The sequence below is a fragment of the Podarcis cretensis genome (genome assembly GCF_951804945.1).
Source record: "Podarcis cretensis genome assembly, chromosome: 4".
Taxonomy (NCBI): domain Eukaryota; kingdom Metazoa; phylum Chordata; class Lepidosauria; order Squamata; family Lacertidae; genus Podarcis; species Podarcis cretensis.
Genome location: NC_137173.1, coordinates 61,284,746 through 61,356,834, shown reverse-complemented (window position 1 = coordinate 61,356,834; position 72,089 = coordinate 61,284,746). Strand labels below are relative to the sequence as shown.

At 40.8% G+C, this 72,089-nt stretch overlaps 1 protein-coding gene across 1 annotated transcript; it reads right to left on the bottom strand.

The window, feature by feature from the left end:
- Positions 1-33,503: 33,503 nt before the first annotated feature.
- On the bottom strand, positions 33,504-59,846 carry TMEM47 (transmembrane protein 47). The gene is made up of 3 exons (XM_079974703.1): positions 59,251-59,846; positions 41,043-41,183; positions 33,504-34,601 (listed from the first exon to the last, which is right to left on the bottom strand). The coding sequence occupies exons 1-3, from the start codon at positions 59,474-59,476 to the stop codon at positions 34,423-34,425; spliced, it is 546 nt and encodes a 181-aa protein (XP_079830829.1). The 5' UTR covers positions 59,477-59,846; the 3' UTR covers positions 33,504-34,422.
- Positions 59,847-72,089: the final 12,243 nt, after the last annotated feature.

Sequence of the window (72,089 nt, the reverse complement as noted above, 5' to 3'; positions counted from 1 at the left end):
GTAAAAAGAAAATGATCTGTGAGGTTTGTGGCAAATGCAATCTTTATGGAATTAGTTTTTTAAATGAAAATTAATGAACTTTGAATGAGACACCTAGCTTTCAGGAACTGTTAAGTTTTTGTCCAGATATGTGACAGAATGGCATTCCGTTTTTGCTTCTAGTACAAGGGCTAATTCTAGGACTTAAAAAGGAAGGAAAATAATCTGTGACAAATCAGAGGGCTCAGTCACAGAATGATATGTTATCGTGTGACATTGACATTTGGTAGTGCAGGCTCAGGAGGATATTGAGCAGCCTTCTATACAAATTTTGTTGTACAAAATCTGGCCAATGATCTGCTGTAAATATGCAAATTCCAGTCTCCAGGCTGCTCCTCCACTGCTCTGGGCAGCTGGGCAATATGGCTCCTTGCCAAGGGCACAAGAGTGCCTAGGTACGCGTCTGATGGGCTATGGCTAATGTCATGTATATTCTGCTTCAATTATCAGCAATGGGAGTGCACTGGAGCTAGAGTAAACAGAAATGGGTACACCAAAAATTACACCATAAATTTAAAGCATTTGCCATTGCCCAAACAATTTGGGAACTGTACCTTACCACCCACAGAGCTATAATTTACAGAAGACTCAGCGAACTGCAGTTCCCATGAGCCTCTGGGGCAAGTCTGTTGCTCTAAATTTGCTCTACATGTATGGTGTATATGCAGCCCAAGTTTACAAACAACCGAAGCTCTCTGCTTCCAGCCACTGCCACTACACACATATAAAACTTTTGCTTTACGCATTCTGGATACCATGTAATTGTGAAATAAATTTGTGCTGATATCCTTTTGTTTTCTTCAAGGTGATTTTTTAAAAAAAGAAAAAAGAAAAAGCATTCTTCCACATTTTGAAAGACTGCCTCAGGATATACCCAGTTATTAAGTTATTGAAGAAAGGAGAGAGGTTAATATTTTTGTCTGTTTGCAATTGTTATCCTAGAGAAGATTTCAGAACTTGGATTAAACTGGAAGAACCAGCCTTATAGCTGATGTTCCCCACAGTGAAACATCCTGGAAACTGCACTGTGGTAGACTTTGCCCTATGCCTTGAATAATTTCATCAATAACTTTAATATGCAGGTGAATGTCAGTCCCATGTATCAGCGGCATTCAAAGGCATTGCTCAGCAGTGGAAACATGTTAGGCTATGTTTTTGACCAAAAGAAAATGAGAGCCTATCCTTTTACAAGCTGGTTTCAATTTTCTTCCAGGGTTGAGACAGGGGCAATCCAATAAATTCTAACTCTTATTATGAAATCTAGCTTTGTAATTCTTCTTACACAGAGCTGAATTGCACAGCTACAGAAATCTTATTAAGTTCATCTTGTCTTTTTAATGAAAATCACAAATAAATGTAAGGATATAATTCCCCAGAGTTTTCTAACAGCTCACATCAGAAGCAGAGAGCCAGCGCCCACAGCTCTGTAACAGTTCGCCAGCCAGATTATAGCAACCACCTTTCTGTGCCCTTGGCAGCTGCCTACTTGTGGCAAACAAGTCATCCTGATTCATTTCAGAAGAAGCTGAAATTTTGCCTGCCGCCGCAAATAGAACAATTTGTGTGGAACTGTATGCAAGCTGCTGTATGGTCAGATGGTTTGTCAACTCATTTGCTGCACAGAAGATTGTAAGTTCAGGATTCTTGTGGGAGGGATGGGGAGCCGTTTAACTTTCAGATGGGCAACAGATTAGGGTCAAACTACACATGATATGGAAATTGAATGGCTGGAATTGGAGCCTTGACTCAGCGAGAAGAGGGGAATCGAATCCTTTGTTCCTGTGTTATCATGGCAAGCCAAACCTCCCTCTCTCACAAACATATTTTACACATACAATATTTGTGTGTATTCCTGCAGAGGGGGGAATTTATTTGCTTAAATTCCTGCTTCTGCAACAATAGAGGATTCAGTGTACCATTCTGAAAGAGCTGCTTGATGCAGCCTGGACATGCTGTGATTTCTGGGAATGACTTAAAAGGCTACAACCACTTCCATACTTCCTCTGGCCTGGTGAATGAAAGACCATAAACTTCATTTACCTACATAAAAGTTGATTTACCTGCATAAAACCTAAGGCGGAGTATGATGAATGTTATGTAAAGTACAACCTTGAAACGCTCAGTGGGTGATTTGGATGGGAATATGGCTTGGGCACAAAGTTACATAATGGATTATGGCTTTACAAGAGCCATCTGCCTGGCCACTGAGGCTTGAATTTTGTTCCTAGTGCCCCCAATTTTACTTCCTTCCATAGGAGATAATCCAATAACTATGAACGAGCAACTGCCATCAGCACAGAAAATAGTAGAGATCCTATGAGCACTCTGGACAAACACAAGGCAACGGCTTAATCAATGGAATGTGAACTTCAGAACATGTTTTTCTCAAAGAAGAAGCAGAGGAGCCCAGAATAATGGAAGCCTATTGATTCCACGTAAACTTAAAAAGTCCACATCTGGAGACAAGAAACACTTCCAGCCAAAATTGCTACCACCCAATCAGCCATAGCAGCCACTCCATGCAAAAATGATGCATGGGTTCTTCAACCAAAGCTTCCTAAAATGGTATAATAATGATACAAACTTGAATCACTCCAGAGCCAATACAGTGGTACCTCAGGTTACAGATGCTTCAGGTTACAGAGGCTTCAGGTTACAGACTCTGCTAACCCAGAAATAGTATCTCGGGTTAAGAACTTAGCTTCAGGATGAGAACAGAAATCGCACAGCAGCGGCGCGGCGGCAGCAGCAGGAGGCCCCATTAGCTAAAGTGGTGCTTCGGGTTAAGAGCGGACCTCCGGAACGAATTAAGTTCTTAACCCGAGGTTTCGCTGTATCTGGAATCAGACTTAGCATTAACCTTCTTGCTGGGAGCACGACATGGAAGCACTGCCTTTGGTGATGACTTCAGTAAGTCTGTGACACCTTCAGTAAGTCTGTGACACCTTCAAGTAAGTCTGTGACACCTGTTAGGCTCCAGTCATCACTCACCCAATCAGTTGTGAGGGTTGAGGTCTTAGTATTGTTATGAGTGTTTGAGAGTGGGGGGTTAGGCTGAATGCCTGGGGCCCCATCTAATTATTGGGATAGCCAAGCTAGCTTCCTGGTGAGGTGATAGTCTTGGTAATGGGTCATTAAGACAGATGGCAAGTTAGAATGGCAAAAGCAGAGCTGAGAGTTGAGTGATGTGAGCCAGAAGCTAGAAGAAGAAAAGCTGCAGTCTGGGGAGCCAGAGAGAATCAGAGCAATGCTTGATTTCTCTTTGTATCCAAGGAAATGACACTTTTTGGTGTGAAAATGTTGGTATCAGACTCTGCTGACCCATTCTTGCTTTGGTTCATTCTTCCCCTTTCAGAAGCTCTGATAACTGGACATTTTTCAGGAAATGGCCGCTAAAGGGCTCAGCAGCTAAGAAGAAAATTCTTGTCTGCTCTGCTTACCGCAGAGAGGACTGTGTGTGTATCATGCCTCAAGACTGAAAGTAGATGTGTTCAAATCACTGCCATCAATAACCACAATGATCTGGCTATTCCTGAAGCAGCAAATATTGATCACTCCAGTGCAACTCCTGTATGAGAATATTCAAAGTCAACACATACCATTGTACTTTTAAGATAAAGTTACCAGACATCCCCGTTTCCTGGGGACAATCCCCGGATTTACAAATCAGTTCCCTGACAAAATCCATCTATTTAGTAGGAAGTTGAAAAGTGTCCCCAGATTCATTGAAAAAAATATCTTAACTTTATTTTAAGATTGTGTAGAAAGGATAATTTTTGGCAGAACAGTTTCTGCATTATTGTATTAAGGTAGTGGGTCTTGGCATTTGCCAGCCATTTTCCTGTTTTAGGTCTGTGATTTCATCATCTATTTTATGTTTTGCTTTTGTGCTAGCAAGACGTAAACTACCAAATGTGTGGCTGTAGGAATGTGAGCTGATATAGGACATGTCAGAGATAGCAAACAGGAAGAATCAAGGTCAGTTACAATATACACAAGATTAAGCAAAGATAACTCCCCACTTGTTTGGAAATCTTTCTAAACTCATTAGAGGTTAAATTATACTTAGAAAAACTTAAGATTTCATCTGGTTCATGAAAGATATTAAAGTGATGACGCAAAGCATATTTTAAAGCCACAACATTTTTGTTGTTGTTAAGAAAAGTGTCTTTGGAAGGAAGTGATTGAAAAGAGAAAACCAGGCAAAGCAAAGGACAGTGCACGCCTCTCATTTTAAGATCCTATACATTCTCACTGCAAATACTAGAAATAAAACCTGCCAACATTCCCCTTTCCATACTGACTTTGTAAGGTCCCATCCCATATTGCCTGAGACCACTCCAGTCCACAATTGTGATTTATGCTTTACTTGGCAGCTGCAAAATATTACAGACCTGCAGAAGCTTGTGTTGCCAAACCCTTCCCAAGCTATAGAACTCCCTGCCCCTTTACCCACACATTTGCTGTAGTCTGCAGTCAAACTGAGATATCACTAAACTTTAATGTGACTTGGCATGGTATGAATAATTTAATGTGATGAGCTGGCTGAAATGTAGAGAAAGGGAAGCCATGCTGGTCTTGATTGGATTGCCACTTTTGATCTGTTTTCTCTGCTCCCTCTGACCTGATACAGGACAAGGTGAATGGCTGAGCGAGAAGCCTGCAGCATTTAGCAATTGGCTCATACTGAAAACATCAAGCCTAAGTGAATTATTCATTAGTGATTCAGCATATCCCTTCTGCTTGCAGAGAAGGGGAACCCCTGAACAAATGAGAATAGGCTCTTGCTTATTTTCAAACATCTAGGAAACAAATCTTATTAAGATTTTTTTTTAAAGAAGTGGGAGACAAACATAATTTACGGATGGGGTGTGTGTGTGTCTGGAGCCTATAAATAACTATGGTAAAGTAATATGTACTGATTATGTGCCTTGAAGTTATCTTAAAGGTACAGCATCATTTCACATTAAATCTAAACTACATTATAATGCAGTTAACTGCAGGATAGATAGCTGACCTTGCACTTCTTCCTTGTATCTCTAAGGGGAAATGGCTGCAGGGAAGATTAATTCAAAAAGTATAGATAGTTTTCCAAGACAGCAAAGCACTCATAATTTGGTTAGCTTTTAAACGTATCTCTGTCCGAAGGGCTTAGAGTAGGTTAAAGATCAGGACTAAACTATTGTAAAAGGAAGCCTTAATGATTAGCAGAAAGTGCCTGATGTCAGGGCCAGCCTGTTCATGAGGCAGGCTGAGGCAGCCACCTTGGGCAGTGGAGCACAGGAGCTCTGCCAACTCTGCCATCTCCACTGCTGGTGGAAAAGCAGTGGTGGCTTCCAGCGAGACCTTGTAAGAGCTTAATGAGATATTGCTGGAACTTGCCTCTGCTATGCGGGTGCTACCATGTGACCCAGGTAAGAGAGGTTGTGGGGAAGGAGTTGGCAGCACAGTGGTGGTAGGGTAACACCTTCCCATTTTGCCTGGTGAAATGGGATGCACCACCCCTGTGTGGTGTTGCTCAGGAAAGCCAAGAAACTGTTACCGGAAAAATCCGAGGGCTCCCTTGGACAAAACAAAGACACCAACCAGGATAACTTGGAGCAAAACAGCAGCCTGTAGGCTTGGCCTTTATTGAACTGTTGCAACAGGGTATTCCCCTCACGTGCAGGAGAGAGGAAAGACCCAGAAGAATAGTGTGCAAGGTCTTATAAAAACTTTTGAAATTCCCCTCCTCTAGGTCTAGCCCACCCCCAGAAACATCATGCATACATTACAGAAAGGAGGAGTTGAGGGAGGAGTTGGTGGTAACTTGAGTGTCTTGTCACCTGGCTGGTTCCTCCTTTCCCCCCTCCCCCTGGGTCACTTCCAGGAACTTCCAGGAGACAAAGGGGAGTTTGCAGTTTCCTGCCCCCTGAGGGAAGATCTGATCAGTGTCCTTTGTTTCAGTCCATGTTGAATCCACTCCCATATGCAAGTTCTTTGTGATCTTGATTGTCTCCTGTCTGGGATCATCAGGGTTGGCATGGGCAGGGCTCCTGTGTATGTGCTGAGACAGTGAAGGGATTATGGCTGACCAGGACTAAGTCACCCCCCTTTGTTAGTTCTTGTCATATGGAGTAAAAATAAAATGAAACAGTGCAAATCCGATGTATGATTGATTTTCTATTTTTCTATGAATTTATAACAGAAATGTGGCGTGTGTGTGTGTGTGTGAAGTTTATACAAACAGAATGATTGGGGTGGGGGGGTTCCTGCAACAGTTCCCCCCTTCGGAGATAAGATTGCAAAGGTGGCTACTTTGCAATCCTTTTCTCCGCACAATTTAAAGTGGTAAATATTAACCTGCTATTCTCCCTCCCAGATGCGTGTGTCCATGTGAACCTGAAAGGGACTTGGATGTCACATTTCTCAAGGATATTTGCATAGAAATGTAACATTGTAACAGTGCTCATAGTTAGACATAGGATATCACGTAAAATTAATATTTTGTTGCTCAGTTACTTGTGGTATTTTAGCACCTTGGAATAAATATTTTCTCAATAGTGGCGTATGCTTTACATTTAGCAGGAAGGTCCACCAATGACTGAAAAATGCAGTTTGCTTTGTCCCCCGCCATTTTTGTGTTCTCAGGTGTCAAAGTAGCTCTTCTGTGGTCTCACATCGGCATCGTGTCACAGTAGTAGCAATCCCTGGTGAATCCACTTAGGGCTTTCATATTAACCATGTTGCCTGGCACTCACCACAGCTGGCACAGGTTTGGACACGTCCTGAGAGAAATGTCTTTACCGTGGCCTTTCTATGGGGTTTTATTATTATAGGCTCTGGTCTTGCAGTCATGGGAAGTTGCTCACTTGCACATTAAGGACCAAAAAGCTAATTGCAGCCTGGATACACTTGCCCAATTCAAACTGAGTCCAATTTGAATTTATCTTGCCCCATGGTTCAACTTTTCAAACCAATCTGTTAAAAGAAACTCATTCTAAAAAGGGCACTTGTCCAAATAAGTCAATTTAACTCTATAGGGGATTATTCCGGCTAAACCAAAGCATACACACCTTCCTGAAGCTTCTCCTTGGTAAAGTGAGTTTTAGCACATTTTTAAAATGGGTAGGGAAGTTGGCAGAGTGCCAGGTGAAACAACTAAATGTGGTTATAAATTTATCTAATTCTAAACATTGGACTACATAATAGCCTGATCTGTAAAAAGCATAAAATGTATGAGAATCCTCCACTGGGGTGTAAGGAATAAGACATTAAACATAAAAACAATTACACACAAAAATAGCCACAAAAATAGCCCCAATTCCCCCCATTTGTGGAAATAACACACTGTCAGACACATTTCAACATTCCTACATAATAACACATAATACAAAACAAACTAATAGTATCAGTTGCATATCTTGAGACAATTGTGATATTTTTACGCATGTATCTTGAGGTTCAAAAGTGAGAAAATGTCCTTGCAATTCAACTCCTCCCCCCTTTGTCAGCCCCACTCCCCCGGCGGTCTATATCCTTTGAAAGAGATAGCTGTGGCCACTTTGAAAACTTTGGTGTCTGTTGCTGCAGGTGGTGGCGAAGCTTTTTCATCATAGGTCTGTAGTAACACATCTGTAGAAGTGACATCCTGTAAGGGGCAGGGTTTTGGAGACTTAAAAAGATAGGAGTTAGTAAGGGGAAGGGGCAAAAGGGAAAAAGGATGTCCTTCAATTTACGTGGGAAGCTGCAAATAATAAAAATCTTAGCGGATTAAGCATTTCATTCATTCCAATATTATTATCACATTTCCATATAATTACTGTTATTATCTGCTAAGTTGGTTTGCTTTCCTTCACTTTGGAGAGAAAGAGAACTGTAAAAAAATACAAGGTTAAAATAATAATAAAACACACACACGCACACACAATGACCTATGAGGAACAAAAAATAAATAAATGCTAAGACACACAATTTCAAGAAATCTGAAGTAACAATGAAAATAAAAGAGTGTTTCTTGATGTGACAACATTGGCTAGAATGTTAATAGCAAAATACTGGGAAATGACTTAATACCAAGGAAAAAATGAATGGCAATTTAAAGTTGTGCAAGTACCTTGAACTAGCCAAAATGACAGAATTAATAAGAAATGCTCAGGCAAAAGGTAAACAAATACCATTCCACAAACAATGCTTGGTTGTGCTTCGATTAATTTCATGAAAAAACTGATTAAATAAATGAAAGGAGATTATTTGTAACTTTAAAAGTGTCAAAGCCACAAAGAGATGGAAGTCACTACTACAGCAGGGATTTCACAGAACAGAAAGAAAGTTGTTGTGGGAGGAAAAAGGGACAAACACTTTGTTATCGGGGTTCACATATCCTGTTAAAAGGGAAAAATTATTTCATGCGAGAGGCCTGTCAGGAAATGCTGTTCCTAAAATGCACACAAAGCCTGTTATAAGAGTTAAATCTCATTGGGGGGAGGACTATTCAAGAGTGGAACTCACAGTGGGAGCGCTTTGATATTTACCTGTGAAAAGAATTTGTCATGTTAAGATTTGGAACCTGGAAGACTCTTGACTTTTGATGGGCTAGTTTTTTTTTTTTTTTTTTTTTTTTTTAATCCTTTTGTCTTACGAAGCCCCTGGAGGAAAGGACACATTAAGGGTGATTTCCCTCAGTGGCTCCAAGTTTTACATAAGGAAATTTGGATAAATTTCCCCCTTCAGCCCAAGCTCCTCTCACTCCCTACAGTTCCCCCTTCTTTGCTGATCTAGCCTCTGTGCATGTGCAGAGTTCATGTCTCTTTTATACTATTGAAAATGTTGAAACCTTTTACCATTTGAATAAAGGGAATGAAGGGTAAGGAGTAGATTTTAAAAATAGGGTTAGATTTTAAAACAAAAAAGAGAAACTCAGCAATTTAAGTATTCACAAGAGCTAGCAATTGCAGCCCAAGCAAAAGGGATTGCTTCCTTTATGTACAGGAAAGGGCTAATATCCCTCTGGCAATTCGCGGAACAATGCCACGCCCTTATATATGGGAAAAAATGGCCAGAGAGTCAGAATTTATAGATTTTTTTTTTTTTTAACATTCTCAGTCATTTCAGCCTTACCATTTGCAGACAAATTTTGCTGCCCTTTATTTACAGGATAAATGGTCAAGACTCATATGTATTTTATGTGCTTAAACTTTGAATTGACTTAGAAGTTTGATTTATTTATTTTTTTAATAGTAGAGAAAATGATAAACACTGTAATCACTCAAATGCTTGAAATTACCAGTTCTGCTTCAAAACATCACGGATTTTTTACCTCTCACCTTTTTTAAAGAAAAAACAAAGAGCAAAGTTGGGCTGAATTTCAACTCATCACATGCTTGCAGACACATGGCCCTCCACACAGCCACAAATTGGGAGAGCTGAAAGGGACCCTTGGGTCATCTAGTCCAACCCTAAATACAGTGTTCATAGCAAGATTTCAAAGCAAGATTTGCAGTACCAAAAGGACATATACATTTAAGTACAGATTTTTAACTGGGAAAGGAAACATCTATGCTCGTATCATGTACTAAGGAAGAGAAAAAGCAAAGTAGCTAACTTTACACAGAGCCGTTTTAGCAGATCTTGAGATAGTTTGAGTGAGTTTGCTTCCTTCAAGTTCCTAGAGAAATTATCTTTAAAGGAAGATTGAAGTGAACATTTTTCCTAAGAGGGAGAGGATCTCTTATAAAACATAGTTAAAACAGCCATAGATTTGATTTAAAAGGAATACAAAAGTGAGTTTTTCCTGAACTTGCATAGGAATAGTAAGCCTAATCTATGCCCCCCCCCTTGCAGTTTCCTTTAAAGGAAGCTTACTTGGGAGTAAATTTACCTAGCACAGAAGTAAGAAGGAGAAGTGGGGGGGAAAACATGAAAGAGACAGAATGAAACAAGGTGGGCATTTTCTAAGAAAAGAGGCCAGGAAGTCTTATAGAGACTGATATCAGGACTGGACTCAGATAGACAATTTTGCTGGCTATGGAAGCCTCTACATTTAAAACCAATTTTTAATACCAATTTTTTTCTTAGAAAGAACACATTTTCATAGGCCGATGCTTAATGAAATACATACACTGCATTTTAGCTTGAGAGAGCAGTTGGCTCTACTAGGCTTTTGCAGCAGAAACATTAGTTTTTTTCACAGCACATTTCAAAATACTGGAAAGAAATACTGGAACACGGATATAAACTCATAAACTCAAACGTTGCAACATAACATTATCTACCATCAACTTAAAATCATACTCCTCACTCAAGCTACTCGGAGGAAGACTCCTTGGAGCCTCTCTCAAAGAACAAACATTTGCACACTTCATTCTAATGATTTATTTATTTATTTATTGGTCCTGTTTAAGACTGATGAGGCCCAACATGGCTTCCTTAGATTTAAAATTTCGAAGCATGCTTGCAATTTAAAAACTATGTGCATTTAAGAACAGTCTGTGGATGCCGGAGTCAATGTAAACACAAACCCTTTAAATATTTCCAAATCTTTGAGTACATCTCTTATCTTTTTTTTTTTTTTTTTTTTTTTTTTTTTGAGAAACTAAGATCTCAAATGCATGGGCTCCCAGGCTGGGCTATTATATCTACTGCCTTCTGAGCACCATTAAATTTACGGTTTCATGTTCTAGCTTTAGGTTCTAGTTTAACAACCCAAATTTGATGTGTTCAGCTCTCCCTAAGGGTTCAAACCCTGATTTTGTTAAAGGATCCCTGGGGTGGCCACTGTGCCCTGGGTTCCAGGTGGTGGGCCTAAGCCACCCACTAAAAGTTACAATGGTCTCGTACTTTGTACTTGGAGAGACCATTTTGCCCCTTTATTTTTTTTATTTTATTTTTCCCAATTGGAGATGACAAGCTGGAGGGGCATATTAGAATCCTCTCTGGGGCAAAAAGGCTTCAAGGAAGCTTTGTTGCCAGGAGGAGTCCAGTTAGGGTGTTTAGTGAGCTCCCATTCTCTCATATGTTATTATTAGGCTTTTTTCTTCTTCTTTTTTCGTTAACGAAGTACGCTAAAGACAGAAAGAGTGGACGCACACACACAAGGGAAGAGGGGCAATGGGAAAGAAAGGGGGGACAGATAAAAGATCCTTTCAGTACTCAAAGTACCCTTGACTAACACAATTCCTACTTATCTATAAACCACGAATTAATTTCTGGAAATCTCAAACCTGAACCTGAAACTCAAACCACGGGTCTCTCTCTGCCCGGAAACTCAAACCACGGGTCTCTGCCCGGAAACTAAACCACGGGTCTCTCTGCCCGGAATTCCTTACCTCAGCGCTGTTTACAAGACAATTTCCCCCTCTACCCTCCACGACAGCCTCCTGCCTAGCCTTTGAGACTAAGTTCGGAACCCCTACTGGACGCTTGCACAGTGCAATGCCAGATTAAGGCCCGAGAAAATGAAGGTTTGGAAAGGAAACAAACAACCTTGCGTTCTCACGTACCCGGGTCATCCCTAACAAAGGTCGCCAGGCAGGAGGGGCAGCTTTGTTTGCATAATTAGAGGAGAGAGAGAGAGAGAGAGAGAGAGAGAGAGAGAGAGAGAGAGTGCTTTGAAGGATGCCTCTGGACGACTCCGAGAGAGGGACATCAGAGAAAAACAGTAAAGAGCCACGCTTTCCCGGACTCAATTCCAAGACGGAAAACGGGGGAGAAAAGGGATAGAGAGATTAAGACGTTCCTGGACGACCCCGAGAGGGAACATCGGAAAACAGTAAAAGTACCACAATTTCCCCGGACACGTTCCGCGTAAGAAATTGGGGGGAGAGAAAGGGAAAGGTTTTGGCGTTCCTGGACGACCCCGAGAGGGAACGTCAGACAGTAAAGTTCCGCGACCTCCCTGGCCACTTTCCGAAAGGGGAGGATCGGGGGAGAAAAGGGGAGAGTTTAAGAGACGTTCCTGGACGACCCCGGGAGGGAACGTCAGAAATGAAAGAAAGGAAAGTCTGGCTGTCGTGGGGACGCTGCTTCTCCACCCCCCTCCCAATGTATTTACTTTAAACCATACTCACGTTTGAAGATGTCCCCCGCGGATCCTGGGATCCTTTCCCCTTAGCCGGCTTGACCTCGCCTTTGCTCCCCCCGGTTGGGCTTTTGGTGACGATTGATTACCGCCCGCAAAGAGGAGGCAGGGAGAGGAAGAAGGATCCCTGGGCTAAGGTTGCCCAGTGGCGCCCGATCCCCTCTATCTCCCCTCTCACCTTTGCAGGAGAACCAAGTGTCCCTGAGCATGGTCGCCAAACTGTTACCGGAAAAATCCGAGGGCTCCCTTGGACAAAACAAAGACACCAACCAGGATAACTTGGAGCAAAACAGCAGCCTGTAGGCCTTTATTGAACTGTTGCAACAGGGTATTCCCCTCACGTGCAGGAGAGAGGAAAGACCCAGAAGAATAGTGTGCAAGGTCTTATAAAAACTTTTGAAATTCCCCTCCTCTAGGTCTAGCCCACCCCCAGAAACATCATGCATACATTACAGAAAGGAGGAGTTGAGGGAGGAGTTGGTGGTAACTTGAGTGTCTTGTCACCTGGCTGGTTCCTCCTTTCCCCCCTCCCCCTGGGTCACTTCCAGGAACTTCCAGGAGACAAAGGGGAGTTTGCAGTTTCCTGCCCCCTGAGGGAAGATCTGATCAGTGTCCTTTGTTTCAGTCCATGTTGAATCCACTCCCATATGCAAGTTCTTTGTGATCTTGATTGTCTCCTGTCTGGGATCATCAGGGTTGGCATGGGCAGGGCTCCTGTGTATGTGCTGAGACAGTGAAGGGATTATGGCTGACCAGGACTAAGTCACCCCCCTTTGTTAGTTCTTGTCATATGGAGTAAAAATAAAATGAAACAGTGCAAATCCGATGTATGATTGATTTTCTATTTTTCTATGAATTTATAACAGAAATGTGGCGTGTGTGTGTGTGTGTGAAGTTTATACAAACAGAATGATTGGGGTGGGGGGGTTCCTGCAACAAAACCAAGTGAGTCAGTGCAGTTCTGAAATCAGAGGATAAAACCAGTGCAGTTGGGAAAGGTTCCTTCCGCCATCTTGATTCAAATTGGTGCCCAGTTGTATCCAACCATAGGCAAAAATTTGCTCCTCGGTCTCAGCAATCATCATGCAAAATTAGATTATGATATCCCAAGAAGTGTCCAAATGCACAGAGGGCAGACAGAGACAAACAGCTTCCCCAAAAATATAGTGGGGGGGGGGAATCTGTTTTTGATATATGTCACTTTCCCATGATATTTTCCATAATTCTGCTCTATTGCATTTCTGGCTTGGTTCCAATCATTCTATTAGTCCAATCAGGTCATTTCATATAGGAATTCACCACAATGAAGTTCCTTAGCCAAATCTAATTAAGCCAGATTAGGCCTAATGAGGCCTGTGGGCAAGACGTTCCCCACCATGGATAGACTTTGCCTCAACACTCACTCTGGCATCTACTCCTGATCTGGAAGACTCTAGTTAATTAACCCCCCCCCCCATTATTTACTCATTTATTTCAAAAGATGGGAGCCCAGTCTGCTACAATGGGCTAGCTGCATCTAAGAGACGAGTGCAATAGGACAGACTTTCTCTCCTTCAAAGGAGCATTTTAGTTTTGCTGCTATGCCTAGCTTTTTATGCAGGAATGTTGGTGGCATCTCTTTCCCCCCTAAACTGAAATGCTTGAACATGATAGAAATCTGAGTCCACCTAATTCATGCAAACTAGCCAATGCATCACCAGCATCAGCCAGCAAGCCTGGGAAAATGAGACAAAAACTGTTGTGTAGAATCAAATAAAGCACAATGACAAAGGGAAAGGAATTCAGAAGGGAAGGAAATGAATTTGTTTTATGTTGAAGTATTGGTACCCCACAGCAGAAAGCAAAACATACCGATTTGGCAATTGTAAGGATTATCAATAGCTCAGAGGAATCTGTTGTGCTAGATAATATGCACAGTCCCTCTGGTTTTATAGATCATTTCAATAAGCTGTATGCAGGATATAAACCTTTTAGTAACTATATTAAGACTGATTTGTCTGGTGGTGGGTTTTGTAGAGATGGATAATAAAGCATGCAGCAAACAGAGGGTCACAAAGCAGCAAGCATGCCCTCTTAAATACCACTTTGTCCCTGTAAGCCAATGCAGCAGGGCTTGTAGATGGTCCTAGGTGAACCATTTGCATTGATTTTCCTCCACACAACATGCTAAACCATTCATCCAATGTCCAGAAAAATATATATTTGTTGCTGGGAGAGCATGGTGAATGAATTCCACTAGTTTACTCACCGAAATACTATGAACAGAAGACATCCTCTGGCTTGTCATTTATAAAAGCATCTCTTATGTGGATCTGAGCATGAGATCATTTAGAATTCTCAAGAAACACAATATGAACACTTTAAATCACCCTCATGCACCCATTGTTCATTAACTGTGCCTTTTGCTCCTCACAGATGGAAACAGGGACACCTCAGTCCTTTTACAAAGGAGCACTTCCCAAGTCACATATGCAGAGACACATCATTTCACAGGCTGAAAGCCCATATGTGCCATATACTGCTTTCATTTACTTGGCAATAGCCTGCCTTTGAAAGAATTAAAACCAGGAGAGTGTTTATGGGATATAAGGGGAGGGCGCGTACCTTTGGTGCGTGACACGTCGTGCTCCTTCTGGAGTAGATTGTTCACTTTTGGTTCCCATCCTGCACCCAGCTCTTACCTGTGGCTCCTAGAAGCTGTAAGCATGTAACAGTGGCCACAACACCAGGAAGAGCTTTGACTGGCTGGCTAAACGAGGCGAGAGGGAGGGTCGTCAATGGGTCTCAAACCCTCAGTGAGTTGGGGACTTTCCCTGCATGTAAAGACAAGATCTAGCAGATTGAGCAGATGAGACCAATAGTGGGTTCAACAGTCAAGAAGGTGATTTCTGCACATGCTTTGAGGAGCAGATGGAGCTCATCAACCTGGGAAGGTAGCCCACCTTGGAGAAGGAAAACTCTGACCCTAAACCTCTGCTGCCCTGTGAGATATCTTTAGGAGAAGAAAAGGTTAATGAGTAAACTACACAATTCCAGTCCAGCTGGTGCCAATCATATTGCTCTGCTTTCCTTTGAACCGTATCAGCAAGGCTGAGTTGGGCCATGGGTCTGGGCAGCCTAGGGACTCCATATACACTACCCAAGCTTGTGCCTTATGGAGGTCAGTTCGGTGCTGCTATTACATCCATTTGACTTTGCCCCCATGTGGCCCTTGTCTTCATTTCTTGCGGGTGGGACTGGGGAAATAGGACAAACAAAAAACAAAAAAAGCTGAAGGAAGTGAAGGAAGGATGATGAGGAGGAGAAGGCCTCTGGGGGTGTTCAGTTCTGAACTTTGCAACAGTGATCCTTTGGCAACATGGAGAAAATTGGGGTGGGAGAAAGGAGGAGGCAGAAATAGAGAGAAAGGGATGGCCATGAAAATTGTTGGTTTTGATTCTGCCTACCACTGGCTTTGACCTCTGAGGGAATGTGGTGCTCAACAGAGAAAAAATTCCTCATGCCTGGAAGGTGAAAACACCCAGCTAAGGTATTCGTCATCTCTAGACTCAGATTTCTATGTAGTTAAAAAGAAAAAAAAAAGAAAAATTAGGATGCTCTGAAGCAAGATTTAGTTTCCGGTTACTGTTAAGAATAATACCTTTCCCACTTAAAGAAGAAAAAAATTATCTCTTTAAATAGATATGCCTGAGCTGCATAGGGATTAATTTGAATATCCTGATTGGCTGCATGCTGTGGTTTCCTGAAAGGATTTATTATTTCATTTGAAGGAACTCTAAACACAAGTCATGTTCTGTCTACAATCCTGTGAACCTCAACTCTAACCTCAAAATTGTTATATTTGCTAAGCTGGAAGGGCCAGTTAACTATGATGGAGATATGCAAAAGAGAGTTGGAAAAATACTGCTTACAAAGTTGTTACAATATAGCAATGAACATCACTGCAAACCTACCATTTTCTAAGGGAGAGGGAGAATCTAATTCATATATTTTTACATAGCATATTTATATAAAACCTTAGTTTTCAAACCATTATCCATGGCTGCATTCTATTTTGTTTTTTTGTTTTTACCCAGAAACAATTGAGTTGCATCTATATATCATTTTCATATATCTTCAAGCTGTAGAAGGAAATGTACTCCTGTTTACAGTAAGAAGTGTGAGGCGAGGAGAAAAGAGTCTGAAGAGCCTGCAAAATATGTCAAAGAAGAAAGGTTATAGGGGTGCATGGACTGCAACCTCCTTGTTACTCATCAATTACCTAACAGACAAGATTAAAGCACAAAGGAAAACCTATTTTGCATCTTTTGTTGGTTGTGGTCAGAATGATCATCTTATGGGTATTCCCCCCCCCCCAGCTTTTTCCTTCATAACTATACTGCGTCATGTTTTCTTTCTTACAAATCTAGGAAAAAAACACCAGGAACCCAGCAAGTAACTGAATCCCCTTTTGTTAGCTGAACAATGCACCCTCTATTTCAGTCTACTTTGACTTGCTTGTGTTACAGTGCTACTGGAACTATTTTCTAAAGTGTATATTGCTCATCCAAGCAGAAAAGGTGGCTTTTTCACACACATCCAACCTGATGTTAATGCAGATGTTCACAGAGCATGGTTCTGCAAGCCCCTGCATGCCAGGGTCCAATTTGTGGGGCAGTGCAGCTGACTCCAGTGATGCAGGAGGCCTGGTCTTTCCCTGGAACTTGCAAGGTCTCACATGGCCTTACAGGATATTGGGGACGGGTGGAGGGACAGCCTTTTAAAGGACCTTCTCATGTGCCAAACCAGACCTTTGCCCATCATTGAGCTCTCCCAACCTACTCTCCCTCAGTTTAGCACCTTTTACTGAGGTTTTAGGTGGTCACTGGTTTTTCAGGGCCAGAAAGGAATTTTACTCTCATTCACAATTGGTTCTTGGTTGTGAGTTTTTTCCTTTTCTCTCAGGGGCAAGCTGGCTTTGCTAAGCATTAGTCTTTGTCTCCACTTGGGCAGAAATGGCATCTCAAATATAGGGAGGACTCTCATATAGAATCCTGAGGTGTTCCACCTGGTCTCAGCCATAGCTTGGGTGGTGATGTCACTCACTTCAGGTTGCCAGCTGGATCCCAGGTACATGACATGTTGGGTCCTCAGCAGCTGTGCTAAGAAAGATTTTCCTTGAACAAATCATTGGATGATTGAAGTGGAAACAGATCCTTGCCACAATGCCCTGCCAAACCTCACCTACCTTGCTGTGTTATGATGTAATATATGCATTTTGGTATTTTGGATGTATGTTACCCACATCCTTGTCTCTAGAGCAGCATAATGCATCTCTCCCAGAAATATCCAGTCCTGTTGAACTGGCTGGATGTACCTTTCGATGAGGATAAGATACACAACTCTATCTAATGACCAAAGTTGAGTACGACTGAAATCGTATGTATGACTTGCTACAGCTAGTTCAGGGCCTATTACAGCATGCCACACAGACTGGAACTCGGGGAGGCGGAATTGCATTTGCTTGCTGTTTTGAACAATCATTCCCTACAGCAGATATTTGTATTTAGAACATATTCTAAAAACAACAACAAAACTGCCAAAAGAGTTTTCTTTATCTAAGGGGAATTCAGCAGTTTCAAAGCATGTGGTTTTATTAAGATAAAGTTCAAAATGAAAAGAGGGGTTTTTATAAATAAAAAAGTGATAAGGAAGAGTTAAGTATTTTTCAAAACAGAAACTGGTTTCCTGCTGTAACTGCAAGTTCCTTTGTAGTGAAACAGCAGCACTAGCAGCTAAGTAACAGTTGTGTACACAGAAATAAATCTCACAGAATTCTAGCTGTTTGTGTAGCCTTAAAATAGATTAAATGTAAGCATAATCCATAGCAAAAATCATTCAGAAGGAAAACAGGAGTAGGATAAAAAGGATGGCAATTGATAAGGTATTGTTACAAATTTATGCTTCATTTCAGACATCAAAATACCAGGTAAAACAGAAGAATGACACAGTATTGTCTATTAACCCAGTTTTTCTCTTCAGTTCAAGGTATTAATTATACATGCATGCTTCTAGATACACCCAGTTCCTACAAAAGTGAATGATGAAATTCTTCAATTTTGGGGGCCCCCTGGGATTGCTTTCATTAAGTGAATTAATACTACCAGAAACATATCCACTGTTTCTCCATTTTGGGGTACAGAGGCTCGTACTTGTGGCTCAGGTCCTCAGGTCCATAGCTTACAACGAAACTGAACTTTGGAAACAATTAACTAGATCTCAGTAATTTGCTGCATCTGGGGAATATCAGCATGTCTTCTGTGATGATACCAATTTAGTAATATTGTTCTGTGTCAAAAGCGGAGGAGGGGGTAGGAAGGCAAACAATAGATTTATTATAAAAATGTGTCCTTTATAAGTAAGAGAAGGGAAAGCTCAATGTTAATGTCTTGTAATGGTATAATGCAAATAGTGGCCAAGTACAAATGGAAATGATGATTAAAGAACATGCAAATTGTCAGATGTTTCTGTTAAGTAATCCACTTGGTTTCAATTGTCAACGATAAATTATTTGAGGCACTGATGTAGAATACTAACAGTAGTGCAAATGTTCCCAAATATGTAAATTAAAATCTAAGCCTCTGCTGTATTGCATCCCCCTAACCTGCCACTGTGTTCTCAGTTGTTGCCAGAATCCTCTTTCAGTATCTTCAACCACATGAGCCTTTGAAAGAATGCATAAAGTATTGGCAGTAACACAAGGGCCAGTGTGGTGTAGTGGTTAAAAGCAGTAGTCTCGTAATCTGGTGAACCGGGTTCGCATCCCTACTCCTCCACGTGCAGCTGCTGGGTGACCTTGGTCTTGTCACACTTCTCAGCCCCACTCACCTCACAGAGTGTGTGTTGTGGGGGAGGAAGGGAAAGGAGAATGTTAGCCGCTTTGAGACTCCTTCAGGTAGTGATAAAGCGGGATATCAAATCCAAACTCCTCCTCCTCCTCCTCCTCCTCCTCCTCTTCTTCTCCATGGTATTTCCCAATATTATATGAAACATCCCTTTGACAAATAGACCTTATAACAGACCTTAAAACTGGAAGTGATAGCTGAGATTTACAAAATCAATGAAGAGGTTAGTAAAAGATTGTGACCATGAGTGGTTTTGGGGGACATTTATGATGTGAAGAGTAAACAGGATATGTGAGGTCATAACAAAAATTACAGAGTCACAATTTACAGGTGAGGGTGAAAGATACAGACTTTTAGGAATATGAACTATAGATAAAGAACTACTGGCTAACTCCAAATACAGGAAAGGGCTTTTACTGTGCCTGATTTTTAATCTATAATTTTAATGTTTTTCATGCTGAGTCATTTCATTATCTTTGAAGAATATCCTATTGTCTCATTATATTGTGCTGGTTCCAGATTTTGGGGAGTACTTGGACAAGACACTCTCAGAAAACAGAGCAGGGCAAACAGGCAGCGCCTTGTTTGACAACAGGGCTCTACTGGAGCAATGCCTCAGCAATGTCATTATGTCATACTCAAGGAAATATCTGACTGGGTTATTAATACTAATATACTGTATTGCTATATTAAATGTGTTGATCTAAGTCAAGGATTCCCAAACAGTGGTCCATAGAACTATGCATCTTTCAGGAGGTCCATGGCCTGACTGCAGAGTTGTGGTTGAAGATGGGAGAGGGCACATCCATTGCATTACATTTTCATTTTGATTTTCAATTGTATTTTTATTTCTTCTTTTACTTTTTATATTGTTTTTTTCTTGTATTGCAATTAAAAGCCATGCAGTGTCTAGCACAGCACATTATAATTGCTGCAACAGGCAGATAAATTGTTAAGTGGTTTTCCAAGACCCTCAGCAATTTTCAAGTAGCTGGGAGGGGGAAAAGTTTGGTAATCATTGATTTAAATCATGTTTGATTATGTGCTTATGGGGAATGAATTTATCATATTTGGATGTCATATTCCTAATAAACTTCATTAACATGCACTTAGCAACCAGCAAGTACAGAAAAGTACTGTATTTTGCCCTATAGACAAAAATGAAATTTTATTTCACTGGCCAGGGGATAGTCTGTAGGTACATGAGACCGTCACCATGCTGTAGCAATGCAGACCTGAAGCTCAGTGCCTAGGTGGGTGAACATCTGGAATGACATCCACATTGCTTTGGGTTTCATAACATAAGAAAGGTGGGATATAACTATGAGAAAACTACAACAACTCCTTTCATCCATGCTGCCTGCAGTCCAAGATTCGAGACCAGAATAAGCAAGAGAGTACATATCCATTCCTTTACTATTCACCTTAGATTTTTTTTTAAAGATATTTATTACATTTTCAAATATTACACAAAAAGAAAACACATCGATAAAAAACAAAAAACAAACAACAAACAAACAAGTATAATTTCAATCCCTTATTTTCATATACCTAACTTCCCCGAGCCAGTGTGGTGTAGTGGTTAAGAGCGGTAGTCTCATAATCTGCGGAACCGGGTTCGTGTCTCCGCTCCTCCACATGCAGCTGCTGGGTGACCTTGGGCCAGTCACACTTCTTTGAAGTCTCTCAGCCCCACTCACCTCACAGGGTGTTTGTTGTGGGGGTGGAAGGGAAAGGAGAATGTTAGCCGCTTTGAGACTCCTGAAGGGGAGTGAAAGGCGGGGTATCAAATCCAAACTCTTCTTCTTCTTCTTCCTCATACCTCCCCTTTCTGTATTCCAATTTCTATATTATCAATTCAACAAATCCTCTCCCTTATTTTCAAAGTAATTTTCACTTTTTCCTTAATCGATACCGCTGAAAACCACTTAATTTCTGAACCCACGTCATTCTAGCACTCATTAATTTTACAGTGTTTCCTAAGATAGTCCTTAAATTTCTTCCATTCTTCTTCCGCCGTCTCTTTTCCCTGGTCCCGAATTCTGCCAGTCATCTCTGCTAGTCCCATGTAGTCTATCATCTTCAACTGCCACTCTTCTAAGGTGGGTAGATCTTGTGTCTTCCAATACTTTGCGATGAGTATTCTTGCTGCTGCTGTTGCATACATAAAAAAAGTTCTATCCTTCTTTAACACCAGTTGGCCGACTATACCCAGGAGGAAGGCTTCTGGTTTCTTCAAGAAGGTATATTTAAATACCTTTTTCAATTCATTATATATCATCTCCCAGAAAGCCTTAATCTTTGGGCACGTCCACCAAAGGTGAAAAAATGTACCTTCACATTCCTTACATTTCCAGCATTTATTATCGGGCAAATGATAGATTTTTGCCAGCTTGACTGGGGTCATGTACCACCTATATATCATTTTCATAATATTTTCTCTCAAGGCATTACATGCCGTAAATTTCGTACCGGTGGTCCACAACCTTTCCCAGTCAGCAAACATAATGTTATGACCAATATCTTGTGCCCACTTAATCATAGCTGACTTAACCGTTTCATCCTGTGTATTCCATTTCAACAGCAAGTTATACATTTTTGACAAATTCTTAGTATTGGGTTCTAACAGTTCTGTTTCTAATTTTGATTTTTCCACCTGGAAGCCAACTTTCCTGTCCAACTTATAGGCCTCCATTATTTGATAATAATGAAGCCAGTCTCACACCCTATCTTTTAGTTTCTCAAAACTCTACAATTTCAATTTATCCCCTTCTTGTTCCAGGATTTCCCAATATTTCGGCCAATTGGACTCCATATTAAGCTTTTTCACAGCCTTTGCCTCCATTGGCGACAACCACCTTGGAGTTTTATTTTCCAAAAGGTCTTTGTATTTAATCCAAACATTATACAATGCTTTCCTGACAATATGATTTTTAAATGCTTTATAAATTTTTGCCTTGTCATACCGCAAATATGCATGCCACCCAAAACAGTTGTTGAAACCCTCCAAATCCAAAGTGTCTGTGTTTTCAAGAAGCAGCCAGTCTTTCAACCAGCAGAAAGCTGCTGATTCATAATAGTTTAAAGTCTGGCAGGGCAAATCCCCCCCTTTCTTTTACATCAGTTAAAATCTTAAATTTTATTCTGGGTTTCTTGCCCTGCCAGACAAATTTGGAAATTTCTTTCTGCCACCTCTTGAAACAATCTATCTTATCCACAATTTGCAATGTTTAAAACAAAAACAACATTCTCGGCAATACATTCATCTTTATAACTGCGATTCGACCCATCAAGGAAAGCTTCAAATTTGACCAAATTTCTAAATCTTTTTTCACTTCCGACCAACATTTTTCATAATTATCTTTAAATAAATTCAATTTTTTTGCTGTCATATTTATCCCCAGATATTTCACTTTCTTGACCACAGCCAAACCTGTTTCATTCTGGAACCTCTCTCTTTCAGTCAATGTCAATTTTTTTTCTAAGACCTTAGTTTTTGACTTATTCAGTTTAAACCCTGCCACTTGGCCAAACTCTTGAATTATTTCCAAAACCCTTTTAGTACTAGATTCCGGCTCTTGTAATGTAAGTACCAAATCATCTGCAAAAGCTCTCAATTTGTACTGTTTAGCTCCGACTATTCACCTTAGATTTAATTTAATTTGATATTTTTTCATTATTTATGACCCTCAGTATATTGTTAGGGCATGTAACAATATCCTCTACCTCTTTGCAGAACCCCCCTCCCAGCTTTAATGAGGATGGTTTGCCCCTCTGCTGTTTTGTTACGATTCACTTGCCATCTCCACACCAGGAAAGCAGTCTTGTTTTAGTGACAACTACATTCTGCAACAATTTGTGTATGTTTGGCATGTGCTAAACCGATAACTTGTCATCTTTATGGCATTTGACTTTGCACCGAAAGCTAGCCATGCTGAATCACAGAAGAAACAATGTTAACAAACTTGGAAGAAAAATACAATTTAAAATATTGATTTCTGAACAACAACAGTAGTTCCCAGGAAAGTGGGTGTTAAAAAGCCTGTTCCACAGAATTATAGAATCAAAGGGATGAAAATAACCTGGAGAGTATCCAGTCCAGTCTTGACAAGAATTAGTATTATAAAGTGATACCTCGGGTTACAAACGCTTCGGGTTACAAACACTTTGGGTTACAAACTCCGTTAACCCAGAAGAAGTACCTTGGGTTGAGAACTTTGCCCCAGGATGAGAACAGAAATCGTGCGGTGGCGGGGCAGCAGCAGTGGGAGGCCCCATTAGCGAAAGTGCGTCTCAGGTTAAGAATGGTTTCGGGTTAAGAACGGACCTCTGAAACAAATTAAGTTTGTAACCCGAGGTACCATTGTTCAGAACTTTTCAAAGGACTGAAGGCATGTCACACAACAGCTGAACAAAAATTCTTCCTCACTTCACTACCTCATTAGGTAAACATTTTTAATAAAAAAAATGGGGGAGGGAGCAAATTTGTAAAGGTTTTGTAGAGGGCAAGCTTACTACTGACTGCAATGCAGCACCCAATTATTATTTCTTTTTCTTAGTACAGTGGTACCTCAGGTTACATATGCTTCAGGTTATATACAGTTCAGGTTACAGACTCTGCTAACCCAGAAATAGTACCTCGGGTTAAGAACTTTGCTTCAGGATGAGAACAGAAATCGTGCTCTGGCAGCGCGGCAGCAGTGGGAGGCCCCATTAGCTGAAGTGGTGCTTCAGGTTAAGAACAGTTTCAGGTTAGGTACGGACCTCCGGAATGAATTAAGTACTTAACCTGAGGTACCACTGTACTAAGAATGACTTCAATGAGTTTCTCTTGGTGACTACCTGTTAAGCAGCACCAGCTGCTAATTCCACCTCCCTGAGAACATTCTGTATCAAGGCAGTTTCAGTCTCCACCCCGGACTAGAAACCAGACTGGAATGGATTCAAATAATGAGCTTATCTACACTCATTTATGAATGATTAGGAACTGAGTGGTTATGATTTATAGGTGGTATTGTACATATGATTTTTTTTTGGGGTGGTATGCTATAAAATTTTGTTTTAAAAGGAATCTGAGCTTGCAAATGCATAGCATAAATGTTGCCCCAACACCTGTGTTTTTAGGGATCTTGTGTTCACAATGGCTATTTTCTATCTCCACTGCTGAGAGGCAGGGTGCCTCTGAATACCTGTGGCTGGGAACTGCAGGTGGGAACAGGCTACCATGCTCAGGTCCGGACTGTGGGCTTCCTATGGGCATCTGGTAGGCCTTTGTGAGAACAAGAAGCTGGACTAGATGGGCTCTTGGCTGATCCAGCAGCTTTCTTCATATGCTTTAATGTCAGAATCAGTGGCGTATGACAGAGTATTGGTGAAAAGGTATGCACATTTTCACATTTTGTGAACTTAGTGGGATTAGATAATGTGGTAGAGCGATTGGGGGAGAGGCCTGGGAATAATCTAAAAGAGTACTTCAGCAGGTTTAAGTCTCAAGCTGCCTTGTTAATAAAAAAAAGTTCCTCAACCACGGATAAAATTGCTGAGGCACAGCAAGGTGTATTGGAAAGTTTCTGCACTCTGCAGCAATGCAGTTATTAAAAAAGAAGGCACAGCTAGTATTGGGAGAGGCTAGGTGAATGAAGGATAGTCATGGTTAATATTACCGAAGATGAATAGCAGAGTCATATCTTTCTCCCTGCCCCCCCAGGACATACAATTTTTTTGAAATGAACCCATCCAAAAAGAGATGAAGTGTTTCTAAACAAAATGATACCACCTGTGCAATCTGTATTACCTGCAGCATTTGTAAGCATGGTGTTTTCATACTGCCAAGTTGGACACTCTGAGAGCTTGTAACTATTCATTTTATATCTAACACTGACTCAAGTTACTGCAATATCCTACAATCTGAATCCTTTTTTTTTTTTAAACAGAATGGATTATTGTAGTTCCCCCAAGGAATATGATATCTTTATTTCCTGCTAGTAAAACCCTGCAAGACCATGGCTTTAAAAGTTCCCACTAGGACATTGTAAAGAATTCTGTTCACCCAGTGTAGGTACAGTGATACAATGGATTTGTAAAATGATTGGCACAGAACAGTGGCAGCAATAAAATATTGCATTATAATCTGCAGGAGAAAATAATTGCTGTGCGCTGAAGTCTTTGAAAGAAGGATGGATGTGCTCTCAAATGATGGGAAGTGGCTGCAGCTGAATGCAGAATATAGGAAAGCTTTTTACCCAGTAAGATATAATATGAGGTAGCCACTTTACCTGCTGTGGCAGAAGCAGAAGCTTATGTCATTTTGATTATTCTGAAGCTTTATCTCCCACCCTTCCAACAGGTTGCTGAAATAGGAAGGGAGGGGGCCAAACAAATTCCAAGTAGATCAGAGAAATGGAGCAATAATGCCCTTCTTGACACTGTGATTGTTCCACCCTCCCTATGTTTCCTTCACCACTATGACTCAACAATCAGATATTGTGCCTGTGCTGGGCACAATCCAGCCCATTGTGAAGCTTTGATATGTGCCTTTATGTATAGAGTTTTGTGTAAGTCTTTTGTCTGCCTGACTGCTCTGTTTCACAGATGAAGAGTGTTCCATTTGAAATAATAATAATAATAATAATAATAATAATAATAATAGTACAAAATACAAGGGCCAGAGAGGCCAGTGACGTGAGACTAACAGGGTGAGCATCTAGTCTCCCCATAGTTAATATATGCAGATCAGAGTATCACATTCCTCTTACCAGTGTGGTGTAGTGGTTAAGAGTGGTAGACTTGTAATCTGGTGAACCGGGTTCGCGTCTCTGCTCCTCCACATGCAGCTGCTGGGTGGCCTTGGGCTAGTCACACTTCTCTGAAGTCTCTCAGCCTCACTCACCTCACAGAGTGTTTGTTGCGGGGGAGGAAGGGAAAGGAGATTGTTAGCCGCTTTGAGACGCCTTAGGGTAGTGATAAAGCGGGATATCAAATCCAAACTACTACTACTACTACTACTACTATTCTTCTTCTTCTTCTTCTTCTTCTTCTTCTTCTTCTTCTTCTTCTTCTTCTTCTTCTTACATGACCACATCTCTTTATCAGAACCCTTATCACACCTTCATTTTGGCATGTTATGGATAGGGGTGAAAGGATTGGCTTAGTTCCAGTCCATTATTCTTCTGACATTCCAATATCCTTTGGGTTCCTCTTTGCTTAAATTCTGGTGGGAACTGCAGATTTTGGATTGTCAGTAACAGACTATAGGTATGTACAGTAATGAAAAAAGAAAAAAATCCCAGGGAAGTAGTATTGCGAGCCTTGTTTTATTTTTCTTTAGCATTCTTGGTTACCTAACCTATTATTATTTCAACAGTTCCGGCACATGCTAAAATAGTTTTTTATTATTATTATTAAAGGAAAGTTCCAGCCTTAATTGGTAGAGGTACCTTTATAATATATATTTTATAAATGTGTGCTCTCTTTAACTGGCAAATAGTAGAGAGCTTATTCAGTATGTCTGCCAGAGCTAAGGTCAGCAGCACAGGCAGAGTTGGACAAAGAACACCATTTTCCAGCTTTTTTGTTAGTCTTGGCTTGAAAAGGCCACACATTTCCTTCCCCGCTGAACAGTTTAGCCTTTGTTCAGTACAATTAATATGCTAGGCTGAGAGCAAAAAATGTGTGAACCTTAAGAACGCCGTATGATTGTCAGGTAATTAACAACTGGAGAAGCTATGCTTTAAGAACCACAGATAGGACTGGCTGTGGACACAGCTTTAGTTTATCTTAGTCCTTTGTATTTTTTCTTCATCTACCAAGTGTATTGTGGCTATGAGAAGCAACTGTGCTTTTTTCACATGTCAGCTGTCTGAATCCCGATACATCCAGTTAGCTTAGCGCAGACCATGTTGGCTTGACTGTAGAAAAATTAATTAACTAAACTGCTTTCAGGCTTCTCAATAAGTTATGAAAACTGTTTTTTATATATAAAAAACTTGCTCAAAAGACAATTGTAAGGCTTGTTAATTATTTCCTAGTATCTATTGTCTTGGCACTGAAATCAAATAAAAAATGTGGATTTTTGTTTTTAATCGTTGACTATATTGCCCACACTATACTTCAAACATTTAATTTAAAAGTGCGGCATCCTGCAATGTGTGATCAAACCTCACTTCCATGTTTACTTGCAACATACAGCCTCCTTTATTAAGATAACAGTTCTTAATACTCAGGCACACTTTCAGCTATTGATCCACAACATTCTGACTTGGAAACCCTTGGAATTAAGATTTCAGCAAACTTCTGTGGTGCTCAGTTGGCTTAAATTCAAGAATGCAACATGTAAGTCCATCAGCTTGCTACCATTTCAGTGACTTGGAGAACATATATGTCATTAGAGGTTAAATTGGAAAAGTGATTGGAAAAGTAGTCATAAAGTTATAAAGGAGGCTGCGAAGACAAAATTTATTGATGCCATCATGCTGCAGATATTTATTATAATGATCATTGTTGTTACTCACTGTTGCAAAACAAACTTGTATAAATTGCTCTACCTATGGAAGAACATATATTCTGTATTGATTGCTTATCAGCTGCTTTCACTTGGTTTTTTGGAACATTTTAACAGGCTAGCCAAAGTATATGTGTAATGGTCACAATTTAGAAAACTGTTTAACTAGCTGTGATGCTGATGCTTTTTTCTAATGGCCCAATATCTGGATTGTGCAAAACAGATATCCCGATAAGTTAAGTTTCTGTAGGAGCCCTGCAAAGCACAGTGATCAATTGGCTATACAAGGAGTGAGGTTATCTTTCAGGTATCCTGGTTCCAAGCTGTACACCTTGAACTTAGCTTGGTCGCTAATGGGCCACCAGTGCAAGTTTTTTCAGCAGCTGAGTAACATGGTGGCAATACCCTGGTGGTCTTCAACTAGTGGCTCAAGTCAGGGGTGAGTACCAAGTTGCAGTCTGATCTAAGATGGGTCACACCAGCAGGTAGACTACTAACCTAGACATATTGAATGGCAAAAAGACTTCTGAAATGTCAAAGCTTAAACTGCTGTTTAAGGAAATATATCCCATAGAAAACATTTGAGCACATCTAGGAGGTAAGAAAGTAGCCCATCTAGGAGAAGGAAAACTCTGATCCTAAACCTCCACTGTATTACGAGATATGTTCAGAAGAAAAGACTGAGGAGTAAACTCTACACAAATCCAGAGTGGAGGGTCTAAGACAGTTGGATTGCGCCTTGCAAGCCTACTTCCAGCAACTCCTGCAGCCGAGCTGATGCCAAATGTATTGCTCTGCTTTCCATTGGTCCTGTTGTCTGGGCAGCCCAGGACCTCCATACACAGTCCAGGCTTGAACCCCAGGATGTCATTTTGGCATTGCTAACACAGTGGTTTGACTTCATCCCCAGAGGCACACTCCATTGTCTCTCAAAACAGACAAGATTTCAACAACATTTCCAGGCTTCTAATGTTTCATTTTAATGTAGTCTTGTGGCATAGACTGAAAGAATTGTATTGTTTTCCAGTTGTTCCCACAACAAACTACAGTAACTCAGAAAGCTTGGTATAAGAGACTGGGATTGCCATTCTCTACCACCTACCTTGGAGCAAGCCCAAGTTAATCAGTTAATCAGATAAATAAGATGAGTGACACGGCAAGTTGCACAAGAATGGAAACCAATCAGTGCCTAGTTTCTGTTCCTTTGGCCAGGTCACCAAACTAAGTTTAGTTCATGCATTTTTAATCTCTGAGGGCCATTACCAAGCAGAACACTGCAGAGGAGAGTTCCAACCATATGGTGCTTAGCTTGATGCCATGCATTCATCTCACACATTTCATTACTCCACAGGTGCATCTAAGGAAGCTGGTAATACTTGAAATATGTACAAAAGACAAACAGTGTGTTACATTTATGTATCAGGATTTTTTTTATTTGGATTACTTTTTCAACATACAACCTAATGTTAGCTACAAAAGTTGTGAAATGGTAATACAACGAACTGAAAGCGGGGGGGGGGGGGGGGGAACCACCCCACCAAGTTTTGATTTCTTCTTTTTCTTTTTTAAAAAAGTACATTTACAGCTTTTCCCATGACTAAGATAAACCACATTTTGATGGATCGTTTAATAAAACATAGCATACATTTAGAAAAAAAATAAATTATAAAAACATTAAAGAAACTAATACCATCAACAGCATGAAGAACCCTTCATTGTTCATTGTCAAGAGACAGAAATGAAATCTCTAGGCACAGTTTTAGGCATTATAGAGGACACAGAGGCAATAGGTTAGTGTGCACTGTTCTGTACAAAAATACAGTCTGAATAAATTACATTGCTAGCCATAAGATTAAACTTCACTTTATCAGTCAGTTCATTGCATGTTTAATAATATACAGTTTACATGCTAATCCATATATATCTATATCTATATATCTCTCACTTATATTTCAAACACATAGTTCTCTCTATATTTATGTCTTTAAAATTTACATGTTGAGCTTACAAAAGCTTAACGTAGTTGTGCAGGAAATCCAAGAGAGGTCCTAGATAGTTGTCAGCACCGGACAGAATACTTTAAGCTTTAAAAATACAAATATCTAGCCCTGGTTGCAGCTTTGCTATATATAGTTTTATGTGTGTGCACGCGCATCTGCAAGTTAAAACAATATATGTGTAGTGTGAGAATTCATCCTGTTAGTGACATAAAGCCAAATACAACTGAGTGCTAACAATTCAATACAATAATGATAATCATACATTAAAATGTGATCTTTTACACATACAATCAAACACTAAAGTGTCTAATCCCGTAGATAGAAAAGGGTATTTCTGATGTGCATTATAATTCAGTACAGAAATCCTATGCAAGGTAGAAATGTTTCAAAGAAGGTGTAAATGAAGCATTAAAATCTGCACTGAGGTAACAGGGACAACAGGGTGGGGCAAGATGTAATCTTTTTCATTCCTTATTTTTCCCCCCTGGATTTCTTATGGTAAAGACTCAAAAACATTGTACTCATGCTATAGTTAACTGTTCTGATTGCTATGTTACAAAAAGACATTAAAAGTACTGTGCTGTATCCAATTAAGCCATACTCAGATTAGACCCACAGAATTTAACACAGCTAAAATAGTTTTGTCCATTAATTATAAGGGGTCTTATAATATTAATAAGGGACGCAGGTGGCGCTGTGGGTTAAAGCCTCAGCGCCTAGGACTTGCCGATCGAAAGGTCGGCGGTTCGAATCCCTGCGGCGGGGTGCGCTCCCGCTGCTCGGTCCTAGCGCCTGCCAACCTAGCAGTTCGAAAGCACCTCCGGGTGCAAGTAGATAAATAGGGACCGCTTACCAGCGGGAAGGTAAACGGCGTTTCCGTGTGTGGCTCTGGCTCGCCAGAGCAGCGATGTCACGCTGGCCACGTGACCCGGAAGTGTCTCCGGACAGCGCTGGCCCCTGGCCTCTTAAGTGAGATGGGCGCACAAACCCAGAGTCTGTCAAGACTGGCCCGTATGGGCAGGGGTACCTTTACCTTTACCTTTAATATTAATAACAATCCTGGGTTCGCATCTCACAGTGATTCATAAGGTTAACCAATCAACCTTGTCAGTTTGTCACTGTCATTTCCATTTTCTTTCAAGGGAAGCTGGAGTATCTAGTCAAGAAGACCAAACTATTTCCCCACCGATCTAAACCATGGGCACAGTAACAAACCTGTATATAATGTGCGGTAAATCAAATCACACAAACAGTAGGACTCTGTGGCACAAGTTGTCAAAGGAAGTTAAACCATGGAACAGATTCAGGCCTTCACTTCAACTACGAGTTACCACTGTTTACAGCTTGAAATAAAATGAAGGCCCCACACTGTCAACTGCTTATAAAAAGATGAAGCTGCCTTTTTTACTATCTTTTCTGGCGGCATCTATCCAAACTCTTAGCCATAAATATTTCTCAGCACTTCTAATGTTGTTGGACCACAACCCCAATGACCACTGGCTGAAGCTGATCACATCTGAAGTCCCACAACATCCAGATGGCCACAGGTTTCCCATCCCTGCTGTACATGAATGAAGTTATGCCTTTCATCATACAAAGTATTGTCACTGGGCTCTAGGGCATATGGGAGTGTGCACAGAAACAGAAGTATCATATTATGGAATGAAAAAAATGGCACAATCATTGAAAATGGTGGCCACTACTGGGCTTACCAATGCCATAAGCTCCAAATTTTATATTATCGCATATATATTTACAACTCTGCAGAGCCAAACAATAGCCTAACATCCCAGTCCAGAATATAATAATAATATGCCACCATACTTGCTAAACCCTATTCAAAATCCTTTGGCTTATTTAAGCTTCAGTCACCTGTGAATGTACATTCCAGTCTCAGTTGCCAAAATCCCTTTATCCTTTGCTACCCGTGCTGCACATTCAGTGATTCTCCTTTTCATTCTAAACACCCTCTATCCTTCTTGGATGAATTTATAGCTACATAATTTTTTTTTGTTTTGTCTTATTGTACTACATCAGCTACCTACCACCATAGTTAGCATCTGTTGCAGGATGAAGGGTAAGAGGGAGCTGACCACATTAATAAGACCGTTCTGCCAGTGTATGTGTGGTGTAGCAGGGGTGGGGAAACCTGTGGCCATTCAGATGTTGCTGGACTCCCAACTCCAGCCAGCATGGTCAAAGGTCAGGAATGGGGAGAGCTGTAGTCCATCAACATCTGGAAGGCTGTGGTTTTTCCAGCCCTGAAGAACAGGATCACCACAGATGCACTCTTGCTCCTGAATGTGCAGGTTCTTACCGCTCCCTCTGCCTCATGCACAAACCTATGTTTGCACACAGATCAGAGTACAGTTTATTTTTTATAAAACAATATTGCATTTTTAATAATGGCATGGGTAAACATATTTATCATGGTTTTATGATTTAGAAAACACACCTTTAATCTCTCTCTGATTTGCTGTAATTAAAATTACTTCTGAGGTCTTAACATTAAAGAACTATACTTCTATAGTTTTGAGGACTGTGCTCTTAAGATATATCCTAGCATGGATTTTCTTTAATTTCCATTTAACAAAAATAATTGTTTCTAAATATGTATCTTAGAATTGTATACACTGTATAAAAATATTTTCAGAATTGAAAATACCCAATAAGCTGATTGTAAACAAAAATAAATGTTACGTTGTGTAAATCAATTTAAATTTTCTACCCCAGATATTAATCTTGGGTCTTAAATACTTTATATATTTTCTGCAAAATTTAAGTAAGAAATAACTTAAACAAGCTGAGATAAATGCAAATAATTGTCAGCCAATCCATTACATTTTGAGGAGAAAATAGTGATACTGATACTATACTGTTAAATTATAATTTTCGTAACAGCTAGTCTCCTACAGAAAACATGTGTTGACTGGATTACTTTTAAAAATAAAATATAAGTGAAACAGCAATTAGCCACATTAGTATATTTTTCTTCTTCGGGAACTTTTAGTTGTGTCGTAGAAAGTATTATTTATTTTAATGATTCCATTTACCAATGAAACTCTGTAATAACTTTCCTCTATTGGGACCCACCTATCAGTATATGTTTTTTGAGCCAATCGCTACCATTAGGAAATTAGAAATTTTTCTTCTACTCCATCTTAATATCATATTAATTTCTATAGAAGTTTTCATTTTAAAACAATATTAACAAAGATATCATTACATTGGCCTTTTTATATACACAACTGTATCATTACCATAGTGCCTCTGCCAAATAGACATCATGGCTGCATTGGGACATCATGATTAATCATGGTTTATCATGATGTGAAAAAGCCAAAGTGAAGCCCTCTTCTCTGGTGTAGCTGTGATATCAGATTAACTGATATTTTGATTAACTGCACTTTAGTGTTATGTCTAACCTAAAATGTGGTTAATTATCACTTTGATTTATTGTAATGAAACAGCTTCATAATGCACAGTTTGCAGGTGGCTTGTTTTGAATGAAACATTTTTAGGATTAACTACGTTTTGTTGGGTTTTAACAAGACAACAAACCTCAGTTAATAAAAAGCCATATCAAAAGATTTTAAACCACTTCATGGTGCTGAACCAGAAGAGGAGAGGGCATGGGGTTCCCCCACAAGTCTGAGGGTTGCCTAAGATCATTCCTGTTATAATAAACCATGGGTAGAATTCCATGTAGTTCTAAAGAGATTGTTCCATCAGTGCAAACATTTCTGCTTTCCTGATAGGACAATCTCCCATCACATGCTGTTCTGAGGGTTCTCCCAACTCTCCATAATAGATTTGGAGGAGGGACTGGAAAATGGGAAAGTCCTGTTGCATTAGCAAGAGTCCTTGTGCTGGTTTCTGCTAACAGAACAGGTAGTTGAATCCAGCTTCATCATCTAAATGAAGCCCAACGCCATGTTTTCTAACTTTGCAAGCACTTGGTTCACCCCATCCTAATCTGGCACATCAAGCTTTAAATCAAGCATTTTGAGAAGAAATTTTGAGAAGACTACTCAATATTCAGAAACAGTTCTTGAAAATCTAGATTCATTTCGAACCTTTACTGTTTCAGCCCGCTGTTAGGAATAGGTTGAGCTGACCTTGATAGTAATACCAATAAACGCCTTCTATAAAAATAGTTGTTCCTTATGGAAACCTTACTGCAGTGTTTGGAAATCAAAAGATGGTCAGGACTAGCACATCTCATGCATGTATTCTCTTCTTTTTATTCTCTCACGGGAGTCAACAGATTCAGTGTCCTTCTCTGCTTATACTTGGTTACAGCCGAGACACAAAGTCCAACCACATAATTAGAAGAATGCACTCCAAGTTTTGACTTCCTGATATACCACAACTGGCTGGAAAATGTGGATTGCCAAACTTGTGTTGTCAGGAAATAGCAGATTAATATGTACTTTCAACTATGTTCGCTTTTCTCAGCATCCAATCATTTAGAAGTTTGTTTCAGCAAAAGTCCCAATGCACCAATACAACATAGTGGTGTAACTCAGTGACCAATAAGAGAATTTGAATCATGTATAATACAAAGGAGCTTCTACTTAGGCCAGCTACTCCCTTGCAGGGGACAGCAAATGCAGGTGCCATATATTCATTCCAGCTTGTTTCTCATGACGACTGCTGCCACCTTCGTCCTTGAGTGGTACTGATCTTTGCTTACCAAAGGTAATGTATCAGTAGCTTATAGCATTTGCCAATGTACTGATGAACAGGTGTAATTTTTGCCATTCTTTTAAAGGGGTGTTAAAAAAGTTAATTGCAAGAGTTGTAGCCCAAAGTAAAGGCTGATAAATCAACAGGGCAGACTGCTGGACAATCTACAAAAGTTCTAAAAACACAGAGTTAGAAAAAACAGGACAATCCTTGTGTTATTTCTTCTTCTGCTGCTTTTTAAAATAGCTCCCTTTAATAGTAGTCTTCATAGTTCTTAGGGTTTAGGCAATACAGTATGGCACCCCCAAATGAAAATATTGTTGCACCCCAAGCTAGTCCATAGCCCCAGTTGAACTCATGGTATATTCTCAAATTGACCGTTTCGATGAACTTGATTGGATACAGGACGAGACTGCACACCTGAAGAACCACTGGGGAAAAAAGAAAAGGGGGGAAAGGTCAAATACGAGGCTTCATCCATTTTCTTAGAATAAATAAAATGCTAAATCACTAATACTTTGGTAGAGTTTTTGGTGTACGCTAAGAGCATACTGCATACAGGCAACTCCCCACTTAACACACATTTGGCTCATGTGCAACCATGTATATGTGTGCCAGGAAATAAATAAATACCAGTAATTCAATTCAAACCTGGAAATGGCTGGAGAGAATTAGAGAATCCTTGTGGCTCATGAAGAGACCCTCCCTGGAATCTGAAGAGGATGTGAGTAAGGGTGGATGAAGCCCTGAAGAGACCAGAGGCGCAGCAGGGTTTTGTTTAGGCTGCTCAGTCTCCCTGCCTAACAGCTGGTGTGTGCGGTAAAACAGCAGCAGCAGTAGTAGCTGCTGCTGCTTTTCCACTCATCCTCCAGCCTCCAGCCAGGCCCAGAGCTTCAATTCTGGTTGGTCTGGATTGGAGAGAGAGGGTGTTTAAAGGGGACTCAGGCTTCCAGAATGAAACCCCCACATTAAGTGGAGAGTCGCCTGCATTTAGAAATGCAATCTTGATTTCCTGCCTGAACTGTACCACTTCAAAGTGCAATCTTGATATGAGAACAATCTTGGCATGAAACTTTCTTTTTTAAAAAACACACACTTCTGAGAAATAGAAAAGGCTAGAACCCTGTCAGTAGCATACTCCTGATTTATTTAGGGCAGCTGTATGGTTCTAGTACTTTGAATTGGCTTGGGAATAAATTGGTAGCCGGTGCAGTCAGACCAGGGTTGGTGTTATGTGCTCAAACCGCCTTTCCCTGGTGAGCAACCTGGTCACTGAATTCTGCACCAGCTGAAGTTTCTGAACCATTTTCAAAGGCAGCACCACATATAATGCATTGCAGTAATCTAACCTAGAACTTCCTGGAGGATAGAGAACAGAAGTTAGGCTATCCCTGTCCAGACAGGGGTTTAGCTGGGCCATCAGCAGATGGAAGGCACTCTGTGTCAATCTGTGCACTTCACTGGCTCCCAACCTGGACAAGGTGGGATTCTTTAGTCATTTGTTTGCTTTATTAAGAATATTTATACCCTGTCTTTCCTCAACAAACTCAAGGGGGCTAATGACGTAAGCTACAACTGTAACTTAGTTTTACAAACTGTTGTTAAACAGCAATAAACACTATAAAACAACAGGAGGAAGAAGGTGAAACAAATAGCCATAGAAATAGTATCCCGGCAGCAATTAAAAAGTACTAGAAAAAGAAAAGAACCACTTATGGCTCACAAATCTTCCTTTAAAGTGTTATGTGTATAAGGAGAGAAAACATTCAGCTATGGTTTCCTTCATCTTCCAGGTGAACTGATATGATCCAGTAAGCGCTGTAGCTGCTGATGTTTCTAAACCTGAATTGAGCTTCCAATTTATGGGCATAATGCTATTGGAAAATCTCTGAAACAAGTCCTGTTGAAATGACAGAACTAGCACAAAAGCACAGTGGCAGTCATTTCAATTCACATAAAACAGCATTTGTTTCAATAAACCTTGCACAGCATTCCTGGTGGAATGTGCAGTCCATGTAGAATATATTTAATCTAAAATTTATTGAGTCCACGCTCTGGTAACCTTCAGGTTAGACTACTGTAACGTACTATATTTAGCCCACAGAGAATATGGCAATCTAAATATAATCCTATGTATATAGACACATATTTCTGGAACAGGGCAATGGCCTGATATTTCAGGGTTCTGAAGAATAAGCCATATCAATTATCTTTTTCCCTTTACTGCAGATCAGACTTTCTTTGCAATAACAGAAGAACACAGGTGACTAAGCTAATGGCTTCTATAAATAGATCATAAAAGAGTGGGAAAAATAAAATAGGGGGTGATGAAGATAGATAATTTAGGAAAGCTCATTTATAATTATATGACTCAATCTAATAAAGAATATCATTTATCAACTAATTACAACAGAATTCATTTGGAATTGCACATTACATATAACCTCCAATCAATATCTTACATTCCTGACACAGCCATATTCTTACCTTCCACACAGTGCAATAAAGCTTCCTAATAATTTGTAACATTCAAATATTTGTTTTGAACAGTAAGTACTCAATAAGAAATAGCCTTGATGTCACTGATTAGTACCAAAGCAAAGTTGTGCAGTTGAAATTTTATCAGGTCTATGTAACTGTCTGAAAGACAAAAGTTAAACAAAGTCTATGTACCAGCACAAGTAATAATTAGATGCCATAAGTAGAGCATTGGCTCTGGATGTGGATGACAAACATCAGCTGACATGACTATGGTTACAATTATGAATTAGATCCTATGGCAAAGGTATCAAGTGTGCATTAGATTATACCAGGAAGCCCTTTCTAACCCTGTAATGCAGAGGTGGCAGGGGCGGAGGAAGGGGATGTGGTGGGTGTGGTCCGCCCCGGGTGTCACCACTGAGGGGGGTGACAAAATCCTGGGCGGCACTCTCCTGGGCGAGAGGTGGTAGCTTGGGCATGTGCAGGCTCCACGCTGCCCAAACGGTCTGCCCGCTGCCTCACCCCCTCCCAGTTGTAGGGCATCAGAGTGGGAGGAGGCCGGCAGACTCCGGAGGCTCCGTGGTGCACCCCACCTCTATGGGTGGCTCGCCCCACCCCTGGGCGCACTGCCTCAGGCGCCTGAGCGGCTTCTTCTGCCACTGAGGGGTGAAGGATCTTTTTGGCTCCACAGGCCAGGTCCTAATTAGGATTGCCCTCACAGGCCAAATTCAATAGATGGGCAGGGCTGCCCACCTGTCAAAATCCCTTGTATGGCTTTGCAAATCTCCCTAGCTCCCCTTTAACCCCTGACATTAGAGAGTTAAAAGTGAGAATGGGAAGACTTGTGCAGGCTTTAAGACAACCCCTGTGCTCCTGTATGAATATCTTAGGTCTCCCCCCTTTTTTTTGCAAAGAAGGAGCCACCCTCCTCCTTCTTTAAACATTGGAGCAAATCACCTCTCCCGCTCCTCTCAACATCCATTCCACAGAATCCATGCCCGCTTTATCCTTTTTCTTTGTGGCTTGTAACAGATAGCCATGAAAGATTGGCAGCCTTGGTCTGGATTTGGACCCCTGTTGACTTGAAAGGAGCAGTGGTATAGTCCCTGTCTTTGGATCCTGCAGCTCTTGCCAATTATAGGCATGCGTACAATACTTGATACTTGATACTTGAGTGGGTGGTTGCTGAACTGCAGAGTTCTTGCAAATGCGGAATGGGTATTAAGTGGCACCTGTAGTAGTGCCAGTTCTGCCGATCGAAACAGTCAAGATAACTGTGAGCTGAGAGTTTGTTGGACCCTAGGTGAGAACCTGGAGGCTGAGGTGTGTGTGTGTGTGAAGCAAAATGAATTGATATTGTGTATGTATATTAGTAACCTTTTAATAATGTAACATCATTATTTTTTAACATTTTCTTTAAGTTGTCAGTTGCTGCTTTTTTGTATGCTGCATATATAATTGCTATATTACTTAATACATAATCAATCAATCAATAATCAAAACTTGGTTCAATTGGTATAGAATGCCTGACTACTGTTAGGTGCAGGCTGGTGTGATTGTTTTACACTCATTTAACACATCTTCATGAATCACCAGTTAGTTTCTGGACTCAACTCAAGCCACTGGTTTAAATGGTCTGAGCACTGGCACTGATAACTGAGCCAGCAAGTGCCTTCTCTCATGTCATTCCAAACAAATTTTGAGTGCCTTGCCCTATAATTCCCAAACAAACATCAAGATCTTCTAATGAGTCATCCCTGCTATATGATCCATACTTGGGCAACTAAAAGCAGGATTCTGTAGTGGAGAAATGTCCTTTGTCAGTTGTCCTTCATTGTATCCTTTTTGGAACATCTTCACTCCACCAAATTGTTAATTTATGTGTGTGTTCTTTTGCTGTTTTATTTGAGTGTAGTTTAAGTTTTATAGCGTGCTTAAAGTGCTATTTTGATTGTATGGGGATCTTGTGTTCTCAAATGTGCTGTATTGAATGCTGGGGGCAGAGAGAAGTTGGCATTGCAACAACCGGAGCACAAACATTTCTTCTTGCCAAATAGAGTATTATTTCCCCCTGCCTTGTGCTGCCCTAGGGGTTCTTCCAACCCCCCAGAGCTGAGGGGGAGTTTAGGGATGAGAGGGGGAAGCCCTGGTGTATTAGTGGGACTCCTTGTGCTGGCTATTGCAAGCACAGCTCATCAGTTGATTCTGGCCCATGCGTTTTATATTGAATATAATTTGTTCATCTAGGCTGAGATCTAGTGGCTTCCATATTGTTGTGGAATTACACAGAAGGCAACAATTAGAAGTGGCTAGAAAAAATAATAATAGAAAAATGAAGCCTAGAAGACTTTTTTTTTGAAAAAATAAGCAATTTAAAAATCATTTTTAGTAAACCATTCTGTTGCCAGCACTGCGTCAGTTAGGCTAGATAAAAACAATATATTTCATGAATCTATTTTGCTAATTTCTTTGATGACTCATTGAGATATAGAATTCTGGTAGCCTAAACTCATGTGCCCTCTGCTAAACTACAGTGGTTTAACTAAAATAATGGAAACAGCAGGGGGCAGTAGGATACTTCCTCTTATCACTATTTCAGTTCTTGAAATACTAAGGACCTATCTTTCCACCTCCTTGTAAATGGATTTTTAAAATCCATCTAGCAGAGAAGATGGCCTTGTCATTCTCTCCATTATGGGCTATCGTACAGGCTTACTGTTTCAGTTCCAGCACAGATATGATTGACAGAATGGAGGGATGCTGTGCCTGGAAAACTTCAGGGAGAAAAAACTGTTACTGGCTAACCCAAAGGACACTGGAGTGCATACCAAGTGGTGATTTCAATGCAGATAGTATGCACTGCATTATCCTTTGGGCTGATCTGTTTATGTGGGTCTTTCTTAAAAGTACTTCTGATCACAAATTCTTTCCTTTGAAGCTTTGCAAAATAAAATAAAGGCTTTACAATGTGATGGCTGTTACAAAAAGTAAATCTGACACAATGAAATTGATTCTTCCTGTGAAGCATGGGGAAGATATAAACACCTTTCACTTTAATCCTATTTATTTTCATACAGATGGTTTTGAGAGCTAGTACTTAAGGGACTTTTACAATCAAATATTTGAAAAGAATAGCATTAAGCTGAAAGAAAGAAAGAAAGAAAGAAAGAAAGAAAGAAAGAAAGAAAGAAACCATCAACACCACCCAAAGTTGCTGCATATAGGCTGCAACTTTTTCATTAAACATAGTGGGATTTATTATCACTTAAACATAAATAATTTGCACTGTTAATGGCTCTGTCCTTACAAAGGCCTGGAATGTGGACAGTGATGATTACCCTATATTAAATTTCAAAACTGCAACACTACTAGGTTAAATACCAATAGACTTCTTGTAAAAGTAATGCACCTCTGTCATATAACAGCATATAGAGTTCATTTGCTCAAGTAGCTGGACTGTGGGTTGTTGAATAGTTGACAGCTCCATGCAATCCTGTTCATGGATTCTTCATACAGTAGATTATTGTTATTAATATCCCACCTTTCCCCCCGGCCGGGACTCAAGGTGGCTTATAGATAAAATAGAAAAAGTAAAAACAGAAATGATAGTAATTTAAAAAGCAGTTAAACACTAATGGAATTAAAACATTAAAAGGATATATTTTAAAACACAGGTAATAATAATAAGGGGAGAAAGGCCCAGGAAACCCAGCCAGATGGGCAGGGTACAATTGTTGTTGTTGTTGTTGTTGTTGTTGTTCAGTAGAGGCAGCCTACAATGAATTGCAGTGCAAACATGGGGAATGAGCAGTCATCTCCATATTCATAAGTACAGTAAAAAAGTGCAGCTATGATTACAAATCTCCACATGTTCAACTTGGTTTGCAACAGATTTTCACCACACAGGTATGTACCCAACTGAATGGAAGAATTTGATAAGAATGAACTGACACTCTGATAATAACCCTTTAAATCACATCAATCTCATGACTATTTTCACATATCAGGGAATGAAAAAATTTGAAAAAGCCCAGTCTATGTAAAGAACCCCCGGATCACTTGATATTCTTGAGTTTTCAAATGAGAAATAAGGGATTGTTTTTTTAAAAAATAGCATGATAATGCTTCAGAATGCAAGACAGGTTGAGTTAAGGCAACAGTTACTGCACATGAATGCTTAGCTGTGAATGATTTGGCCATTGGTGCTAGAGATTCCTTGTCATGTAAGCAAAGGTTGATCATGCTGTATAATCAAGAACTTCTGAAATAACCTTGGGCAATGATCTGATTATTGGCTTACAATGCACAATGAGTCACTCTTTTCTGCACAAACGTAAAACTACAGCTAGGAAATTCTAGCATACTTCAGAGAACCAATCTGTTTGATTTACCTGCTGCAAACAGCATGACAGCAACTGGTCTGTAGAACCGCCTCCGGGATCCCACACAGATAGAAATTAATCCAACCAAGAAAGCTATAAGAATTATGGCGGCACCACCCAACAGCATAGAAAGTGTAGCGATCTGCCAGTCTGCAGAGAGAAGGAAACACAAATAATTGAAACTAGATAGTAACTCATATAAAAAGGATGTCTATGTAAAATGCAAAAACAAACCAAGACTCCAGTAAACACAAAAAGGTGTTATTCATAACAGAAAATACAATTGCATTCAGACTTTTAAAAATAGCTTTTCAGGACAGTTCTCTTAGTCAGATTTAAGATGCTATCTGTATGTATTCTATTTTAGGTACTAAAGGAAAAACTGCAAGATTCTGTGTAATGCAGATATCGGGTGCTTGTAATATTGACCATTTATCTCTTCACCACTTTCCTATAGTAGTTAATGGGATTCCCCTTCCTTAATTTACAGCACAATCCTATGCATCTTTTCTCCCAGTGAAGTGTGACAGAACTGTAGCTTTAGTTATAAAAGGTTTACAATAGTGAGTAGCTCAATAAAACTTGGTATGACTAAAGTAGAATGGAAAAACTCATAGTAAAACCATCAGAGGGCTATTTGCAAATTAACACACTCAGGAGTGCCAGCTTGGCTTTGTGACCATGGGTGCCCAGGGCTGTGGGTGCCATGCAGCATGCATGGCCCTGACACCAAACCTTTTCCATGCCTGGCCCCTGGGGAATTTTGTGGGTGCTTGGGCACCCAGGGCCCCAGGGAGCTGGCACCTATGAACACACTTGAATTTCAGCAGTTAGTTAGCTAGAGCTATTAATGGCCCAATAATCCTAAGGTGCATTTGAATGATGGGTGGAACATGAATACACCAAAACAAATGATACTTCTCATTGAAAACAATTCTATTGTTTCAGATATACTTGTCCAGGCTACAATTTATATTTATTTTAAAGATTTATAGCCTGTTGTTCATTGGCACAAATATCAGGGTAGGATACAGCATAAAAAAAACACAAGCAAGCAAAGTTCAAGTCATCTAAGCAGAGAAGGCTAAAACGGACACTCATTCAAAACCTAAAAATATGGACTACTTCACTTGGCACCAAAATGACAACCATGTCAGACGACATGCAAGGGGAGGGCATCCCACGGAGAAAAATCCATCTTGTTTCACCACCAAATGAATCTCCTCTAACAGTGGAATACAAAGAAGAGCCCAGACGGCTAATCTTAAAACAAAGGTATTCAGGGCCACAGTTTAACAGTATGTGGAGACCATTTATAATATAAAATATAATTAGTCAGCTATTTTGCAAGAAAATAGGAGCACAGGGGAACTGAATCTATTCTTTCAGGCCCTGCAGTTGGATCCTGGTGGTGGGAAGGGCTGTAGCTCACTGGCAGAGCACATGCTTTCCATGCCAAAGGTCCCACATTCTCCAGGTTGAGATGGAAGAGTCTCTTGTTTGAACTCTTGGAGATCTACAGCCAGTCAGCAGCAACAATACTGCACTAGATAGGTCAATTATCTTAGCTGAGATTCCTGCACTAGGGACTGAACTAGATGGCCTCAGGCTCCCTTCCAACTCTAGGATTTTATGATCACTCACACACAGATAAAAATATAGCTGCCCCCATGTGTACATTGGGGGCAGTCATCTTTTTCTCTTGTTAACTACCCAGGAAGGGATGCTCTGTCATACCATACTACATCTTCCAGTAGCTTTTTAGTGAGATGTGTTCAATCAGTGCAGGAAGACCACTTGCTAAATGGTCTTTAAAAGAAAGGAAAAATGTCAGGGACGACCGCAGACCACCTTGGACGTACTTATAATTTTATTTTATTTTTTAAGTGTAGGGGTTTTTTTTCCTAGGTTGACTTAGGACAGGACACTACTGGCTTCTTTGCCTCACACAGAAAAATGTATTTGGTGAGCCCTAGGTAAGAACAATAATTTGCAACAAATTAGACTACAGGATTTTGTGCTTTGTGTAGACAAAGGTTTTTTTATACTGTATAACTTTGGGAACTTGGTTTGCACGTTCTCCAATCCCACAGTTGTATTAATTTTAAAACAGGACTTCTCGGCAAAAGAAATAGGGCATTATGTTATATAATTGATGGCACAAAATCAGGTTAAACACAATACACCAAATAATCTTGGGCTGAGATTTTCAAAGCCAATTTAATGAGTGCGGTGAATTAAAATCCCCCAGCTAATTTAGAATTTCTTAATGCAAGAGTTCTAAAGGCTCTTCAAGCTAATGAAATGTAGCAAGAGCTGAGGCAAGGGTAGAGCTGCTCTCAAATTCAAGAGCAAATTCTGTCACACATGTGTATAATATTTATTTTACTTTAGAAAGAGAACTGTAGGTAGTTGAATGTTTTATGCAACCCCCCTCCAAACCAAAACACTCAACACACCAGAACAGAACAGTACTGTACTGTTAAACAATTGAAGGCTTATGAAAGAATTCAGTGAAACTTTCTTTGGTTCAAACAAGTCCTATTTGGATGCTCAAGTTATGTATGATTAACATCACTTGAGGCACCCTGCACCAGCCTCTTCCCAACACTATCCAAATGTTTGGGAGGAAGTCTGCAGCAGAGTAACATAACCAAAAGCAAGTAGGGTGTCTCTTGTGACCTCAAACCCTGGGTGCTTAGTCTATAATCACTTTAGGATTGGGGGGCCCCTGGGCAAGAGTCTCTAAAAGGTATGAAAGCGAGTCATGCGTAAGATTTAACTTAATTCTATATGTGAAGCTGTAATGGAAGTGTGGATAATTGAATAGTGATACATTCATTGTGGTCAAGTTTTATTACAACTGGAGTGGAGAAAATTACCTAATACATTATATCAATACCACACTGTTAATACATGAATACAAGTCGTAAATAGAAAGAAACAAGCCACTACCTTTGACATGTGATAGTCTTACACAAACAGATATAGATCACCCAACTCCCCCACTCAAAAAAGAAAAGAAAAGAAAAGAAAAGAAAGAAAAGAAAAGCTTATTGAATGAAATCATAGTAGGAGGGACATATGGTGAATTGGTGACAGCCAGTTCACGGATAAATGATTAATCACTATACCTTTGTTTAAGAGTCAATTCTCTAGTATCCCATTGAATGAAATGGACTTTTTCACACCTGCTTGGAAGAAAAGTCCTCAGTCAAATCACTGTACTCCTAACCTTCATGGACAGTGATGGAAACAACGCATTGTCCCCAGTCTCTATCTAGCATTGGGGTGGGGCCTGCCTGAGTCATAATGGTAGGGGTGCATTTAGTGAAAATGACCCTGCTCTCCTGCCTCATAACTGACTGGCAAAATAGGTCTACAGTAGCACAGGAATGCAATGTATATGCAATGTATATACTGAGTAAGGTCACTGCATGCAGGCCACTTTTCCTGTGGCAGCTGATTTAAACTATCTTCACACTGTGTCCCTTTGTGGACCTACAGGCTCTTTTTTGTAGTTTTGTGGCAGTACAATGAGTTACCAGTAATACACAAGAATGTATCATGCATACCACTCCTAACTATGGAAAGTATCTGGATTGCTGGCTCAGATAGACAGATCTAGTTCATGTCACAATTAACTTTCTTTTATTCTTTTAATTTATTTTTTCCTTGTTCTTCAGCTAGGCAACCTTAGAGCAGATTTAAAAATACAATAAAACAACATTAAAACTGCAGACTATAAAACAGCTTTTGAAATAAATTAGTGACAGCTGGGTTGAAATGCAGTAGAAAACTACAATATGGAAAATGCCTGAGCAAAGAAAAATGTTACACCTGACACTGAAATGACATCAAACTTGACACAAGGAAAGTCTATCTGGGGAGAGAGCTCTAAAACTTAAAAAAGGCACTGGTTCTAGGTCACTATCTGCTTCATCTCTCATGGCAGATGCACTCAAAGGAGAGTCTCATGAAAAGATTTTAGTGTTCTGGCACACGACAGTCCTTGTAGCCTTTAAATGTAAGAACCAGCACTCTGAATGGTGCCTTGAAGTAGACTGGGAGCCAATACTGTTATTTAAGACTGGCAAGATCTGTTCCAAATACCCAGTTTCAAGTCTGCACTCTAACAACTGTTTTGCACCAACTGGACCTTCTGGGAAGTCTTCAAATGCATGTACAGTAATCGCTAACAGGAACTGCTCTGCAACTGCTGTTATCATTTATACTTACAACAGCCATGTAAGATAGATGAATTAAAAAGGTAAAACTAATTCATTTTTATACAAATCCAAAGAAATTATGATCCGATAATTAATGGGTCACAACGAACTTGTCCTGTTGATTTCAATTGATTTCATAAGCACGGAATTCTCTGTATTTGGACCAATATATTTTTAGCACAAAGTTATGTAGGTTATCGGATGAAAGTTAAGTATTGAATGTTCAGCAATAGACTCTTGTTCCATTTGTTTCATTATCCAATAAGATCACAACTGTACATATGATAAGCTTCCTAAACTGGGCTGAATGGTGGCATTGCAATATAATGGGAGTTTGTGGTGAAGCCAACAGTCTTCCCAAGGGTTCAGGAGTAACTCAATAACACACACACCATTATGTTAAAGCAGATTAAACAGGAGTTTGTTACATCCATACACAGTGAGTTTACAATCCCTGATTCAGTTTCAAAATTTCAGAACAAGTGGTTTTAATAGCTACATTTTGACCACACTGAAGCATCAGAGCCCTACAAAGCAAACTGTCTGCTTTACAAATATTTACTAGAACTTGTTTCAAACTTCAGAAATACAGATTCTCATTGCTGTCACTGATAACTCTCTAAACATGTAGGCAATCCCAATGCAAGAAATATATAAATCTGTCTTTGTGCTATGAAGCAGATTGAAGCCACTAATGTTTAGAAGCTGTGTACACAAAGGACTCACTCAGATGGCCATTCCTTAGTGTAAGACACTACGAACCTTTTGTGAAAAGGCCCATGTGAATTGTTCACACCCCTAGGGTTGCGCAGCTCCTTGGCTTTGTCCCTGATATCCACACATTAAATGGAAATTTTTGACCAATGGGTCTAATTAGCCTTTGGCCATACTGTGCCCACCTGCCCTATACATGGTATCACATATAATGTAATGTGTGGAGTAAGTGAAGATGCTTCTGGGCCAAAGGGACTTGTACAGTGTTCCACAACGACCAGCTGATCACTGATGCAGACATAAACAGGTTATCATGGGACATCATTATGATGGATAGTTGGGCAAACACAGCCACCTGTCAAGCCACAGGGGATACGAAAGATAAGGTTCTGGCCCACAGACCACATTCAGTTCCCCACTTCATGTCTACATGGTTGGATCTTTACATATATAGGCTTTCACTTCTCAGATAGGGAGCAATCCGACCCTAAGGTGCAGGTACTGCTGCATGGACCTACTGCCCCTTTAATTGGGGAGAGACATTGTGTTTAACATATGAAGGGACTTTTCTGAGATGACTTTCCCCCTTAGTTTTTGTGCAGGGAAATAGTTTACCCAAACACCAACATATGGTAAGATCATCCAGGAAATTAGTATTTGGGCTGGAATCCTGACCTCTCAGTAAGCCCCACTGAACCCAATGGGAAATTACACATGCATAGGATTCCATTGCCAGTGACTTAAAAAAATATATCTGCCAGTTATGTGAAGAAAATATTTTGCTGATTAAAAAAAGGGGGTGATGACTTACATAGATCTGATCTGTTTTAAAATGCAGTCACAGCCTGATTCTGTACATCACTACCCAGTGTGATTTTCACAGTTGAACATAGTAGTTATTACATCACTTGTCAGACTTTCCAGCACACTAGAGTATACAAACCTTTGCAATTTAAAATATAATGCTGCTTTAGTACCAGACCAAAATATAATTTTTAGAACTATTTCTATTGATCTTCTATGTTTCAGCAGAAGATGATTTCTTGGGTAAATGCATTTTCACACTAAGTGGTTGAATCTAAAGTATAATAACACTAAGAAACATAACTTCAATGAAAGTGTACTTATGATGCTTCAGTTCTTTCCTAGAATGAGAAAATGCCCCCCCCCCCAATGGAACTGAAAATAAGACATGATGATCTATGGCAGCTATTTCAAAAAACTGATGCAAACCTAGTTAATTCTTTTGGATAGCCACAAATGCTTTAAGCTGAGAAATGGAGAACTAGCATGGCCAAAGGTTGGGGTGAGGGAAGGTAGAGGCCAACAACATCTGGACTGTGATGGCCATCAGTTTGAATGGCTTTAAAAGAGGATTAGACAAATCATGGAGGATACGGTTGTCACTGGCTACAAGCCCAACCTTCACTGTCAGAGGCTGTATGCTTCTGAATACCAATGGCTGGAAACCACAGGAGGGAGAGAGTGCTGTTATGCTTAGGTCCTGCTTGTGGGTTTCCCATAGGCATCTGGTAAGCCATTATGGGAACGGGATTTGGACTAGATGGGCCAATAGTCAGATCCAGCAGGCTCTTCTTATATTCTTATGGAAGGCCACAGTTTTCTCACTCCCGTTTTGTTTTATGCAAAATCTGTCTTCCCATTGTGCACGCCACTTACACAGGATAAATTGGGAGAGGCGAAAGTATCTTTTTTTTGTGACAGTGTCAATGAACAATCATTATTTTTCTAGTTAGAAGTGTAGCCAGGATAGTCTGAATAAAGGCAGGCTCAGAAAATACTGTGATATCCTTGAAAATAATTCACCACCACCACTGAAGAAATGTTTCCCTGCAAAATTGCACTGCCTGCAATTCTCCTGAATGGCATCATACAGGTATAAAATAGTATCACCATCTTCAGAGACTGAATTACAACAACTTAAAGTAGAACAGTAAAATTAAAAGAATGTTTCACATGATGTGCAAACAATTTATTATCATGCTTGCAGAAGGGTAATCAAATTTCCTGAGCAAGGTCAGTATTTGGGGGATAGGAAGAAAGGAAATATTTCATCCCCTTGTACCACAATTTCAAACCTTCTTTCCCTTTCTCATGCCACTATATCCACCTCATGTCAGTAAAACAGTTGCCCATTCTCTCCTTAACAGGATAAAAGAGTATTCATCGTGATGCTGGTGGCTATAACAACCTCAGTGATTCCCTATTGTGATGTCTTGTTTTGTAAGATTAGATTCTCCAAGAGCAAAACAAAAAGGCCTGGTTCACACAAAACACTAAAACAAGTTAACCATTAGTTGCTCCCTCAGACATTCATGGATTGTTTCTCCAAACTTTGATTTGTTTCCCAGCTGCTCTTGCCTTGTGCCTTTGTACTTTGGTGAGGTGGAGTAGTTTATGTTTAAGGAACGATGCTGGATTTATATGCAATGCTAAGTCATAGTAAGAATAGCCAAGGTTTGTAAGCAAACAGTACATGACTTCCCATTATGCTGGCAGTAAACAAACCATAGGTAAGCTGCTGGAGTGCGTTCAATAAACCTCCATGCTATATTGAACTTCCACAACAAATCAGTTTAATCTAAGCAAAATATCACAATATCCTACCTTTCACCTCACACTCTACTTCTGTATCAGAGTGTTATTAGAATTTAAACATTCATGCTGTTGTTTCTGACTTCTTTGTGCACTTCTACACAGACAATAGAAACCTCCACTTTCCACAGCTCCTTTAGGAGGAAGGGGGGTATAAAATGAAACAATAATAATAATGCCTCCTTCTGACCTCTTTGTTACTGCCCTCTACCAATCACCTCCTTAGACAAAAAGCTGAAAGTAACTAGATAACTGTCATTTAAGAGAAGGCTGACAATTAAACCATATTAATATACCCAAAGTAAAAACACACAACTGTACTATGCAAATACCTTAAAATCTGAGCCACTCTTTGTTCTCAGAAAGTGGGGTGGGACACTGTGTTTCTGCTAAACTACAGTACAAAAGGAACAAATCAAGAAAACCAAAACCATTATATAAAAGTTTGGAAACTTCAAGCGACACAGCATGCATTATTTTCACTGCTGCCTTGTGTGTTCATATGGGAGTCTGTTGAGGTAGCATAATAATTTGTGGAGGGAAAGGCACTTTTTATTTGGGAGTCAACTTTAAGCAACCTATTTTCTTTGATAGTCAAAGCCCAATATCTTTCCCCAGACTCAGCCAATAAGAATACTGAAGGTGTGGATCACTGTAGCCCTACCTTAAACCCCTCAATTCTATTCTTTGTCAGCTGTCTTTGGCTGTCACACTATGTTGCTCCTGCCTTTCCACCAGTGATGTGGGACTGAGGAAAACATCTCCTCTGAACTGGGTATTTGTATGGGGAGAAAACACTGCATTAGCAACAATGCAAATATCATGCCTGATGCAAACTCATTAATGATGACTTTTGTCCCCAGCAGATGTGATTTGCTTTAAAAACAAAAAACAAAACCCTGCATATTAAATGCAAAGCCACATTTAATATCACATCTAGTTTGGCCCTTATAACTGTGGGGAGTATCAATTCCATAGACAAGTTTTCCTATCGTTGCACTGAATGAAGGCATTTTGGGTCAACTTTATTCATGCCTGAGTAAGTTCCATGATCTCTTTCAGCTATTTAGTTTTATCTCATTGATTTCATGTGTTGTGTTTGTCTGCCCTCCAGCTCTTCCTCTCCCCCCCCCAATTTGCTGCTTCTTTTTCTTGTTACTGTGCCTCTATTTTCATAGTTACTGCTCTTGAAAATCAACCGTAGCCACATTTCAAAATATTCAACATAAATAGTTTCTGTCAAAATTTTATGTTTACTTGTCTTAAATAACATTTTATTTATTTCCAAGTGTCATAACTAGGCATCGGGCAAACCAAGCATCATAACCAAAGTGGCACTTGAACTGTGTACAATAGATACAATGCATGGATATACCCTCTTTGCACACACTGGCTTCACAAGCTAGAGAGTTGAATCTTGAGAAAGTTACAGGATAAGTTGGCCATACACTTTTGGCAAAGCCCCTCACCAAAGACTTATGAGTAAACTTAGCCATGGGGATAAGAGAACAGGTCCTCCAATAGACTGGGAATGGATTAAAGAACAGGAAGCAGACAGAAGGAATAAATGGATAGTTCTCACAAGGTAAGGTGTAATAAGTTGGATTCCCCAAGGGTCTATATTGGGTTTTAACTTGCTCATTAATGACTTTTAGTTAGGGGTGAGCAGTGAGGTGGATGAGTTTATTGACAATACTGAATTATTCAGGGGGGAGGAAACAAAAGGGGATTGGAAAGAGCACCAAAAGGTTTTATCCAAACCAGGTAAATGGACAATAACATAGCAAACACACATTAATAGAAGTATAAACTGACGCACACTGGGACAAAAAATACACTGATGGGATCTGAACTGGCAGTGACTGACTAGGAAAGGGATCTTGGAGTTGTGGTAGATAGCTCAGTGAAAATGATAACCAAGCACACAGCTTCTGTGAAAATGGTTAATTCCATATTAGGGATCATTAAAGAAAGGATTAAAAATAAAACTACCTGTATTGCAATGCATTTATACAAATCTATGGTATGATCACACCTCAAATACCATGTACTGTTCTGATCACCTCATCCTAAAAATAATATTGTAGAACTAGAAAAAGTGAAGGGGGACAGCAGTTGATACTATCAGGAGGCTGGAGCAGTTCCCTTTTGACGAATGGTTGCAACGTTTGGAACTTCTTATTTAATTAAGGGGACATATGATAAAGGTGTAGAAATTATTCATGGTGTTGAAGAATGTGGACAAAGGTATGTTTTTCTCCCTGTCACATAGTGCTAGAACTTGGGGTCATCCAATGAAGCTGGGTAGTGAGAGAAAGTTAAACTATAGAATTCTCTACCATAAAATATTGTTATCTTGTGTTCTGTAGCATTTGCAGTTCTCTCTAGTTCTCTAGCACGGCAAACTTGGAGAACGGTTCAGCAAGTGGTCATTCTCATTGATTCCAATGGTAGAGAGCTGGCCGTGTGAGCTCACTTTTCCACTGAAATGTATAAAGAGCTAACTTTGGCTGGTTTGTGTTCTAACTTTCTATACTCTCCATTTCTCCATCAGAGTCAGTAGTGATATGTTGACAGCACTAAACTGAAGGGGCTCCTGTGGAATGCCACCTGTTACTGTTTCTCATTTTGACAGTGATCCAATAATTACTATTCCTTATATCAGTGCTTTTTTTCAGGGGAATTCAAGGGTACGGAGTACCAGCACCTTGTTGTTGTTGTTAAAAAGTGTGGCACTTATTGTAACAATTTCATGTTGAGTACCAGCATCTATTTTTCTAGGAAAAAACACTGCCTTATATTAACTGAAGAAGTCAATATTCCATAAGCTAGCACCTACCTCCTCCCACTGATTATGAATATGAATCCTACTGCATCTTTTGCAACCGAGTATGAGTCAAGGTTACAGTCCACTTGATTCTAAATATAAACCTCATAAAATATTTAGACTACTTATATTATCACTAGCAGTAAAAGCATCCTTTAAATTCCGGAAGCCCAATTAAAAATATTTAAAGGAGAAGCAGGCATTAAAATTTTAAATGCTGCAATATACAAAAGCAGTAACAGCAAGATAAATTAGTTTAGGATACACTTCACTGAAGATTTCTTCCATGCTTAGAATAAAACAAAACTGAATACAACAGTTGGCTTATACATGATATGGTCCAAGCACAAACTTCCCACAAAGATCTAGAAGAGTTATGAGAGATACAGAGAAAGGGGCTATAACTCAGTGGAAGGCCCAAGCCTATCCCTGGCATCTTCACATAGGGCTGGAAAAATGCTCATTTGAAACGTGGAAGAGCCACTGCCTGTCAGTCTGCATTTATTCCTGTTGTGTCTAAAACACAAGATGGGTGTGTAGCCTTTTCGCCATAAGTTAATCAAGGTAACCAACACAGCTATGTCTATCCTCTAAAAACTGACCAATAGGGATTTTATTGGTTTGGGGTTGGGGCTCACTTATGTTCTTTTCTGGGAGATCTTAAAGCACATGTGTCTGTTGCTCTGTTTGCTTTTTCCTCCCTTTTCTAGGCCACTTGCCATATATTCCATCAGTATTTCCCCCCTGATTTGGGTGACATCTCAGGCATGATAAGGAACCTTTGCTCACTTGATTCTTAAGGTGCAAGAACACGAAGAGGCAGATAGTAAGCTGTGGAAGTTGCTCCCTGACATCCCATTCCTGTGTCTCTTCACAGAACCAAGTGATAATGTGCAGACTCACAACTAGATCATAATCAAAGAAACATGGGTTGCTGTGTGTCTTTCCTGAAATTGTGTTGGCACACAATGCTAAAGGCAAATGAGCAACCTTTCCTAGAAGTGCAATCCTATATATAGACTTTCCTGGAAGCAATCCACATTTGGCTTACTTCTACATAAGGACCTATAGGACTACCCTGCAAGATGCACAAAGATTTCAAGTGGACCTGACTCTAGGTCTTCTTTGACTAGAGGCAAGTACAGGCATTGATGCTGCTGACTACATAAGGAAATGCATGGCACTGGTGAAACATTGCTATAGTGCTGGTGATGTGACCCTATGGAGCATAGGAACATGCACTGACCTTTTCATTCCTAGACAGGGATCCGGTGTGGTGCAGGGGTTAACATGCTGGACTGGACCCAGGTTTCAAGTCCTCACTCAGCCATGAAGCTCACTGGGCCACTCACTGCCAGCCTAACCTACCTCACAGAGTTGTTGTCAAGATAAATTGGGAAGGGTCAGAACCATGTACGCCACCCTTACCTCCTTGGGGATACATGTAATAAATGAATGAATGGAATACCAATGATGGCATACTTTTGCCATACAGAAACATTCTTCTTATGAACTGGCCACTAGGGTGGTTGTGGAACAGGTGCAGAAATACAAGGCTTAGACAAACTAGATCCTACCTTGCCACCTGCAAATCATATTTAATGCATTTCAGAATAATCCGGCTGGGAACGAATGAGCACAACCCAGAACAACTTTAATGGCAGCAGTGCTTATACAAAGCCACAGTGGTTTTGCCACACTTGCAAGGAACAGAACAATGTGGTGGCACTGTTCCTTTATTTTATTCATAGTCTGGAACATCAATAAAATCAGGTCACGCATTATCTGGGCAGGTTACCAAGGAGCCGGATGGTGCCCTCAAAATACCTAACTTTGATTCAAAGATTTCCAGGTGAAATATTAACAAAGCACAGATTCATGTGAAGTAGTGATAAACGCGCACATTGCTGCATGCAATTACCCTTAACCACGTATTTAATGTGGGCGACCCTAGTGTTGATGCACCTTTTCCTTTAAGAACATAAGATGAGCGTGGTGGATCAGGCCAATGCCTATTTGGCATGGCATCCTGTTGTCACAGTGGCTGGCCATATGCCTGTGTGCAGCCTGCGATCAGGACATGACTGCAACCACACTTGGCCACCTGCAGTTTCCAGCAACTGGTATTCAGAGTCCTAATGCCTCTGACAGTGGACAAAGAACAGAATAACGGCTAGTAACTGCTGATAGCCTTGTCCTCCTTGAATTTGTCTAATCCTCTTTTAAAGTTGCCCATGTTTGTCCAATCACTTTGCCATCTGTCTAGGGCTATGTGGCTGACAGGGGGGCACTTCTTGTGGTCGCTTCAATGGGCTGGGTCCACCACATGGTGGTGCGTGACAGGGCTTTCTCTGGTGTGGCCCCTGACTTTAGAAGTCCCCTCCTCTGGAAGTCCAAATAATGGAGACTTTTATGGGCTTCTGCTGGCAGGTAAAGATAATATGGGCTTTTGGAGCTAACCAGCAACCACTAGTTACCCTATTACTATTCATGCTTTATGCTGTTACCCTATGACTATTTTGTTAAATGCATTGTTTCAACATTTGTTTTTATTTTTTTGCTTATTTTGTGTGTATGTGCATGTGAATTGATGGAAACCACTCTGAGATCAAACTAAAGTGCTGAAGGGCAGTCTACAAATCTGTAGAAATTAATAAACAATACAGTGGTACCTCTGGTTACGAACACTTCTGGTTATGAACGCTTCAGGTTACGAGCTCCGCTAACCCGGAAGTAGCTGCTCCTGGTTGCGAACTTTGCCCCACAATGTGAATGGAAATTGCGCGCCAGAGGCGCGCGTGCAGCAGGAAGCCCCATTAATGAAAGTGTGCCTCAGGATAAGAACGGTTTCAGCTTAAGAATGGACCTCCAGAACAAATTAAGTTCGTAACCAGAGGTAGCACTATACTATAGAATCCATTGAACTGGATAAGGATTTCGGAATTGGAAGTGTCAGAAATGTTGATATGCTTGCTTTTTAAAATCTGATTTTGCACATTTCTATCCAATTCCTCAAAGTAACTACTATCTATTTAGTGGTATGGCTGCCAATGAGGACCATTTAGACACCCTCAGTTGCTGCATGCCTTGCCAGCAGAGAAGAAAAGATTTAGAAGAATCATGGAATCGTAGAATTGTAGAGTTGGAAGGGACCATGAGGGTCATCTAGTCCACCCCTGCAATAAAGGAATATGCAGGTGACCCATAAGGGGATTGAACCTGCAACCTTGGTGTTATCAGCACCACACTCTATGTAGATTAGCCTTCCTGGATTGCAGAGGAAGCATCTTGAACTTGTAGAAGCAGTTCAAAATGGGGAGGGGTTCCACTAGAGATGCAAGGATGTTGTAAAGATTTGCATTCCTATACAATATATCACAATTACTCCTTTGAGAAAAGAGGATACATTCTGGAAAGCTTTAAAATAAAGCCTTCTTTAAAATCCATCTTCTAGTTACGTTTCAGAGTAAGACATGAATTCGCCTTTTATATAGCTTGTTGGCCATGACGTCTGTAAAACTTTTTATGTTAACAATTGCTTTTTCCATTCTGCTTAGCTATTATTTTTCAGTTTTAAGAAAACATTTCCAGGAAGGCAGGGAAGAACAGTGTGTTGTGACTATCAGTCTTGCTGAGCTATTTGCAAATATCCATCACTATCAACTCAGTTAAAGCCATGATCTACATATTCCCAGGAGGAAGCTGCTTTTGAGCTGTCAATTCCGCTTGGAACAGCTGCTCTCATGCAAAATAAGCAGACACACAAACTATGACTGTTAAAACATAGGTTAGTTAGTAGATAATAGATTTAAAATGGGATATTGCAATATTTCGGTAAAGTTAGATCTCACTTCATTTCCTCATCCAAAACAAAGAACAAATCCCCAGAAGCTATCAATTCAACTTTATCTTTTAAAATAACAGTTCAATTGGGCTGAATTTTGGATCCCCAATATTCTAAATGCAATGTGAAAATAAAGGAGTGATTAATTTGCATTACATTTTTAACAATACATTGAAAAATCCTAGATGAAACTAGTAAGTATTTAGTCCTATGGATTCCCAAAAGTTATAAGGAACACATTTGAATTCTGCTGTATAAACATTATGTTTCACCAGAGAGAACAATAATATCCTGTAAAGAAGAAAGCTTTATAATGTTTGTTTATGTTTTTCTCAGTGTAATATTATTTTGATGATTCAGACTCCCAAAAGGCTTTTTTTTGTATAAATGCATGTGTATGTGCTTAAGTGAAAATACACATTGTCTAGAAAGACCATATCTCAAAGTGCCACTTAATTTTGCCAATACTACAAAGGTAGTATGCCTGATCTGTAATAAACAACATAGTATGTCAAGCATAATTCAGCATCATACGATTCTACAGCAAAGGCTTTGAAAACCTAATGCAGTGTGCAATACATGTGGGCTACATTATTCACACACTAAATGCCATAAGAAAATACAATATGCATACACTTACACATAGCTCTGATGTAAGAATAAGCCATGTTGCTATTTTAAATGACCTAATCTACATCAAAACAACAATGTCAGACTTCCAAGCTATATGACTCTTCACAATTTTACTTCCATGTAGCTCCAGAGAAATCAACAGGGCTGCCCGGGAGCCTGGGATCTTAGCTGAAATCTACCGACTTATTTTAAAATGCCATGATCAAAACATGCATTTTTTTATCAAATCATCTGCACAGATGGGGGAAAACTGAATGTCTAGTTTATTATCAGGCAAATTTAATATGGCTGGATGCCTCCTGAAATATTTAAAATATACACACAGCCCTCTCTCCCACTTCGGTGTTAGCAGTGTTAGCAGAAACATGCTGATGCTCAGTTAGTGTTACAGCTATATAGCACATTATATAGTTAACAAGGGATATGCTGGCCGTTAGCAAAACTGGACAAAGAGACTGTTTTCTGGTAATTGCTCAGAGGATGTTCCTTGCTGCAGATACAACCAAATGTGCCCTCTCTGAGAGCAGTCAGGACCTAAAGTCTAATTAAGACAAAGGTTTTTAATTAAACCCTGGATATGCTTTAGCAGGCTCCAGTGTGTGGCTGCCCTTGATTGTGCCACTTGAGGTGCTCTCCTTCAAGGGACAATGAAGCAAATGTTTTAAGATGGTAGGGGGAGATGCCTTGTGCCTCTGGCTCCTTCTGTTTCTCCAGTGACAATGCTCTTTGCCCTGGTGTCATAATTAAAAAGTCTTCCTAAAGGAAGCTCTTTCTGCTTATTTCCAGTATATTTTGTAAACTATTGTTGTTCCATGTTTCTCTGGTCTATGACCGTAATAAACTCATTTCCATTTCCATTTCCAGTATATCCCAGTTATTTTAACCTTAAAAGCCTTGCCTGCAATGAGACAGAATAGGGATATTTTGTTTTACGTAGAAGAAAAAAGGCTAAGTTCTTAACAACAAAGGGCTATTGTGAATGTAGAACAAATCACACTATAGACTTAGGACCCCATCCATTACTCACCCAATGCAATGAGGGCCTTTTGCCAGCTTGTGCAGAGGATTTGTTTGTATCAAAGGACAAACATTTGTGCATATGCATGTCTGTGTAAACAGTGCACATTCTCATATTTCAGGAAAGCTTTCAAAGCTTGACTCTAGACCCAGATACAATTAAAGGAAAGGTCTTGCTTAAAATAGCCTCAGTAGTCATTCCCAGCAGCTTGTAAAACATGGAAAACTATTTTAAACAAACCAAAAAAAATCAGTAAAGCTTAGTCTATGACTTCATAGAATGGGAGAGCCTTGAAATTTCCTGAAGGAGCAGGAAGGCATTCAGGAAGACACAACAACAAATACCTGCTCTTCTCATTCATTTATTGTTCAAAAATGCAATGACAAGCCTTCAGATCACATCCAACCCATTCCCCTCACTCACACTTCTATAGGAAAAATCTAAAAAGGGAGATGTCTGCCAGATGCAAATGGAGAGTGCTTAGCAGTCCTCTAATGCTGATCTGTGCACTATTTAACCTTCGTAATCCCTCATACTTTGGAAGGTAAGGAAATAAAGTAAAACCAGCTGAACTGAAACTTGGTCCCCCACTTCCCACCTCCACCCAATTCATCTGAAAAGTCTTTATGCAATCAAGGGATATCACTTTAGAAGACAGAGAAAGGGGCAAAAGGATTCCTGTTGCTAAGGAGACACATCAAGTCAAAGCTGACATTCCTACATAAATTTCAGGGGGTGGGGTGGGAGGGGAGAATAGATTTTTTTAAAATACAGCTCTGTTACAAAGTTTGTTTAGACTCCCTGGTAACAGCGCAAAGAAGCAATTCTTTAAAAAATCAAATCAAAATGATTTACTTTACATGACACAATTGACAGCAAACCTCACCCAACACCAAATCTTACTTGATGGAGTGATAAAAAGTACACAATAAAAGAAAGGACCTCTGCTGCAGTTTTGAAGCAAAGATCTCCAAGAACATTTTAAAGAATTTTCAAAGAAACAAAGGCATGTAGCAAAATACACAGCAGGCAGTCAAACCAATAGGAAACCAATCTCTTATTGCACAATTTCTTAAAACACAAAATCAGATTTAGGGCTTAGTAAGTGAAGGCTACAGTTTAACTTGTAGATGTTTCCAATAGAGATTATAGAAGCAGCTGTGATACAGTGGAAAATAGAAGCAACTCTCACAAAAAGGATTTTTGCAGACTGAGCAAGCCACTTGATATGGGGATGGAGGGATGATTTTGAAACAATCTTGCTCATTTCAAGGGGCAATTTTTCCATTAGGGGGAGATACTATTTTGCTTACTGAAAGAAAAAATGAAACAGGATAAATGCCAGTAAGGCCAACAAGATACGGTACATGGGGGAGGGGGGAAGAGGCTGAGAGACAAAGCTGCATATGTTGCCTAGTGAAAGTTCTCATCAGGGACAGAGAAGGAGGAGAGCACAGGAATAACAGAAAAGGGAAAGTGTCCGAATACAGTGACAGGAGAGTGTTGCTTCTTATGTTAGCTACAGATTCAATGAACTGAAAGCCACAACTTTTTTTGTCAGCTTCAGCTTGGGAACTGGGTATAGGGTAAAATACTGATTTGAAGTTAAACACAACAGCAAGATATTAATAATCAGCATAAGAAAGAGGGAAAGGTAGAGGATTGGAACTTGGAATGGCAGACCTGAGACTGCAGCTCATGGGGTGCTGGGAAGGAAGGGCATTGGGGGCATGTATGATGGATTGATCACAACTAAAGCAGAATATGGCATTTGGATTTGGGCAATGAGAAAGACTACTGGGGAGGATCTGAGATGAGGTGGGAGGAAAAAAGGAGTAGGTTCAAATTAGGATGCAGGGATGGGTGTGCTGTGGTGTGAAGTCAGGTGGGAGAGAAAAGTGGTCAGGGATGGAGAGGCGGGTTTAGCTGGGTCCAGGTGGGCAGCAGGAGGCAATGAGCAATGCCCTACGTGGGTAACAACGGCCTGCCGACTCCGGATGATGGGACAAAAGAGGCGTTTTGAGAAGGCGAGGCTACCGCTATGGAAGCAGAAGGGTTCAGGATAAGAAAAGGCGTTCTGTTAAGAGGTGGCGTCCGGTGCTGCGGAGGAAAAGGCTAACCTGAGCGGGTGGGGGTGAGGGAAGGAGATGCTATTCTAGGGGCGGGATGCGGGGGGGGGGAGCAGGGAGGACCCTCCCCGAAGAGATGTTGGAGGGCGCTGCTGCAATGGGTGGGGTCAGAGGGAGAGGCGCGGGACGGGGAGGGACAGGGGGGATTTCAAGTCAAGAAGAAGGCAGGGAAAAGGTGCCGGGCAGGTGCCCCCCCCTCTCTCTCACCGCTGTTCAAGGTAGTTATGCAGCGCCAGGTCTCCGGGTTGTTGAGTTTCTCGCAGGACTCCCACAGGGAGAGGTAAGACTGGTGGTCGGCCGTCACCCAGGCCGGGCTCAGCACGGCTCCCAGATCCAGACACAGCGCCAGGAAGATGCACACCAGCCCCACCAGCTTGAGCGGGGTCAGCACCGAGACGCGCACCTCCTCCATGCCGCTGCCGGAGGAAGCCATGGGCGAGCGGGGAAGCGGGCGCCCCTCGGCTAGCAGCGCCGCCGCCGCCGCCCGAGCCAGGGGAGCGCGCGGACCTCGCTGCTGCTGCTGCTGTGGCTCCTGGCGCTCAGGTGCGGACGAGGCAGGCGGGGAGGCGGCAGCTCCCTCCAGTCGCCACTTCTCGGCTCGCGCAGCCCGGCTCTCCCCAGCAGCACATCACTCCTCCCCTCTTCCCTCCCCCTGTCTGGGCAAGGGGCGGGAGGAGCTGCACGGGGGTCGGCGTCGAGCCGCGCCGCGCACGTCACTCGCAGGGCTCCCTCCAGGGAAAGAAGGCGGGAAAGGCTTTCGGCTGCCCCGGGCAGCGGCCAGCGCGCGCCCCTTTTCCCGCCCCAGCCCTTCCGCCGCGCATTCCTCGCCCTGTGGCGGGAGGAGGTGGGGCGGGTCGCTCGCTCTCTGCGGCCTTTGTGGCGTCCGAGAGGCTTTTTAGAAAGACGAGCGCTTCCAAGCTTTTCTCTGGAGTTTTCTCCTCGGGCTCTAGCCCATGTCAACAAACGGTTTTCAGACGGGGGGGGGGGGAGTTTTTTAAAACTTAGGTTTTCTAGGGATGTGTGCCGCCCGTTCTTCTTGGCCACCTGCCATCTTCAGCTGCCTCTTGTTAGTCCCCCGTTCGGCGCCCCTTGCTTTGCTTTTGACGCAAACTCCCCGCGGGGGCTGCAAAGGTCCAGGACAAATCGAATAGAAAGCGGAGGACTGGCAGCCGCAAGCAGCCGGGCGGCGGAGGGATTTCTGGAGTGATGGGTCTATGGAGACGTGGTCCCTTTGCTCCTCAAGCCTCTCTTCGAAACCTGCTCCCTGCTTCCTTTATTTAGTGCTGAATAAATATCAAATACGAGTGCTGTAGAGCACTGTGTGGAGGGATAGTGGCATCTCATTCGCTACAGTGGAGTGAATGGGGAGCAAAGCCCATGAATTGAATTGCCATGCCTGGATTGGAGGGCTTTTATTTATGGATGAAAATATAATAACTAGGCTGGTGTGACAGCGTTGTCTCTATAATGTCTTGAGACCAACCAACCAACACCCCGTACAATAATGATAGTAACTTAATACAAAATGATACAATCAATAATGGAACCTTGGAATGGCAGGAGTAACTGGCAGCAGTGAATTCGAAGCAAGGAAAGTACCTTTAACTTCACCCTGGAGTAGCAAATGGTGTAAAAAAATAAATAAAACGTCCACTCAGATATTTACATAATAGAGATTGGCAGGAAGCATTTCATTTGAAGTGACAGTGGTGAATTATAATGACATTAATTCTAATTGAGATCCTTTCTTTCTAGTCTTCATGCTATAATCTTATGCTGTTTTGATAAGTCTTTCAACAAATAAAGTCATTCATTTTATTTATATGCAGCATTTCCCACAAATACATTGGTTCCCAAAGCAATTCACAGAAAATAAGCAGTCTTTAAATGCAATGGTACAAGAAGAGCACAGAATAAAAACAATAATATCACCACAACATAACCCTAATAATTCCATAATTAACAGTTTGCGTGAAATATATCAAAGAATATTCCACTGTAGACTGTTATCCCACCATTATTCCTAGCTAGATCCTTCCTTCCATTTGCACTGCATAGGAGTGAGTGTTGTTGCTTATGTATCTCAAATGACATCACCTTTGGGAAAAAAGGACGGTATGAGCCCACTTGGGGGAAAGCCCAAGGTTTGTAGAAGAAGTCCAAAAAGTATTTATGTGGGGGGACATAAGGAGAGGAAACCCCAAAGGCACCCCGATGAGCACTGAGCATGCTCAGCCACCTTGGAATGCTGACTTGACTTGGAGGGAAGAAATGGAATGGAATAGGCTAGAATATCTTGGGAGAGCAGAGTGCATGGCTGATACATTGCAACAATGAACAGGAGCATTCCACACTGCAATGTTTTGTTCTTGGTACCACTCCTTTCCTCTGTTTCTAATGTTTAGGCCTGAGTGATGTTGCCTGTTTAGCCATAGGTAACGGATATGGGAAGCATCATCATCCTGCGGAAGGCCAAGGTTTGCAGAAGTACAAAACATGTTTAGTGGGGTGGGAGCCCCATGAGCATGTTCAGTGGTTGTGGAATACTGACTGACTAATTAGCAAGGGAACAGGGAACTGAGGTTTGTCTGTGAATGACTAACTGGGACAGTAAACAGGAGCACTCTGCACTGCAACTTTTTTTTGCAGGTCCCACTTGCACTTGTCATTCTACTGTGGGTATTGCCATTCCTTTTCAAAATCTAAAGAGAATCATTCCACCACAGGCAATTTCATTCACTCTAGATTTTTTTTTTTTTTGAAAGTTGCTTATTCTACACTAGAGTCCAGACAGCTTCGTTCCACATACATTGTACTCTAGACACCATCAATCTATCCTCATTTGCTATGCTTGTCGTGCCTTTTCATCATTCCTCCTTCTTTTTTTTAATATGCCCCAGAGGCCTCTGAATCCCTAGTAGACTTAAATCAATTTTCACAGTTTTGAAATCAATCCATTTTCCAGTTCACCCCCACACTTGTTCTCTCCCCCCACCCACTTCTCTTTTTAATTTGGCTGCATTCATTTCTCTAGCAATTTGTTCAGACAAAACCCAAAACCAAACACTTTCAGGAGTACGATTAAATCTGCAGTGCTTGTTTGGGACTGATTCCAACTTGGCTGAGAGGCATGCTAGGTTTCATGTCATGTAAGCAATAAACACTTCACTGTGCAAACGGTTGCTTCCTTTGAATGTATGGCCCAGGCAGTCTTTTATAAGGGATTCTAACTCATCTTTTAAATGTGTGATTTGACCTTCACAACACCCCAGATCACATGCAATGAAGAAATGTCTGCTAATCAAACTGCTCAGGCTTGGCTTGTCATAAACTCTGTATTTAGTTTTAGGTGAAAGAATCTTCCCCAAACATACTTGATCAATGCTGTGTGGTTTCTTCTTTTTTATTATTTTAAAGGCTTGTCACAATCTGCTTCAGTTTGGATGAACCATTATTTCTAGGTCAATAATGAATCCTTTTGGGCAGGGGGGAGGAGAGCAAACATAAAGAATAGCAAAGAAAACAAGAGGCGAAGGAATGCGTTTGAAGCCAACAGTTTCCAGCTGTTAGTCTTGATTCAAATGTAATTATTTTCCAAAAGAACTAAAGAAGAGACACGAAATTATGTTTCTGGGTCAGGGTTTGCAATGAAGTATGCAACTAATTCATTCTAAGGCACAAACATGCTGTAGCTGTTTTCTTCACCATGGTAATATATTTTCTTCACCGTGGTAATATATCACGAGAATGTATTCTGCACCACATTGCCTAGACATGTACCATATATTCGGGCAGACCTGGATTATTCAAGGCCAGGACAACAGGATTATCACCACTACCTTGGGACACATCAATGAAGCACTGTCACGCATTCCTAAAGTGTGCAGAAGAAATTGTATTCCTCACATCTGTGTTTTTCCCTTTCCCTGGTGAACTCATGAGAGTGTATGTAGAGTCTTTTTATTTTATCACCACAACTGTTCTGTGAAGTAAATTCCAAAGAAGGTAGCAAATGTTATGTTGCACCCAAAGCAGACAAAGGTCCTCTGGCACTTTAATGACTCACAAACAATATTCAAGTAGGTAAATGAAATTTAGGTTCATAGTAGCCCCGACAGAGGGAATCAACCCTGCCAAATTTGAGATGGGTAGCTCCAGAAGTTTTCATGTTAGCCACCTTTAAAGTTGACTTTGTCCCCACCTGTTTCTCTCTCTTTTTTAAAATACATTTTGAATGCATATATGTTCCAGTTCATGAAGATTCTAGTAAAAGTTATCTGATTCATGCAATTGCAATTGTATAAATATTCATTTTCTTCTTCTTCTGCATTACTTTGCCTGTTGGTTTTCTGTAAATGGCTGCGGATACATGATTAAGAGTTTCTGTCAAATTGTGTGTGCACCACTTCAAAAATGGTGTTGTCTGTTCTGCAAGTTGAACTTGAATATGGATCGGTGTTAACCTACAGAAAACTAATGCAATGGAAAATAAAAGATCTGCTCATCTCTACATTGAAAACACTTAACCACATTGTTTCTTAGTACAGGCCACATAGGCGCCGACTCCATGGGGCCTGAGGGGGCCCGAGCCCCCTCAAAAATTCGTTTGGGGGGGCTCTGCCCCCCCAATAATTTAAGAAAATTGCACACTTAGAATTTGTCCCGGTGCGCGGACTTTCCCCTCTCTCTTCTTTTGCCCCGCGGATGGATAGGAAGGAAGGGACGAGGCTGCGCGCTCCCCAGCCCAGGCTCCTTGCGATGCTTCAAGCCCCGGCAAGCTGCACCCTCTCGGCGGCACGCTGCAGGTGCTTCCCCAATCCCGTCCGGGCACTAAGAGCAGGAAGTCGCCCTGCCGGCTCAGAGGAGGTAGCCCAGAAACGGGGAGGGAGAGCAGGACGCCGCCCCGCGCCACCTCGCCTCATGCGCCGCCTTCTGCGCGCACACTCGCTTGCCGCTAGAAGCCCTGCAGAAAAGGCCGTCGGGTGCAGGAGCGGCGCCTACGTCGCGCTTCCCGGAGGGGCGCGTCGCCCGGCATTGGCGCGCGTTTGGGCGGGCTGCGGAGGGCGCGAGCGCTGCGTGCGCCCCAGGAGGCCGGCGAGGGCGGGAAAGCGGGCGGCTCGCTCCTCCCGCGCGCCCGAAGGGGCTTTTTTGGCGGTTCCCCCGCTGCTACGAAGTCCTAAGCAACGAGAAGGAAAGCGCCTCATGAGCATAGCACTGGAGGGTGAGTCTCAACTTTTCTGGACGAGCACTCAATGTGTTGCAGATATTAAGCATAAGAAATGCTCCTCATTGTCCACACCCATAAAAATATTCAAACTTTTACTGGCAGAACTCATTGAATTAAAGCAGAAAACATCAAATGAAACGGGTCCCAAATATTCATACAATGTCCAACATAGGCTTAGCATCTTACAAAATATGAAAATGATCCAAGCTGATCTGAAAGCAAAGGTCTCTCTCTCTCTCTCTCTCTCTCTCTCTCTCTCTCTCTTTCTCTCTCCCCACAGCCTGCATACCAGCCTCCAGACTGTTTACTCTCCCTTCAGGAGAGTTTCTTTTACACATTCATTGAGTTTGGGAGAAAAGACACTTCAAAATGGGAGATTTTGCAACCCAGTAAAAATTATTAGTTATATTATGCTGCGGGCACACTTAGAATTTGTCCCGGTGCGCGAACCTTCGTGTAAAGTCTGGCGGGCCAGCGCTGCGGCCGCGGCGACATGAAAAGGACTGGAGCAGAAGCGCCTGGAATCCTCCACCTCGGGTCGCCTTGATGCTTCGAGACATTACGACGCTGCGGCTATATAAAGCCCACGCCCTGCTGGCGCAGTCATTCAGTGTGGATAGTTTCGTTCAGTGCATGCTGCAGACGTGTTTAGCGTTCCGACTTTAGTGTTTAGTGGACTCTTTTATATGACTGTATTTTATTCGTTTACTTTAGTCTCTTAGTGTATTGTGAATTAAGTTTGCAATGGATAAATTTGTTACCAAAAAGGCGCGCTTGGAAGTTGATGATACTGCAAGTCAACCTCCGACAATAATTGTGTCGTCAATTGCTTCGTCGTCTTCAGGCGAGAACCGTTCACAGCCGAAACCTGGACAATCCGGTAAGGGAAGATCATTTCAGAAGTCTTGGTTGATCAAATATACATGGCTAGAATATGAAGCATGTACCGAAAAAGTTTTTTGCAAAACCTGCAAAGAGGCAGATGCTAAAAATCTATTACAATTTTCTTCAAAAAAAGAAGATGCATTTATTTCCGTAGGGTTTTCTAACTGGAAAAAGGCTTTGGAAAAATTCCGTCTTCATGAAAATACGTTTACGCATAAAGAAGGTGTTCTGAAACTAAATTCCATCACTAACCGAAGTGTGGCCTCCCAATTGAATGAACAGTTAGATAGTGATATGAAGAAAGGCCGTTTAGCTCTTGAGACAATTTTTACTACCATGCAATTTTTATGCCGACAAGGACTAGCAATTAGAGGGCACGAAGATGTAAACTCAAATTTTTTTCAATTGTTGGAACTCCAAAAGAATGACGTACCTGAGTTAAAAGATTGGTTAGGGCGTTCGGGGTATAAGTGGACGTCCCACAATATTCAAAACGAGATCATTGATCTACTAGGAAAGTCTGTGTTGAGAAAAGTATTGGCTTCAATCAAGAAGACTGAACATTTTTCTATTATGGTTGACGAAACAAGTGATTCTTCGATTCATGAACAAGTGTCATTTTGTTTTTGTACTGTCGATGATTCCTTAATTATCAACGAAGACTTTATTGGCTTATACGAGACCCCCAACACTGAATCACAAACTCTGTTTAGTATTTTAAAAGACGTATTTGCTCATCTTGATTTGTCAATGGATAACTTAAGAGGACAGTGCTATGATGGTGCCTCGAATATGAGAGGCAAGTTCAAAGGACTAAAAAAGTTAGTTTTGGATATACAACCAAAAGCACGTTATGTGCACTGCACTGCTCACAGTTTAAACTTGGCAGTTGTAGACAGTCTCCGCCATCTTACGTCTATGAGGGATATTATGGCCTTAGCCAAGGACTTAATAAACACCGTAAGGGAATCCAACAAAAGGATGGGACTTTTCAGAAGCATACGCTGTGAGAGCGCCAACGACCAAGCTGGTCTACGACCCCTTTGCCCGACTCGATGGACTATGCGAGCTTCTAGTATCTTGAGAATATTGAAAAACTTTGAAGAACTTCTAGAGTTTTTTGAAACATTTTCTGCAGAGGACAAAACAGAGGCAGGTTACAAATGTGCAGGCTACTTTGAGTCGATGTTACAATTCAAAACTTATTTCTTTTTACGTCTTTATTGCCATGCAATGGACCCAGTAGAGGATGTCAATGAAGAAATTCAATGCCCTCATCTAAGTGTTGCTGATCTGGAAAAAATATATGAGGGCTTGATTTGTATATTGAATGGAAGGCGTGATAGTTTTGAACATTTTTGGGAATTGTGTTTAAAAGAAAAACCTTCACAAGTTGATGATCCTTCGCTTCCTCGGAATCGACGTATACCAAAGAAGTATGAAAACAACGAAGCCAGCTCACTGCACACTTTCAAAACCCCAAAGGAATACTACAAAGCTATTTACATTGAAGTTTGTGAAACGGTGCAATCTTGCATTACTGAGCGGTTTGCATCAATTGGATTCACACAGGTCATTGCAGTTGAACAAGAGTGCTTGCTTTTAGTAAACAGAGGTGAAACAAATTTTGAAAAATCAACTGAGTTTTTCAAAAATGACCTAGACATTGAGAGACTGCGCTTACACTTGAATATGTTAGCCGATATCACTAATAAAAAACAACTGGTCTTAAAAAACATGTGTGATGTGAGAAAGTACATTACACAAGAGCCTGCAGTTGGAGAAATGTTATGTGAAGTAGTGAAGTGCATTAAGCTTCTCCAAGTAGTTCCAATCATGACAGCAACAGCAGAACGGTCATTTAGCGCCCTTAGACGTCTGAAGTCATATCTCCGATCAACAATGGGACAGAAGCGATTGAACAACTTGGCTGTTCTTCAAGCCCATCAAGATGTTTTGGATGAATTGGATATCCGACCAGTCATCAATGACTTCATATTCAGTAATCCAGTCAGACGGTCGACATTTGCACCTTTCTAAAGACACTCTAGCCCTAATAATGGTATTTAGAGCAATATTAAAAATCTTTATAAAATAGAGAATTAAATACATACAGAATGTTAAATTTTCAGTTTCAAAATATTAGTACTAGTTTAGTACTGTATTTCTATATTACTATAGTACTGTATTAGTTATTTTCAAATACTTAAATATTTTTAGGGTGTAAGACCCAATTAAAGCCCGTTATTTACATACAGTATTACAGTATTTACATACAGTATTAGGCATACTGTATTAACTTTATTAACTGTATTAAAGCATTAACTTTGAGATATTATTTTTATTTAATGAACCCTTAGCCTTATTCAAAGTAAGCTTAAATTAGCTATTTCACTTATTAATCAAAGTGCTATTACTGTGCGACAGCAATATTTTATGTTTTATTCTTTTAATGATAGTTTAGGATTTATTTAAATATCATTTCAGTCTTTTCAGAGCTATATATTCACTGCTCTGTAATAGTCTATAAGCATAATTGTTACTGTAAATTAAATTAGCTTTTTACGAAAATACCGTGCGTGTTTATGTTTTGTTTCTTTTTTCAAAGCCAAAAAGTGTTTCAGGCTTGTCGAGTTTCCTGGAGTGTGGAGTTATAGAGAGTCGAGTTTTCGGGGTTCTAATGTTGATCATATGACTCTAAAATACTTTTAAAAAACTTTAAAACTCACTAATTTTCATCTAAAATTTAGAAAACTTCCCGGGGCAGAACCCCGGTATGCCCCCCCCCAATATTTTTTATAAGTCAGCGCCCCTGACAGGCCACCTTGGTCCAAGACAAATTCACCAGTTTCTGAATACTCTGAACCATCGGGCTTGAGGATCATCACTGGATTTAAAATCTGGTTTAGACTTCTAGTCTTCTAATACTTTAGAAATGTCTTGGGGTAAAACATCCATTTATACTCAGGAATTACCCTGTGCTGGTATTAAAAAATGTTTCTTAAAAACTGAAGGTTGAAAGAAAGAAAATAAGGGCATTGGTTTATTTACTGTCTGGTAAAATTTCAATTAGTATGTTACAAGACATTGATCCATAAGCCTACCAAACTGCTGGGCTAATCTCAGCATTCATTCTACCTGATGATAATTATTAATTACAACATGAAAATATAATTAGAAAATGAGGAAGGAATTATAAAATGATAAAAAATATTCTTGGGCCCAGCTATAATATAAACAATAATCCCAGGCTACACAGATGTCCACAGTAAAGGTTTAATGCTTCCCCTGGTTATTCTGGAAAGGGTAATAGCTAATAGCAGTAGCAATAAACCTTTCTTAGTTGAGTAGATAATAATATGGGCCCAATCTCATCTGTGCATCCCTTTAACAACTGAGGTAGCATAAGAGAAAATATAATTACCAGGCTGCAACCCCAACTCCCAATGCCAATGGATGGCATGGTGCGGGTTGGGGGACAGAATTCTGCACAGTGACCTCTGCTGGTGGTGGAGAGGACCACCAGAGGTGGGGGTTCACTATGGTGGAGGCCTGTGCTCCTCCTGAGTAGGCAGAAAGCTACCAGTGACAGGTCTCCCACTTGTGGTAGCCAGTACAAAGTCCTGATAGAGGCTAGAGTGCTAGAAGCTTTAAGGTCCACAGCTGGCACAGCAAAAATCTGCCCCTCCCCTTCAGCTCTGGCCAACATGAGCTGGTGGGGCTTTGGATGCAGCAATAGCTCCTCTTCTCCAAACGTCCCCAGTGTTAGTAAAGATTGCACTTCTCCATCATTTTCCCCTCTGAAAATTCCATTCTGTGTTTTTTGCAAATAGCCATATAGAACAGAAGTTGTATTTCCTGAAGGAGATGCTTCCACGGGCTAGGAGATCATCCTTCAGAGGAGAAACCAGTGCAAATGAAGCAACACCCTAGCCTGCAGCTGAAAACTGGTCCAGTTAATTCCTTTGTTCAGTTAACTCCTTGTTGCTGTGAATTTAGCTTTAACCTTTCCTGATCTGCATAGCTGCTGCCTGATATTGGTAATCCTCAGCCAGCATTATAGACCAGTGGGGACATAGGCGGATGCTGCTCTGGATCGATCCTAAACTAGAAGTGTTTTTATCTTGTCCCTGCCAAAACAAGACAAGTGTATAATGCACAGCGCAGTGGAAGGCAGCAGTTGATTAAGATGCTACACATTGTGAAAATGACGGTTATCTGAGAAACAGAGATGATGCTGATGCATTTATCCTGCAGCAAAGAGAAGGAGCTTGTGATTATGAGGGCTCTTTATTATCTACTGACATTATATTACCCCACGCAGCCAAGTGAGTCACCACGAATCCTCCAAGCCAACGCACTTGAGGAACTGGCTTAATTTTGCTCTTTGTTGCTTGTTAGAATTCTGTTCACATTGAATCTTGGAATCTTTTCCTGAAATTGTTTCTGTTTGTATGGCTGACAGAGTGTGTTTCTTCACTCATAGTTTGAGACTTCACATGTGCCTGGAAGCAAGCTAGAACAGGAATCTATTTGTTACTGATGGAATTGATGTTGTTGCTGCTGTTTTATTATTTTCAATTTTTTGCTTGTTTATGGGACCTTGAATTCATTTGTTGTGCCAATTGCTACAGATGACACAGTCTCTGAAAAGCAACCAGCTTACTTGAAGTTCCTTTTAGGCCCATAAATAAAGATAGTGCCTCCTAATCCTTCTAGTTGGATGGTGGCTCCAATCAATGCCATTCGAAGTACAAAATCAGCACTTTGTTAAAATGTCATTACTGGAAGGAGTAGTTTTGCAAGACAAAAATAAAAACCCAAGACCTGCAGCCACATTCCTGCATCCCCAGACTCATTCCACGGTTCTGCCCTCATATTCCAGTCTCTTCTTGTATAAAGGAAATGATAAAAGATACACTTCCACACATAGTCTTTCCCCATCCAATGTTCACAGGGGAGGTAAAGGTAAAGGTAAAGGTACCCCTGCCCGTACGGGCCAGTCTTGACAGACTCTGGGGTTGTGCGCCCATCTCACTTAAGAGGCCAGGGGCCAGCGCTGTCCGGAGACACTTCCGGGTCACGTGGCCAGCGTGACATCGCTGCTCTGGCGAGCCAGAGCCGCACACGGAAACGCCGTTTACCTTCCCGCTGGTAAGCGGTCCCTATTTATCTACTTGCACCCGGAGGTGCTTTCGAATTGCTAGGTTGGCAGGCGCTGGGACCGAGCAGCGGGAGCGCACCCCGCCGCAGGGATTCGAACCGCCGACCTTTCGATCGGCAAGCCCTAGGCGCTGAGGCTTTAACCCACAGCGCCACCTGCGTCCCCCCACAGGGGAGGTAGTACGTAACAATTCTTCTGAGTGCACTGCACTCCACCGCTTCTCAATGGTGGTAGACTCTCCTTCACTAGAATTTTTTAAGCAGAGGTTGAATGGCCATCTGTCAGAGATCCTTTAGCTGTGATTCCCGCATTGCAGATGGTTGCATTACCCTTGGTATCTCTTCCAACTCTACAATTCTGTGATTCTATGTTTGAGCCAATAGGAGTAATCGCTGGACTATGGCCTGTGTGCAAGATGACACTACCAGGCTCTTGGTATCAATGCAAAAGTTTTACCTTAGGCTCTACACAGATAGGCAACCTGTAGTCCTCCAGATGTTTCTGGGTTCTAACTCCCTCCGCCCTAGCCAGCATGACCAATAGTCAAAGATGATGGCAGTTATAGGCCAACAACATCTGGAGGGTTACAGGTTATTATTCATGTTAGACTTAAACCTTGTACCTTTCTCCAAAGAAGCGCAGAATGGCAACTTGTCCATACTTGGACTACCTTGGACTTGGACTACTGTGTTAATAGCTTTGGTCCACAAAAGCTTATGCCACAGTTGGAGATCGACCCCACAGACTTACAATTATAGCTATGAGAAGTTCAGTAACAAATGTATAATGTTCTTTTTTTTTTAGTTCAGGGCCCCTCTGCCAAGCACCCAATTTATCGTTCTTTCAAATGAGCAGGTATCTTTATTATTACAGTGCAGCTGCACATAGCTGTCAAAGAACCTTACGTTCATTAACTATAGTGTCAGTAATATCTAGTATATACAAGAAAAATCCTGTTATCCAATGAAGAGAGCAGTAGGCCAACGGTGTGACTAAGCAGTTTTCAGAAGTGTGGTTTTCAGAGGTTACAGCAATCACTAAATGAAAGAAAATGTTATAGGCTATGTGATGGATTAAAGAAAAAAATCCTTCATTCTTTTTATTGCTTTTTTTGACCGAGTGGACCTGCATATGAAGGAAACGGAGGGATATAGTGAAACTTCAAAGCTTCCCCCAACGGTACTCTTTCCTAATGAGTTAAAAAACCATAGGGCATATAAGATTTCCTTTAGTTCTCAGTCTGCAGTGAATGACTGACAATGACCTCATTTCCATCATTACTGGTAAAGGACAGAATGAGAGACAATCCATGAAATTTTGTATTTCTACAGGCTGCAGAAAAATCACACCCAACTGACAATATCTGATCCTTAGTTCAGCTGCACAAGGAAAGGCACACCAGAAATATGTGTCTGTTTCTGGCAGTGTTTGGTCATCAAGAAAGTCCTATACATTTGTTAGTATGTCTTATTTCAAAGGCTAACTGAATGCAGTAACAAGTATTAGCTAGATTTGAGCCACCATTTCTGAAAAGAGTTTTCAGTGACAATTTTTGATATTTTTAAAAACAGAAACTTGGAAAAATACAGAATTTTGCAGAATTTTCTTCAAATATTCTCTGTGTAATTTGTTTGTTTGTGACAGCTGCCATTCTACACCCACAATTCCCTGGATCAATGCTAGGTCTGGAACATTGTGAAAGGTGCAAAATGCTGGGTGATGGTGTCAACAATTTTCTTTTCCTAAGCAAAAAGAAAACAAAGAGTTGTG

Excerpts from the sequence above, each read along its gene's own strand:
- TMEM47 (XM_079974703.1), bottom strand. The coding sequence starts at position 59,476 with ATGGCTTCCTCCGGCAGCGGCATGGAGGAGGTGCGCGTCTCGGTGCTG. Across the intron at positions 41,184-59,250 it reads CATAACTACCTTGAACAGCG|ACTGGCAGATCGCTACACTT; the intron begins GTGAGAGAGAGG and ends TTCTCTCTGCAG. Across the intron at positions 34,602-41,042 it reads TGTCATGCTGTTTGCAGCAG|TGGTTCTTCAGGTGTGCAGT; the intron begins GTAAATCAAACA and ends TTTTTTCCCCAG.